This window comes from Lepisosteus platostomus, unplaced genomic scaffold (genome assembly GCF_059453375.1).
Source record: "Lepisosteus platostomus isolate fLepPlt1 unplaced genomic scaffold, fLepPlt1.hap1 Scaffold_65_H1, whole genome shotgun sequence".
Lineage (NCBI taxonomy): Eukaryota > Metazoa > Chordata > Actinopteri > Semionotiformes > Lepisosteidae > Lepisosteus > Lepisosteus platostomus.
Window position 1 is genome coordinate 212,494 of NW_028291679.1, and position 72,089 is coordinate 284,582.

The window sequence follows — 72,089 nt, forward strand, 5'->3', positions numbered from 1 at the left end:
AGAGATGGAAGACTCCAGAGAGGTGGCCGGAAGGGAAAATAGAGGCGAGGCAGAGCGAGCTTTGCCCCAGAGGACCATGGGCCAACCACCGCTCTAAGGCCGTGCCTCTTCTGACCTGCAGAATGGAGAAGCAAAAAGCCTTCACTCCAAGGAAAGCCCTTCCTATCAGAGGAGACAACCTTGATTATGGTTCTCCAATGGAAGATGGCGGATGCGCAGAATCGCACTTTCCCTCTGCGTTTTCCCATCAGGAGAGACGTCAAGTGAGCCCTTGCAGCCGTGGGCTAGAAGACGTCCCCTGTGGAAGGAGAAAGTATCTCAAGAAAGCAAGGCTCCCTGAAAGCGACGTGTCAGCGGCACAGGCCGCGCAGGGCCACTTCAGAAATAACACCACATGTCTGGATGAACAAACTCTGTCAGTGGAAAACAGATATTTGTCCCCTACAAGTCTGATGTGCCCTACCGCTGAGCAATTTCCATATGAGAATAGCCAGAGTGGAAACCCTCAGCTGGTGCCCTGTGAACTGTGTCACGGGAAGTTTGCTGTAGAGAGGCTGGAGAAACACAGCAAGATCTGCAAGAAGCTTCAGAATTCAAAGAGGAAGGTTTTTGACTCTTTCAAGCACAGGGCCAAGGGAACAGAACTGGAGACATACATCCATAAGAAGAAGGTTAAACCGCCAATCGTGGTAAGGGCTATCCTTAAACTCTTTCCAAGCTTCCCTTTTTTTCTCCTAGAGTCAGACTCAGCTTATAAATCAATGTAAACAATAAATAAGTGTTTTATGAAGTACTCTTCTGAAAAACTGCCGCAAAGGCACATTTGCCAGACAGAATAAATGTGTCTTAGTGACTTCTGAATTCTGTTGAAAAAATCTACATATCAAGCAAATAGCACTCACAGGAAACAAAACCATAACTACGTAAATTGTACTCTTTACCCAATGACCTGAAAGGTAGCCCCAGAAAGCTACGTTATTACTGTATTGATATTTTCTTGCCTTGTGAATGGTTTGCGACCAGACTGTGTACGCAGTGCTAGTCTGGACTTTTTCTGGAAGCTGTTTTATTGGTTTCATTTCCTGTTCCCAGCTGAGAAAGAACAACTGGAGGCAGAAGCACGAGGATTTCATTCGGAGCATCAAACAGGCCAGGGAGGTGCAGCAGGTGATCACGCAAGGAGGGAAAGTTGTGAACCTGCCCCAGCCCCCCGCGAATCCAAACCCCGACTACGTGCCCTGCCCTCACTGCGGCCGGCGCTTTGCCCCCAGGCCGGCACAGAGGCACTTCCCCAAGTGTCAGCACATCAGGAGCCGCCCTCCTCCTCCTCCTCGCAGATGAAAACTGATGTGAAGAAGAGCAAAAGAGTCATGATCTTGGCTCACGACTCACGTCCTGCTTTTTCTTTTTAGAAACACATTTAGCACAGTTCATCCGTATGATGATGAAAAAAAAATGTTACCTTATTTTAATTAAATGATTTTTTTTTTGGTGGACTGGTGTTTGCGTAGCTGTGGTTATTTCAGTTTTTCTCTTATCATTCATACACCTTGACCTCCTAAAAATAATTTTTCAACCTGGAACGTACAATTAGCAGGCAATAGAACAGGTCACATTGGTCTTGGAACCATCAAAAAGCAGTATTCACACATTCTCGGCATCAATTTTCCTTAAAAACAACTGAAAAAGCAAGGTAAAGAGTGATTGATTTTTTTAATGAAAGTTATTTGATTTAATTTATTTAATTTTCATAATATTTGAAATATGTTGGGATTAATGTGACTCAATATTATCTGCAGCTCTTACACTCCAGGCACCTGATAAAGTGGAACGCAGTGTCTTTGCCTTACATGGCGCTCAGCTCTTCCTCAATCCCAGCAGAAGCACCAGCAGAAGCAGCAGCCTCCGGGTCCTGCCTCATGCACAGCTTAAAATGCAACACCAAGTAATACAACAAACAACAGGGAAAACCATTCACGATCAGACACATCCGTTGATTGCTGGCTCTCAGTAAAGGGACATTGCATCATTACATCACAAAATAGACTACATTTCAAGGTTAAAGAATTACCATGTTCTGCGATTCAGAACGAGGCAGCAAAACTTCCTATAATCTGTTGTGGCCCTGTGACATTGTAAAGGAGCAGGCTTGTGAATACATCTCGTTTAATCCAATGGAAATATTGCTCTCAACTTTTTTACGTTTTTGCCAATAAATAATACTACATTGTTAACTCTGCATAAAGAACCTTGGAATGGAACGTTTTTTGCAGTGAAATGTTTGCTGCATAACCTATACCCTTTCTCTCCTACATCACATTGCATTAGTCATTACAGTGATTAGTGAGCAGGAAGGGCTGCATCACATCGCAATTTGTGTGGAACTTGAATGCGAATTTGTTACAACATGGCGTAACTTACAGTCCTTTCACAAAATTCATGATTTTGTGCTCAATTTTGAGTTTGTAAAGTTTTTCTATAATGTCAATGATTTTATTTTGTGACTGAAATTAAATAATTTTGTGTCTGCAAAATTGGGACTGTAGTTCCACCTTAACCTACTAGTACTGTATGTCTTTGGACTGTGGGAAGAAACTGGAGCACCTGGAAGAAATCCACACAAATGAAGGGAGAACATACAATTCCATCCAGACTGCACCCCAGGAATTGAACCCAGGACCCCAGCTCTGTGAACCACAGTGCCAGCTCATTGCTATAGTCACTATAATTAATGTCAAAACTCATTTGCAAATGAGCAGCCTGGGATCCAAAAGGATCAAGACAAGGATCCAAACAAAGCACTATCCCAAAGCTTGGCTTTGTACCGTATATAATACAGGGCTTGATGCAGAAGGCAGATAATCAAAGTCCATGCAATAATTGCTAAGGGAAAGTGACTTTGTGTTCTTGGAGGGAAGTCACTCAACATGGAGCTGTGTTAGTGAAATGATTGTTCTGATGTACGGCTGATGTCCAAACACTGAAAACATGATTGTGTATGCAATCGCACTCCTGAGCTCCATTGGGTATAATAATAATAATAATAATAAACTTCATTTTATATAGCGCCTTTAAAGGTGGCTTCTCAAAGCGCTTTACAGGATTACAATAACAATAAATAAGAAGACTACAACAATAAATAAGAAAATTTCACAAGACAGGACACAATTATAATTACAACAATACAACAATAACAATAGAGGAGACCGTGGAAGATGGTATTAAGAAGAGCAGAGGGGTGAAGAATGGAACCAGTTAAGTAAAGGCTTTTCTGAAAAGGAGGGTTTTGAGTCTGGATTTGAAGGAGTTTAGAGAAGGAGACTCTCTAATATCCTTGGGCAAGGAGTTCCAGAGCTTGGGGGCATAGCAGGAGAAGGCCCTGTCGCCCATACAATGTAGACGGGCTTGGGGGACAGTAAGGAGGGCAGAATTTGAAGAGCGGAGGTTGCGAGGTGGGGAGTAGGGCGATAAAAGTTCAGACAGGTATTGAGGTGCCAAGCCATGTAAAGCCTTGTAGGTGAGCATGAGGATTTTAAAGTCTACGCGGAATTTGACCGGAAGCCAGTGCAAGGACTCCAGGATAGGAGTAATGTGAACACTTGCACTAGATCTGGTCAGGATTCTGGCTGCTGAATTTTGGACATACTGCAGCTTGTTCAGAGTAGATTTAGATACCCCAGGGAGCAGAGCATTGCAGTAGTCAATTCGAGAGAATACTAATATGTTGATCAGCTTTTCAGCCACAGTTAATGATGGTTAAAATAACTTTTTATAGTTCATCACATTCAAAGTGTGTGTACTTGATGAAAGTGTAACACGCATTTGGAGGAGTTATTCAGGATTTTCTTTCATTCAACTATTTCAAGACCCATTATTTTCAGATGTTGTAGTATACGTGAATAATGAAAGGCCTTCATATTACACAATGTAGGAATGACTTCGCAGGTGTGAAGAATAAAAGATTAATTCAGCTCACTTTGGGGAGTTTCACAATGGCCCTCCTTATAGAAATGTGGGTTTGATTAAAGGAGTGAAGAAAAAGCACTGAATAATATTTGCTTCTGTAAACGTAATCATCTCAAAATATGGTTGAAGAAATTGAAGAAGGTTAAACATAATCCAAAACGTATAAGGTCAATTTAAGTACAACCAGAATTCTAGTGTTTATGCAATGCATCTGTGGGTTGATATGAAATATGGCCGTACTTAAACTAAACGAGGTTATCGAGAGCATATTCCGAATACGGCTTTGGCCAGTTGTACTGTGAACTGCGAGGACCGTATCTTATCCTGAACTGGCTGTGCGAATACCGTCCTCTGCTGGCAGAAGGAATAGATTACAACGGCACTGTATTGCCGATTAGTTCTATTGCTAGAATATTGAAACAACAAGGAGTCCGCGGAGTCAAGCAATGCTGAATAAACAAGTACCTGAAATTCAATAGGATTTTGTGTATTGATTACAAATAGGTGTGGAATTCTCATGTACAGTGGTATTCATGGATTCCTTACACAAGCAGCAGTTGTTATGATGCTTTCGTAATCTGAATATAAATCTGTTATCTACTTAAAACTGTAATTATTGAATAGATTAATGTCTTTGAAATGCTTCATTAACTGGGCAGTTTCCATGTTTGGAAATGTTTTTATTTTGATTGCTGATTGCTAGATACTGTATGTTTAATAGGCATGCTGTTAATTTTTTCTACAAGAGCCAAATAAGACAGTTATGCTGTAGTAAGTTCTATATAAGTTATATAACATAAGTTATATTTTGTTCTGAGGTCAATTTGAATCTCATACTAAATAACTGGTGTCCTTTTATCTGAGAAACACTACCTGATTGATCACCTGATGCCTAGAAATTAGCATGCACAGTAGCCCAGCGTTTAGCATTGCTAGCTCACAGTGCTGAGGCCCTGGGTACACTTCTGGACCTGGGGTGCTATCTGTATGGAGCTTGTATGTTCTCCCCATGTTTGCATGAGTTTGCTTTGGGTGCTCCGGCTTCCTCCCACAGTTCAAAGAACTACTGGTAGGTTAATTGGCTTCTGGGATAATTGGTGAGTGTCTGTGTCTTCCCTGCATTGGACTACCATCCAGTCCCAGGTATCTCCTGCTTATTACTTTCTGAGGCTCTGGCTCCCCCGTGCCCCGCGACCCCCTGACCCCCTGACCCTGAATTGGATGAAGCGGTTAGAAAATGGGTGGTTTCTGTTATGCTCTGGTCATGCTCTGCCATAGCAACAACTTGTAAAAAATGCAGATGCTAGGATTTAACTCAAAGAAGGAGCTCAGAGCACTGTGTTGGCATCACTGTACAGGTGTCCGGTTTGTTTTAGAACATGTGCTAAAATCTTATTTACTAACTTCTAGACTTTTTACCCCCCATATCAGCCTGCAGGTGCACAGTGGTCTGTGGACACCCTCCTTGCTCTGTCGTAAAACAGGAAATAAAAAGCAACTGGTTTTGACTTTAATGCACTGAGACTGTGGAACTCACAGAACTCTCTTGTCAGAAAGGCAGCTTCTAACACCTTTTAAGTGAAGACTAAGAACACTTTTCTATTTTATTCAAATAGATTATATATGTTTTGTTTAAATATATGTTATAAATGTTAAAACGACAGCTCGTATAAGCTTGTATTTTTACCTTTCGATCGTTTTTATAATTGCTTTGAGTTGCTTTTACCATGATAAACAGTACAAAATATGAGGTGTTGAACTTGTCTAAAGTTTTAAAGCGCTTTATGACGTAAAGTGTGATGACAGTCCTTGGCGGTCTATGTAACAATTCTTCTTGAAGTAGGTCATCGGGCCAACAGTATACAAACATTACAGCTCAAGTGCTTTTGTATCTGAACGCTTTTAGGTAAGTTATTTAGCAGCTGCGGTATTAATAATGATTTTAATGGCAAATTCAATTGCAGGTAAAATAAAAATGGCGGATAACTTTCTTTCTAGCTTCGTGAAGCGGTCGCGCTATATTATACATATATACCATAATAAGAAACATAATATGTACAGTAGAATTTTTCACTTTAAGCTGGCATTATCCAGAACCGGGTCAGGGCCCGGACCCGGACCGTGCAGTGTGGTCCGTCGGCCTTCTAAAGATGTTTAGGAGATCGAGGCGCCCTTGGATTTGATTAGAAACTTGCATAATTTCTTAACTTGACCCCATTATCTTAAAAAAAACGGCCAGGCCAAGACCAAAGCATGAAGGCTGCGAGGATCGGGGGACTCTCATTTTTGGTCACAGCGTACAGTAGTAGATCAGTAACCTCTGTTTATCGTGATAACCTTTAATTATTTTCCAGTACTTTTTTAAATGATAAAACACATTGTCTCGCCAGTTTTGCTAAAGATACGGTTTTAGTGTTTACGCATAAATTTGTAAGCCGTAGGTTTAAATCTCGTGGTCTTATTTTCTGCATTTTCATCGTAAGGGAAGGCGCTCGTTTGCGATTTACGCGCTGAATATTGTAAGCAGAGGAGCCTTAAGGCACAGCCTCGCCTTAACACCATCGTTTGCATTGTCATTGTCATCCAGAAAAGCAGTCGTAAGAAAATGAATCTGTGGCGGCTCCGAACATTAAAAAAACTATATCTAGACTGCAAATACATCCCAATCTTACTATCAACACGTTTTAAGACCCCTCTCCTTTCCACCGGTATACAAGCTAAGAGAGAAATATTGGAAATCCCATCTGAAGTAGCCCTCGTCTCACCTTCGGAGCTGTGAGCGATGGGGATCATAATTAAAAGGGGTACAGTTACTTTGAAAATGTGTATGTGATACTTAAATTTAAATAAAATAAAAAGATAAATTATATAACACAGACTGCTATCTATGTCCATGTGTTTAAGACGTATGAATCGGTTTTAAAACAGGCACACCCCTTCTCACAAATCCGACTGGAGTCTCAGTCCGTCGTCGCGATGAATTAGGAGCTCAGATGTAGGCTAAGTGATTGCAATTTACTTATTTAAAAGAACCACTTCAAATCAAAAGGGAGACATTTTGTAATGGTAGTTATCGTATTATAGTATACGATAACTGTATACGTAGTATACGTAATTGTAGATATACAGTACATAAAGGGTATGAATAGGTGTGAGCTTTTACTGTATATTTAATATTTTATCTGACCCACTTGTAGAAACCGCCTACTCAGATTTATTTAAGTGGTCTGCCACCATAAAGACAGAAAAATATAATGACACCCTGTTACATTAAGTGTAAAATAAACGCCGTAACTGCGGCCATATGAAAATTTGGATAAAGATTATACAAACATCCTAAGGAGCTCTATGACATATGAGCGTCGTAATAATGGTTGGTGACCTGACGTAACAGTGCTCCCTGAATTACGTGATCTGTATATACCCAAATACAGATATATCACATAGGGAGATGCAGTCAAACATTGCATTGCTATCGTCGTGGTGAACTATTTCTCCGCTGTTTAAAACTTGTTTGGTAAGTGTCATCAAATATGCTTGTCAATTTGTAGCGAAATCGATATACTGTATCATAATCCTTCAGCTATCTATAATGTAGTGAAACGGCTAATTAATATTGATAAATTCCCTTATTCACAGTGACTTTTGCTCAAACCCCTGTTGCATAATGGGTTAATTTTATATAAAAAAACATTTATATCATAGATATAATACAAGCTTTGAAATGAAATAGCACATTTCCAGGTTTCAGTTAAACATTTTTAAAAAAGCTCATGACTTTAAGCATTCTGAACATTGAGAATGTTATTTGGGAAACAAATGTTTATTATAATGTTTATGTTTAGGATCTGTCTCCTACTGAGTCAGCATGCAGCATTCAACACCATTAGGTTTAATATTAAAAAGTTGTGTATTTCCTGAATTGTTTTTTTTTTATTCTTTTCTATTAGACCATACTAGACTGTGCAGGATATCATTTATTTGCCATTTTTGCCTTTTCCAGATACCTGGGAAACAAAGCTCATATCTCATTTGCCAATGGAGCCCAGTCCTAAGCCTGGTGCTCTGTCCCCCTCCCCGAAGGACACAGACTCGAATCGACCCGCGCCCTTAAGGCAACAGGATCTGATCTCCACGTACTGCCCGCCTCCCAAGATACAGCTTCTGAAGGACACCTTCCAAGAGAAACTGATGCAGGAAAAGGAGAAAAAAATGATCGCCATGTACAATCGGCGGCAGGAGGCAGCTCTACAGAAGATGAGAAAATGTTTCCAATATGTCAAATACGCTGCGGAGAAGAAGACGGGGAACAGCTATCGCTTCCAAGCCCAACAGGGCCCCGAGAAGAACATTGTGGGGTATGATCGGTCTTACCCCCTGAAGCCTATGGGTAACAGGAAAGTCTCCGGCCCTGGTGAGGTTCGGGCTGTGGACCGCCCGGACGCACAGAGTGATTCCTTGTTTGCCCCCACCCCGCCTCAGGATGGTCATGAGAGGCCCTGCGAGAGGCCGGGCAGGAGGGGCTCAAGAGTACGCAAACCTAAGGACAGGACTGTCCTCCCCATGGTGGCGACCCCTCCAGGGCAATGCCCTTCTCATGCCAATGGGAAGGAGCACTTTCAGTTGCAAGAGGAGCTACGAAAAGTGGCCGAGGCAGAGGCCGCGCTGAAGGAGGAGCATCGCCGGAGGGAGGCCAGCCTGCAGGATGAGATGCGCCGGAAGGAGGCCATGATGAAGGACGAGATTCGCCAGAAGGAGGCCATGATGCAGGCGAAGCTCTTCAGAGCTCAGGAGGAGCTGAGGATGGTTCCGAGAGAGATGGAAGACTCCAGAGAGGTGGCCGGAAGGGAAAATAGAGGCGAGGCAGAGCGAGCTTTGCCCCAGAGGACCATGGGCCAACCACCGCTCTAAGGCCGTGCCTCTTCTCACCTGCAGAATGGAGAAGCAAAAAGCCTTCACTCCAAGGAAAGCCCTTCCTATCAGAGGAGACAACCTTGATTATGGTTCTCCAATGGAAGATGGCGGATGCGCAGAATCGCACTTTCCCTCTGCGCTTTCCCATCAGGAGAGACGTCAAGTGAGCCCTTGCAGCCGTGGGCTAGAAGACGTCCCCTGTGGAAGGAGAAAGTACAGTGCCTTGCGAAAGTATTCGGCCCCCTTGAACTTTTCAACCTTTTGCCACATTTCAGGCTTCAAACATAAAGATATAAATTTTTTATTTTATGTGAAGAATCACCAACAAGTGGGACACAATTGTGAAGTGGAACGAAATCTATTGGATTTTTGAAACTTTTTTAACTCATAAAAAAATGAAAAGTGGGGCGTGCAAAATTATTCGGCCCCCTTGCGTTAATACTTTGTAGAGCCACCTTTTGCTGCGATTACAGCTGCAAGTCGCTTGGGGTATGTCTCTATCAGTTTTGCACATCGAGAGACTGAAATTCTTGCCCATTCTTCCTTGCAAAACAGCTCGAGCTCAGTGAGGTTGGATGGAGAGCGTTTGTGAACAGCAGTTTTCAGCTCTTTCCACAGATTCTCGATTGGATTCAGGTCTGGACTTTGACTTGGCCATTCAAACACCTGGATACGTTTATTTGTGAACCATTCCTTTGTAGATTTTGCTGTATGTTTGGGATCATTGTCTTGTTGGAAGATAAAACTCCGTCCCAGTTTCAGGTCTTTTGCAGACTCCAAAAGGTTTTCATCCAGAATGGTCCTGTATTTGGCTGCATCCATCTTCCCCTCAATTTTAACCATCTTCCCTGTCCCTGCTGAAGAAAAGCAGGCCCAAACCATGATGCTGCCACCACCATGTTTGACAGTGGGGATGGTGTGTTGAGGGTGATGAGCTGTGTTGCTTTTACGCCAAACATATCGTTTTGCATTGTGGCCAAAAAGTTCGATTTTGGTTTCATCTGACCAGAGCACCTTCTTCCACATGTTTGGGGTGTCTCCCAGGTGGCTTGTGGCAAACTTTAGACGAGACTTTTTATGGATATCTTTGAGAAATGGCTTTCTTCTTGCCACTCTTCCATAAAGGCCAGATTTGTGCAGTGTAAGACTGATTGTTGTCCTATGGACAGACTCTCCCACCTCAGCTGTAGTTCTCTGCAGTTCATCCAGAGTGATCATGGGCCTCTTGGCTGCATCTCTGATCAGTCTTCTCCTTGTCTGAGCTGAAAGTTTAGAGGGACGGCCAGGTCTTGGTAGATTTGCAGTGGTCTGATACTCCTTCCATTTCAAGATGATCGCTTGCACAGTGCTCCTTGGGATGTTTGAAGCTTGGGAAATCTTTTTGTATCCAAATCCGGCTTTAAACTTCTCCACAACAGTATTACGGACCTGCCTGGTGTGTTCCTTGGTCTTCATGATGCTCTCTGCGCTTTCAACAGAACCTTGAGACTATCACAGAGCAGGTGCATTTATACAGAGACTTGATTACACACAGGTGGATTCTATCTATCACCATCAGTCATTTAGGACAACATTGGATCATTCAGAGATCCTCGCTGAACTTCTGGAGTGAGTTTGCTGCACTGAAAGTAAAGGGGCCGAATAATTTTGCACGCCCCACTTTTCATTTTTTTATTAGTTAAAAAAGTTTCAAAAATCCAATAGATTTCGTTCCACTTCACAATTGTGTCCCACTTGTTGGTGATTCTTCACATAAAATAAAAAATTTATATCTTTATGTTTGAAGCCTGAAATGTGGCAAAAGGTTGAAAAGTTCAAGGGGGCCGAATACTTTCGCAAGGCACTGTATCTCAAGAAAGCAAGGCTCCCTGAAAGCGACGTGTCAGCGGCACAGGCCGCGCAGGGCCACTTCAGAAATAACACCACATGTCTGGATGAACAAACTCTGTCAGTGGAAAACAGATATTTGTCCCCTACAAGTCTGATGTGCCCTACCGCTGAGCAATTTCCATATGAGAATAGCCAGAGTGGAAACCCTCAGCTGGTGCCCTGTGAACTGTGTCACGGGAAGTTTGCTGTAGAGAGGCTGGAGAAACACAGCAAGATCTGCAAGAAGCTTCAGAATTCAAAGAGGAAGGTTTTTGACTCTTTCAAGCACAGGGCCAAGGGAACAGAACTGGAGACATACATCCATAAGAAGAAGGATAAACCGCCAATCGTGGTAAGGGCTATCCTTAAACTCTTTCCAAGCTTCCCTTTTTTTCTCCTAGAGTCAGACTCAGCTTATAAATCAATGTAAACAATAAATAAGTGTTTTATGAAGTACTCTTCTGAAAAACTGCCGCAAAGGCACATTTGCCAGACAGAATAAATGTGTCTTAGTGACTTCTGAATTCTGTTGTAAAAATCTACATATCAAGCAAATAGCACTCACAGGAAACAAAACCATAACTACGTAAATTGTACTCTCTACCCAATGACCTGAAAGGTAGCCCCAGAAAGCTACGTTATTACTGTATTGATATTTTCTTGCCTTGTGAATGGTTTGCGACCAGACTGTGTACGCAGTGCTAGTCTGGACTTTTTCTGGAAGCTGTTTTATTGGTTTCATTTCCTGTTCCCAGCTGAGAAAGAACAACTGGAGGCAGAAGCACGAGGATTTCATTCGGAGCATCAAACAGGCCAGGGAGGTGCAGCAGGTGATCACGCAAGGAGGGAAAGTTGTGAACCTGCCCCAGCCCCCCGCGAATCCAAACCCCGACTACGTGCCCTGCCCTCACTGCGGCCGGCGCTTTGCCCCCAGGCTGGCACAGAGGCACATCCCCAAGTGTCAGCACATCAGGAGCCGCCCTCCTCCTCCTCCTCGCAGATGAAAACTGATGTGAAGAAGAGCAAAAGAGTCATGATCTTGGCTCACGACTCACGTCCTGCTTTTTCTTTTTAGAAACACATTTAGCACAGTTCATCCGTATGATGATGAAAAAAAAATGTTACCTTATTTTAATTAAATGATTTTTTTTTGGTGGACTGGTGTTTGCGTAGCTGTGGTTATTTCAGTTTTTCTCTTATCATTCATACACCTTGACCTCCTAAAAATAATTTTTCAACCTGGAACGTACAATTAGCAGGCAATAGAACAGGTCACATTGGTCTTGGAACCATCAAAAAGCAGTATTCACACATTCTCGGCATCAATTTTCCTTAAAAACAACTGAAAAAGCAAGGTAAAGAGTGATTGATTTTTTTAATGAAAGTTATTTGATTTAATTTATTTAATTTTCATAATATTTGAAATATGTTGGGATTAATGTGACTCAATATTATCTGCAGCTCTTACACTCCAGGCACCTGATAAAGTGGAACGCAGTGTCTTTGCCTTACATGGCGCTCAGCTCTTCCTCAATCCCAGCAGAAGCACCAGCAGAAGCAGCAGCCTCCGGGTCCTGCCTCATGCACAGCTTAAAATGCAACACCAAGTAATACAACAAACAACGGGGAAAACCATTCACGATCAGACACATCCGTTGATTGCTGGCTCTCAGTAAAGGGACATTGCATCATTACATCACAAAATAGACTGCATTTCAAGGTTAAAGAATTACCATGTTCTGCGATTCAGAACGAGGCAGCAAAACTTCCTATAATCTGTTGTGGCCCTGTGACATTGTAAAGGAGCAGGCTTGTGAATACATCTCGTTTAATCCAATGGAAATATTGCTCTCAACTTTTTTACGTTTTTGCCAATAAATAATACTACATTGTTAACTCTGCATAAAGAACCTTGGAATGGAACGTTTTTTGCAGTGAAATGTTTGCTGCATAACCTATACCCTTTCTCTCCTACATCACATTGCATTAGTCATTACAGTGATTAGTGAGCAGGAAGGGCTGCATCACATCGCAATTTGTGTGGAACTTGAATGCGAATTTGTTACAACATGGCGTAACTTACAGTCCTTTCACAAAATTCATGATTTTGTGCTCAATTTTGAGTTTGTAAAGTTTTTCTATAATGTCAATGATTTTATTTTGTGACTGAAATTAAATAATTTTGTGTCTGCAAAATTGGGACTGTAGTTCCACCTTAACCTACTAGTACTGTATGTCTTTGGACTGTGGGAAGAAACTGGAAAACCTGGAAGAAATCCACACAAATGAAGGGAGAACATACAATTCCATCCAGACTGCACCCCAGGAATTGAACCCAGGACCCCAGCTCTGTGAACCACAGTGCCAGCTCATTGCTATAGTCACTATAATTAATGTCAAAACTCATTTGCAAATGAGCAGCCTGGGATCCAAAAGGATCAAGACAAGGATCCAAACAAAGCACTATCCCAAAGCTTGGCTTTGTACCGTATATAATACAGGGCTTGATGCAGAAGGCAGATAATCAAAGTCCATGCAATAATTGCTAAGGGAAAGTGACTTTGTGTTCTTGGAGGGAAGTCACTCAACATGGAGCTGTGTTAGTGAAATGATTGTTCTGATGTACGGCTGATGTCCAAACACTGAAAACATGATTGTGTATGCAATCGCACTCCTGAGCTCCATTGGGTATGGTTAAAATAACTTTTTATAGTTCATCACATTCAAAGTGTGTGTACTTGATGAAAGTGTAACACGCATTTGGAGGAGTTATTCAGGATTTTCTTTCATTCAACTATTTCAAGACCCATTATTTTCAGATGTTGTAGTATACGTGAATAATGAAAGGCCTTCATATTACACAATGTAGGAATGACTTCGCAGGTGTGAAGAATAAAAGATTAATTCAGCTCACTTTGGGGAGTTTCACAATGGCCCTCCTTATAGAAATGTGGGTTTGATTAAAGGAGTGAAGAAAAAGCACTGAATAATATTTGCTTCTGTAAACGTAATCATCTCAAAATATGGTTGAAGAAATTGAAGAAGGTTAAACATAATCCAAAACGTATAAGGTCAATTTAAGTACAACCAGAATTCTAGTGTTTATGCAATGCATCTGTGGGTTGATATGAAATATGGCCGTACTTAAACTAAACGAGGTTATCGAGAGCATATTCCGAATAAGGCTTTTGCCAGTTGTACTGTGAACTGCGAGGACCGTATCTTATCCTGAACTGGCTGTGCGAATACCGTCCTCTGCTGGCAGAAGGAATAGATTACAACGGCACTGTATTGGCGATTAGTCCTATTGCTAGAATATTGAAACAACAAGGAGTCCGCGGAGTCAAGCAATGCTGAATAAACAAGTACCTGAAATTCAATAGGATTTTGTGTATTGATTACAAATAGGTGTGGAATTCTCATGTACAGTGGTATTCATGGATTCCTTACACAAGCAGCAGTTGTTATGATGCTTTCGTAATCTGAATATAAATCTGTTATCTACTTAAAACTGTAATTATTGAATAGATTAATGTCTTTGAAATGCTTCATTAACTGGGCAGTTTCCATGTTTGGAAATGTTTTTATTTTGATTGCTGATTGCTAGATACTGTATGTTTAATAGGCATGCTGTTAATATTTTCTACAAGAGCCAAATAAGACAGTTATGCTGTAGTAAGTTCTATATAAGTTATATAACATAAGTTATATTTTGTTCTGAGGTCAATTTGAATCTCATACTAAATAACTGGTGTCCTTTTATCTGAGAAACACTACCTGATTGATCACCTGATGCCTAGAAATTAGCATGCACAGTAGCCCAGCGTTTAGCATTGCTAGCTCACAGTGCTGAGGCCCTGGGTACACTTCTGGACCTGGGGTGCTATCTGTATGGAGCTTGTATGTTCTCCCCATGTTTGCATGAGTTTGCTTTGGGTGCTCCGGCTTCCTCCCACAGTTCAAAGAACTACTGGTAGGTTAATTGGCTTCTGGGATAATTGGTGAGTGTCTGTGTCTTCCCTGCATTGGACTACCATCCAGTCCCAGGTATCTCCTGCTTATTACTTTCTGAGGCTCTGGCTCCCCCGTGCCCCGCGACCCCCTGACCCCCTGACCCTGAATTGGATGAAGCGGTTAGAAAATGGGTGGTTTCTGTTATGCTCTGGTCATGCTCTGCCATAGCAACAACTTGTAAAAAATGCAGATGCTAGGATTTAACTCAAAGAAGGAGCTCAGATCACTGTGTTGGCATCACTGTACAGGTGTCCGGTGTGTTTTAGAACATGTGCTAAAATCTTATTTACTAACTTCTAGACTTTTTACCCCCCATATCAGTCTGCAGGTGCACAGTGGTCTGTGGACACCCTCCTTGCTCTGTCGTAAAAGAGGAAATAAAAAGCAACTGGTTTTGACTTTAATGCACTGAGACTGTGGAACTCACAGAACTCTCTTGTCAGAAAGGCAGCTTCTAACAGCTTTTAAGTGAAGACTAAGAACACTTTTCTATTTTATTAAAATAGATTATATATGTTTTGTTTAAATATATGTTATAAATGTTAAAACGACAGCTCGTATAAGCTTGTATTTTTACCTTTCGATCATTTTTATAATTGCTTTGAGTTGCTTTTACCATGATAAACAGTACAAAATATGAGGTGTTGAACTTGTCTAAAGTTTTAAAGCGCTTTATGACGTAAAGTGTGATGACAGTCCTTGGCGGTCTATGTAACAATTCTTCTTGAAGTAGGTCATCGGGCCAACAGTATACAAACATTACAGCTCAAGTGCTTTTGTATCTGAACGCTTTTAGGTAAGTTATTTAGCAGCTGCGGTATTAATAATGATTTTAATGGCAAATTCAATTGCAGGTAAAATAAAAATGGCGGATAACTTTCTTTCTAGCTTCGTGAAGCGGTCGCGCTATATTATACATATATACCATAATAAGAAACATAATATGTACAGTAGAATTTTTCACTTTAAGCTGGCATTATCCAGAACCGGGTCAGGGCCCGGACCCGGACCGTGCAGTGTGGTCCGTCGGCCTTCTAAAGATGTTTAGGAGATCGGGGCGCCCTTGGATTTGATTAGAAACTTGCATAATTTCTTAACTTGACCCCATTATCTTAAAAAAAACGGCCAGGCCAAGACCAAAGCATGAAGGCTGCGAGGATCGGGGGACTCTCATTTTTGGTCACAGCGTACAGTAGTAGATCAGTAACCTCTGTTTATCGTGATAACCTTTAATTATTTTCCAGTACTTTTTTAAATGATAAAACACATTGTCTCGCCAGTTTTGCTAAAGATACGGTTTTAGTGTTTACGCATAAATTTGTAAGCCGTAGGTTTAAATCTCGTGGTCTTATTTTCTGCATTTTCATCGTAAGGGAAGGCGCTCGTTTGCGATTTACGCGCTGAATATTGTAAGCAGAGGAGCCTTAAGGCACAGCCTCGCCTTAACACCATCGTTTGCATTGTCATTGTCATCCAGAAAAGCAGTCGTAAGAAAATGAATCTGTGGCGGCTCCGAACATTAAAAAAACTATATCTAGACTGCAAATACATCCCAATCTTACTATCAACACGTTTTAAGACCCCTCTCCTTTCCACCGGTATACAAGCTAAGAGAGAAATATTGGAAATCCCATCTGAAGTAGCCCTCGTCTCACCTTCGGAGCTGTGAGCGATGGGGATCATAATTAAAAGGGGTACAGTTACTTTGAAAATGTGTATGTGATACTTAAATTTAAATAAAATAAAAAGATAAATTATATAACACAGACTGCTATCTATGTCCATGTGTTTAAGACGTATGAATCGGTTTTAAAACAGGCACACCCCTTCTCACAAATCCGACTGGAGTCTCAGTCCGTCGTCGCGATGAATTAGGAGCTCAGATGTAGGCTAAGTGATTGCAATTTACTTATTTAAAAGAACCACTTCAAATCAAAAGGGAGACATTTTGTAATGGTAGTTATCGTATTATAGTATACGATAACTGTATACGTAGTATACGTAATTGTAGATATACAGTACATAAAGGGTATGAATAGGTGTGAGCTTTTACTGTATATTTAATATTTTATCTGACCCACTTGTAGAAACCGCCTACTCAGATTTATTTAAGTGGTCTGCCACCATAAAGACAGAAAAATATAATGACACCCTGTTACATTAACTGTAAAATAAACGCCGTAACTGCGGCCATATGAAAATTTGGATAAAGATTATACAAACATCCTAAGGAGCTCTATGACATATGAGCGTCGTAATAATGGTTGGTGACCTGACGTAACAGTGCTCCCTGAATTACGTGATCTGTATATACCCAAATACAGATATATCACATAGGGAGATGCAGTCAAACATTGCATTGCTATCGTCGTGGTGAACTATTTCTCCGCTGTTTAAAACTTGTTTGGTAAGTGTCATCAAATATGCTTGTCAATTTGTAGCAAAATCGATATACTGTATCATAATCCTTCAGCTATCTATAATGTAGTGAAACGGCTAATTAATATTGATAAATTCCCTTATTCACAGTGACTTTTGCTCAAACCCCTGTTGCATAATGGGTTAATTTTATATAAAAAAACATTTATATCATAGATATAATACAACCTTTGAAATGAAATAGCACATTTCCAGGTTTCAGTTAAACATTTTTAAAAAAGCTCATGACTTTAAGCATTCTGAACATTGAGAATGTTATTTGGGAAACAAATGTTTATTATAATGTTTATGTTTAGGATCTGTCTCCTACTGAGTCAGCATGCAGCATTCAACACCATTAGGTTTAATATTCAAAAGTTGTGTATTTCCTGAATTGTTTTTTTTTTATTCTTTTCTATTAGACCATACTAGACTGTGCAGGATATCATTTATTTGCCATTTTTGCCTTTTCCAGATACCTGGGAAACAAAGCTCATATCTCATTTGCCAATGGAGCCCAGTCCTAAGCCTGGTGCTCTGTCCCCCTCCCCGAAGGACACAGACTCGAATCGACCCGCGCCCTTAAGGCAACAGGATCTGATCTCCACGTACTGCCCGCCTCCCAAGATACAGCTTCTGAAGGACACCTTCCAAGAGAAACTGATGCAGGAAAAGGAGAAAAAAATGATCGCCATGTACAATCGGCGGCAGGAGGCAGCTCTACAGAAGATGAGAAAATGTTTCCAATATGTCAAATACGCTGCGGAGAAGAAGATGGGGAACAGCTATCGCTTCCAAGCCCAACAGGGCCCCGAGAAGAACATTGTGGGGTATGATCGGTCTTACCCCCTGAAGCCTATGGGTAACAGGAAAGTCTCCGGCCCTGGTGAGGTTCGGGCTGTGGACCGCCCGGACGCACAGAGTGATTCCTTGTTTGCCCCCACCCCGCCTCAGGATGGTCATGAGAGGCCCTGCGAGAGGCCGGGCAGGAGGGGCTCAAGAGTACGCAAACCTAAGGACAGGACTGTCCTCCCCATGGTGGCGACCCCTCCAGGGCAATGCCCTTCTCATGCCAATGGGAAGGAGCACTTTCAGTTGCAAGAGGAGCTACGAAAAGTGGCCGAGGCAGAGGCCGCGCTGAAGGAGGAGCATCGCCGGAGGGAGGCCAGCCTGCAGGATGAGATGCGCCGGAAGGAGGCCATGATGAAGGACGAGATTCACCAGAAGGAGGCCATGATGCAGGCGAAGCTCTTCAGAGCTCAGGAGGAGCTGAGGATGGTTCCGAGAGAGATGGAAGACTCCAGAGAGGTGGCCGGAAGGGAAAATAGAGGCGAGGCAGAGCGAGCTTTGCCCCAGAGGACCATGGGCCAACCACCGCTCTAAGGCCGTGCCTCTTCTGACCTGCAGAATGGAGAAGCAAAAAGCCTTCACTCCAAGGAAAGCCCTTCCTATCAGAGGAGACAACCTTGATTATGGTTCTCCAATGGAAGATGGCGGATGCGCAGAATCGCACTTTCCCTCTGCGCTTTCCCATCAGGAGAGACGTCAAGTGAGCCCTTGCAGCCGTGGGCTAGAAGACGTCCCCTGTGGAAGGAAAAAGTATCTCAAGAAAGCAAGGCTCCCTGAAAGCGACGTGTCAGCGGCACAGGCCGCGCAGGCCCACTTCAGAAATAACACCACATGTCTGGATGAACAAACTCTGTCAGTGGAAAACAGATATTTGTCCCCTACAAGTCTGATGTGCCCTACCGCTGAGCAATTTCCATATGAGAATAGCCAGAGTGGAAACCCTCAGCTGGTGCCCTGTGAACTGTGTCACGGGAAGTTTGCTGTAGAGAGGCTGGAGAAACACAGCAAGATCTGCAAGAAGCTTCAGAATTCAAAGAGGAAGGTTTTTGACTCTTTCAAGCACAGGGCCAAGGGAACAGAACTGGAGACATACATCCATAAGAAGAAGGATAAACCGCCAATCGTGGTAAGGGCTATCCTTAAACTCTTTCCAAGCTTCCCTTTTTTTCTCCTAGAGTCAGACTCAGCTTATAAATCAATGTAGACAATAAATAAGTGTTTTATGAAGTACTCTTCTGAAAAACTGCCGCAAAGGCACATTTGCCAGACAGAATAAATGTGTCTTAGTGACTTCTGAATTCTGTTGTAAAAATCTACATATCAAGCAAATAGCACTCACAGGAAACAAAACCATAACTACGTAAATTGTACTCTCTACCCAATGACCTGAAAGGTAGCCCCAGAAAGCTACGTTATTACTGTATTGATATTTTCTTGCCTTGTGAATGGTTTGCGACCAGACTGTGTACGCAGTGCTAGTCTGGACTTTTTCTGGAAGCTGTTTTATTGGTTTCATTTCCTGTTCCCAGCTGAGAAAGAACAACTGGAGGCAGAAGCACGAGGATTTCATTCGGAGCATCAAACAGGCCAGGGAGGTGCAGCAGGTGATCACGCAAGGAGGGAAAGTTGTGAACCTGCCCCAGCCCCCCGCGAATCCAAACCCCGACTACGTGCCCTGCCCTCACTGCGGCCGGCGCTTTGCCCCCAGGCCGGCACAGAGGCACTTCCCCAAGTGTCAGCACATCAGGAGCCGCCCTCCTCCTCCTCCTCGCAGATGAAAACTGATGTGAAGAAGAGCAAAAGAGTCATGATCTTGGCTCACGACTCACGTCCTGCTTTTTCTTTTTAGAAACACATTTAGCACAGTTCATCCGTATGATGATGAAAAAAAAATGTTACCTTATTTTAATTAAATGATTTTTTTTTGGTGGACTGGTGTTTGCGTAGCTGTGGTTATTTCAGTTTTTCTCTTATCATTCATACACCTTGACCTCCTAAAAATAATTTTTCAACCTGGAACGTACAATTAGCAGGCAATAGAACAGGTCACATTGGTCTTGGAACCATCAAAAAGCAGTATTCACACATTCTCGGCATCAATTTTCCTTAAAAACAACTGAAAAAGCAAGGTAAAGAGTGATTGATTTTTTTAATGAAAGTTATTTGATTTAATTTATTTAATTTTCATAATATTTGAAATATGTTGGGATTAATGTGACTCAATATTATCTGCAGCTCTTACACTCCAGGCACCTGATAAAGTGGAACGCAGTGTCTTTGCCTTACATGGCGCTCAGCTCTTCCTCAATCCCAGCAGAAGCACCAGCAGAAGCAGCAGCCTCCGGGTCCTGCCTCATGCACAGCTTAAAATGCAACACCAAGTAATACAACAAACAACAGGGAAAACCATTCACGATCAGACACATCCGTTGATTGCTGGCTCTCAGTAAAGGGACATTGCATCATTACATCACAAAATAGACTACATTTCAAGGTTAAAGAATTACCATGTTCTGCGATTCAGAACGAGGCAGCAAAACTTCCTATAATCTGTTGTGGCCCTGTGACATTGTAAAGGAGCAGGCTTGTGAATACATCTCGTTTAATCCAATGGAAATATTGCTCTCAACTTTTTTACGTTTTTGCCAATAAATAATACTACATTGTTAACTCTGCATAAAGAACCTTGGAATGGAACGTTTTTTGCAGTGAAATGTTTGCTGCATAACCTATACCCTTTCTCTCCTACATCACATTGCATTAGTCATTACAGTGATTAGTGAGCAGGAAGGGCTGCATCACATCGCAATTTGTGTGGAACTTGAATGCGAATTTGTTACAACATGGCGTAACTTACAGTCCTTTCACAAAATTCATGATTTTGTGCTCAATTTTGAGTTTGTAAAGTTTTTCTATAATGTCAATGATTTTATTTTGTGACTGAAATTAAATAATTTTGTGTCTGCAAAATTGGGACTGTAGTTCCACCTTAACCTACTAGTACTGTATGTCTTTGGACTGTGGGAAGAAACTGGAGCACCTGGAAGAAATCCACACAAATGAAGGGAGAACATACAATTCCATCCAGACTGCACCCCAGGAATTGAACCCAGGACCCCAGCTCTGTGAACCACAGTGCCAGCTCATTGCTATAGTCACTATAATTAATGTCAAAACTCATTTGCAAATGAGCAGCCTGGGATCCAAAAGGATCAAGACAAGGATCCAAACAAAGCACTATCCCAAAGCTTGGCTTTGTACCGTATATAATACAGGGCTTGATGCAGAAGGCAGATAATCAAAGTCCATGCAATAATTGCTAAGGGAAAGTGACTTTGTGTTCTTGGAGGGAAGTCACTCAACATGGAGCTGTGTTAGTGAAATGATTGTTCTGATGTACGGCTGATGTCCAAACACTGAAAACATGATTGTGTATGCAATCGCACTCCTGAGCTCCATTGGGTATGGTTAAAATAACTTTTTATAGTTCATCACATTCAAAGTGTGTGTACTTGATGAAAGTGTAACACGCATTTGGAGGAGTTATTCAGGATTTTCTTTCATTCAACTATTTCAAGACCCATTATTTTCAGATGTTGTAGTATACGTGAATAATGAAAGGCCTTCATATTACACAATGTAGGAATGACTTCGCAGGTGTGAAGAATAAAAGATTAATTCAGCTCACTTTGGGGAGTTTCACAATGGCCCTCCTTATAGAAATGTGGGTTTGATTAAAGGAGTGAAGAAAAAGCACTGAATAATATTTGCTTCTGTAAACGTAATCATCTCAAAATATGGTTGAAGAAATTGAAGAAGGTTAAACATAATCCAAAACGTATAAGGTCAATTTAAGTACAACCAGAATTCTAGTGTTTATGCAATGCATCTGTGGGTTGATATGAAATATGGCCGTACTTAAACTAAACGAGGTTATCGAGAGCATATTCCGAATACGGCTTTGGCCAGTTGTACTGTGAACTGCGAGGACCGTATCTTATCCTGAACTGGCTGTGCGAATACCGTCCTCTGCTGGCAAAAGGAATAGATTACAACGGCACTGTATTGGCGATTAGTCCTATTGCTAGAATATTGAAACAACAAGGAGTCCGCGGAGTCAAGCAATGCTGAATAAACAAGTACCTGAAATTCAATAGGATTTTGTGTATTGATTACAAATAGGTGTGGAATTCTCATGTACAGTGGTATTCATGGATTCCTTACACAAGCAGCAGTTGTTATGATGCTTTCGTAATCTGAATATAAATCTGTTATCTACTTAAAACTGTAATTATTGAATAGATTAATGTCTTTGAAATGCTTCATTAACTGGGCAGTTTCCATGTTTGGAAATGTTTTTATTTTGATTGCTGATTGCTAGATACTGTATGTTTAATAGGCATGCTGTTAATTTTTTCTACAAGAGCCAAATAAGACAGTTATGCTGTAGTAAGTTCTATATAAGTTATATAACATAAGTTATATTTTGTTCTGAGGTCAATTTGAATCTCATACTAAATAAGTGGTGTCCTTTTATCTGAGAAACACTACCTGATTGATCACCTGATGCCTAGAAATTAGCATGCACAGTAGCCCAGCGTTTAGCATTGCTAGCTCACAGTGCTGAGGCCCTGGGTACACTTCTGGACCTGGGGTGCTATCTGTATGGAGCTTGTATGTTCTCCCCATGTTTGCATGAGTTTGCTTTGGGTGCTCCGGCTTCCTCCCACAGTTCAAAGAACTACTGGTAGGTTAATTGGCTTCTGGGATAATTGGTGAGTGTCTGTGTCTTCCCTGCATTGGACTACCATCCAGTCCCAGGTATCTCCTGCTTATTACTTTCTGAGGCTCTGGCTCCCCCGTGCCCCCCGACCCCCTGACCCCCTGACCCTGAATTGGATGAAGCGGTTAGAAAATGGGTGGTTTCTGTTATGCTCTGGTCATGCTCTGCCATAGCAACAACTTGTAAAAAATGCAGATGCTAGGATTTAACTCAAAGAAGGAGCTCAGATCACTGTGTTGGCATCACTGTACAGGTGTCCGGTGTGTTTTAGAACATATGTTAAAATCTTATTTACTAACTTCTAGACTTTTTACCCCCCATATCAGTCTGCAGGTGCACAGTGGTCTGTGGACACCCTCCTTGCTCTGTCGTAAAACAGGAAATAAAAAGCAACTGGTTTTGACTTTAATGCACTGAGACTGTGGAACTCACAGAACTCTCTTGTCAGAAAGGCAGCTTCTAACAGCTTTTAAGTGAAGACTAAGAACACTTTTCTATTTTATTAAAATAGATTATATATGTTTTGTTTAAATATATGTTATAAATGTTAAAACGACAGCTCGTATAAGCTTGTATTTTTACCTTTCGATCATTTTTAGAATTGCTTTGAGTTGCTTTTACCATGATAAACAGTACAAAATATGAGGTGTTGAACTTGTCTAAAGTTTTAAAGCGCTTTATGACGTAAAGTGTGATGACAGTCCTTGGCGGTCTATGTAACAATTCTTCTTGAAGTAGGTCATCGGGCCAACAGTATACAAACATTACAGCTCAAGTGCTTTTGTATCTGAACGCTTTTAGGTAAGTTATTTAGCAGCTGCGGTATTAATAATGATTTTAATGGCAAATTCAATTGCAGGTAAAATAAAAATGGCGGATAACTTTCTTTCTAGCTTCGTGAAGCGGTCGCGCTATATTATACATATATACCATAATAAGAAACATAATATGTACAGTAGAATTTTTCACTTTAAGCTGGCATTATCCAGAACCGGGTCAGGGAACGGACCCGGACCGTGCAGTGTGGTCCGTCGGCCTTCTAAAGATGTTTAGGAGATCGAGGCGCCCTTGGATTTGATTAGAAACTTGCATAATTTCTTAACTTGACCCCATTATCTTAAAAAAAACGGCCAGGCCAAGACCAAAGCATGAAGGCTGCGAGGATCGGGGGACTCTCATTTTTGGTCACAGCGTACAGTAGTAGATCAGTAACCTCTGTTTATCGTGATAACCTTTAATTATTTTCCAGTACTTTTTTAAATGATAAAACACATTGTCTCGCCAGTTTTGCTAAAGATACGGTTTTAGTGTTTACGCATAAATTTGTAAGCCGTAGGTTTAAATCTCGTGGTCTTATTTTCTGCATTTTCATCGTAAGGGAAGGCGCTCGTTTGCGATTTACGCGCTGAATATTGTAAGCAGAGGAGCCTTAAGGCACAGCCTCGCCTTAACACCATCGTTTGCATTGTCATTGTCATCCAGAAAAGCAGTCGTAAGAAAATGAATCTGTGGCGGCTCCGAACATTAAAAAAACTATATCTAGACTGCAAATACATCCCAATCTTACTATCAACACGTTTTAAGACCCCTCTCCTTTCCACCGGTATACAAGCTAAGAGAGAAATATTGGAAATCCCATCTGAAGTAGCCCTCGTCTCACCTTCGGAGCTGTGAGCGATGGGGATCATAATTAAAAGGGGTACAGTTACTTTGAAAATGTGTATGTGATACTTAAATTTAAATAAAATAAAAAGATAAATTATATAACACAGACTGCTATCTATGTCCATGTGTTTAAGACGTATGAATCGGTTTTAAAACAGGCACACCCCTTCTCACAAATCCGACTGGAGTCTCAGTCCGTCGTCGCGATGAATTAGGAGCTCAGATGTAGGCTAAGTGATTGCAATTTACTTATTTAAAAGAACCACTTCAAATCAAAAGGGAGACATTTTGTAATGGTAGTTATCGTATTATAGTATACGATAACTGTATACGTAGTATACGTAATTGTAGATATACAGTACATAAAGGGTATGAATAGGTGTGAGCTTTTACTGTATATTTAATATTTTATCTGACCCACTTGTAGAAACCGCCTACTCAGATTTATTTAAGTGGTCTGCCACCATAAAGACAGAAAAATATAATGACACCCTGTTACATTAACTGTAAAATAAACGCCGTAACTGCGGCCATATGAAAATTTGGATAAAGATTATACAAACATCCTAAGGAGCTCTATGACATATGAGCGTCGTAATAATGGTTGGTGACCTGACGTAACAGTGCTCCCTGAATTACGTGATCTGTATATACCCAAATACAGATATATCACATAGGGAGATGCAGTCAAACATTGCATTGCTATCGTCGTGGTGAACTATTTCTCCGCTGTTTAAAACTTGTTTGGTAAGCGTCATCAAATATGCTTGTCAATTTGTAGCGAAATCGATATACTGTATCATAATCCTTCAGCTATCTATAATGTAGTGAAACGGCTAATTAATATTGATAAATTCCCTTATTCACAGTGACTTTTGCTCAAACCCCTGTTGCATAATGGGTTAATTTTATATAAAAAAACATTTATATCATAGATATAATACAAGCTTTGAAATGAAATAGCACATTTCCAGGTTTCAGTTAAACATTTTTAAAAAAGCTCATGACTTTAAGCATTCTGAACATTGAGAATGTTATTTGGGAAACAAATGTTTATTATAATGTTTATGTTTAGGATCTGTCTCCTACTGAGTCAGCATGCAGCATTCAACACCATTAGGTTTAATATTAAAAAGTTGTGTATTTCCTGAATTGTTTTTTTTTATTCTTTTCTATTAGACCATACTAGACTGTGCAGGATATCATTTATTTGCCATTTTTGCCTTTTCCAGATACCTGGGAAACAAAGCTCATATCTCATTTGCCAATGGAGCCCAGTCCTAAGCCTGGTGCTCTGTCCCCCTCCCCGAAGGACACAGACTCGAATCGACCCGCGCCCTTAAGGCAACAGGATCTGATCTCCACGTACTGCCCGCCTCCCAAGATACAGCTTCTGAAGGACACCTTCCAAGAGAAACTGATGCAGGAAAAGGAGAAAAAAATGATCGCCATGTACAATCGACGGCAGGAGGCAGCTCTACAGAAGATGAGAAAATGTTTCCAATATGTCAAATACGCTGCGGAGAAGAAGATGGGGAACAGCTATCGCTTCCAAGCCCAACAGGGCCCCGAGAAGAACATTGTGGGGTATGATCGGTCTTACCCCCTGAAGCCTATGGGTAACAGGAAAGTCTCCGGCCCTGGTGAGGTTCGGGCTGTGGACCGCCCGGACGCACAGAGTGATTCCTTGTTTGCCCCCACCCCGCCTCAGGATGGTCATGAGAGGCCCTGCGAGAGGCCGGGCAGGAGGGGCTCAAGAGTACGCAAACCTAAGGACAGGACTGTCCTCCCCATGGTGGCGACCCCTCCAGGGCAATGCCCTTCTCATGCCAATGGGAAGGAGCACTTTCAGTTGCAAGAGGAGCTACGAAAAGTGGCCGAGGCAGAGGCCGCGCTGAAGGAGGAGCATCGCCGGAGGGAGGCCAGCCTGCAGGATGAGATGCGCCGGAAGGAGGCCATGATGAAGGACGAGATTCGCCAGAAGGAGGCCATGATGCAGGCGAAGCTCTTCAGAGCTCAGGAGGAGCTGAGGATGGTTCCGAGAGAGATGGAAGACTCCAGAGAGGTGGCCGGAAGGGAAAATAGAGGCGAGGCAGAGCGAGCTTTGCCCCAGAGGACCATGGGCCAACCACCGCTCTAAGGCCGTGCCTCTTCTGACCTGCAGAATGGAGAAGCAAAAAGCCTTCACTCCAAGGAAAGCCCTTCCTATCAGAGGAGACAACCTTGATTATGGTTCTCCAATGGAAGATGGCGGATGCGCAGAATCGCACTTTCCCTCTGCGTTTTCCCATCAGGAGAGACGTCAAGTGAGCCCTTGCAGCCGTGGGCTAGAAGACGTCCCCTGTGGAAGGAGAAAGTATCTCAAGAAAGCAAGGCTCCCTGAAAGCGACGTGTCAGCGGCACAGGCCGCGCAGGGCCACTTCAGAAATAACACCACATGTCTGGATGAACAAACTCTGTCAGTGGAAAACAGATATTTGTCCCCTACAAGTCTGATGTGCCCTACCGCTGAGCAATTTCCATATGAGAATAGCCAGAGTGGAAACCCTCAGCTGGTGCCCTGTGAACTGTGTCACGGGAAGTTTGCTGTAGAGAGGCTGGAGAAACACAGCAAGATCTGCAAGAAGCTTCAGAATTCAAAGAGGAAGGTTTTTGACTCTTTCAAGCACAGGGCCAAGGGAACAGAACTGGAGACATACATCCATAAGAAGAAGGTTAAACCGCCAATCGTGGTAAGGGCTATCCTTAAACTCTTTCCAAGCTTCCCTTTTTTTCTCCTAGAGTCAGACTCAGCTTATAAATCAATGTAAACAATAAATAAGTGTTTTATGAAGTACTCTTCTGAAAAACTGCCGCAAAGGCACATTTGCCAGACAGAATAAATGTGTCTTAGTGACTTCTGAATTCTGTTGTAAAAATCTACATATCAAGCAAATAGCACTCACAGGAAACAAAACCATAACTACGTAAATTGTACTCTCTACCCAATGACCTGAAAGGTAGCCCCAGAAAGCTACGTTATTACTGTATTGATATTTTCTTGCCTTGTGAATGGTTTGCGACCAGACTGTGTACGCAGTGCTAGTCTGGACTTTTTCTGGAAGCTGTTTTATTGGTTTCATTTCCTGTTCCCAGCTGAGAAAGAACAACTGGAGGCAGAAGCACGAGGATTTCATTCGGAGCATCAAACAGGCCAGGGAGGTGCAGCAGGTGATCACGCAAGGAGGGAAAGTTGTGAACCTGCCCCAGCCCCCCGCGAATCCAAACCCCGACTACGTGCCCTGCCCTCACTGCGGCCGGCGCTTTGCCCCCAGGCCGGCACAGAGGCACTTCCCCAAGTGTCAGCACATCAGGAGCCGCCCTCCTCCTCCTCCTCGCAGATGAAAACTGATGTGAAGAAGAGCAAAAGAGTCATGATCTTGGCTCACGACTCACGTCCTGCTTTTTCTTTTTAGAAACACATTTAGCACAGTTCATCCGTATGATGATGAAAAAAAAATGTTACCTTATTTTAATTAAATGATTTTTTTTTTGGTGGACTGGTGTTTGCGTAGCTGTGGTTATTTCAGTTTTTCTCTTATCATTCATACACCTTGACCTCCTAAAAATAATTTTTCAACCTGGAACGTACAATTAGCAGGCAATAGAACAGGTCACATTGGTCTTGGAACCATCAAAAAGCAGTATTCACACATTCTCGGCATCAATTTTCCTTAAAAACAACTGAAAAAGCAAGGTAAAGAGTGATTGATTTTTTTAATGAAAGTTATTTGATTTAATTTATTTAATTTTCATAATATTTGAAATATGTTGGGATTAATGTGACTCAATATTATCTGCAGCTCTTACACTCCAGGCACCTGATAAAGTGGAACGCAGTGTCTTTGCCTTACATGGCGCTCAGCTCTTCCTCAATCCCAGCAGAAGCACCAGCAGAAGCAGCAGCCTCCGGGTCCTGCCTCATGCACAGCTTCAAATGCAACACCAAGTAATACAACAAACAACAGGGAAAACCATTCACGATCAGACACATCCGTTGATTGCTGGCTCTCAGTAAAGGGACATTGCATCATTACATCACAAAATAGACTACATTTCAAGGTTAAAGAATTACCATGTTCTGCGATTCAGAACGAGGCAGCAAAACTTCCTATAATCTGTTGTGGCCCTGTGACATTGTAAAGGAGCAGGCTTGTGAATACATCTCGTTTAATCCAATGGAAATATTGCTCTCAACTTTTTTACGTTTTTGCCAATAAATAATACTACATTGTTAACTCTGCATAAAGAACCTTGGAATGGAACGTTTTTTGCAGTGAAATGTTTGCTGCATAACCTATACCCTTTCTCTCCTACATCACATTGCATTAGTCATTACAGTGATTAGTGAGCAGGAAGGGCTGCATCACATCGCAATTTGTGTGGAACTTGAATGCGAATTTGTTACAACATGGCGTAACTTACAGTCCTTTCACAAAATTCATGATTTTGTGCTCAATTTTGAGTTTGTAAAGTTTTTCTATAATGTCAATGATTTTATTTTGTGACTGAAATTAAATAATTTTGTGTCTGCAAAATTGGGACTGTAGTTCCACCTTAACCTACTAGTACTGTATGTCTTTGGACTGTGGGAAGAAACTGGAGCACCAGGAAGAAATCCACACAAATGAAGGGAGAACATACAATTCCATCCAGACTGCACCCCAGGAATTGAACCCAGGACCCCAGCTCTGTGAACCACAGTGCCAGCTCATTGCTATAGTCACTATAATTAATGTCAAAACTCATTTGCAAATGAGCAGCCTGGGATCCAAAAGGATCAAGACAAGGATCCAAACAAAGCACTATCCCAAAGCTTGGCTTTGTACCGTATATAATACAGGGCTTGATGCAGAAGGCAGATAATCAAAGTCCATGCAATAATTGCTAAGGGAAAGTGACTTTGTGTTCTTGGAGGGAAGTCACTCAACATGGAGCTGTGTTAGTGAAATGATTGTTCTGATGTACGGCTGATGTCCAAACACTGAAAACATGATTGTGTATGCAATCGCACTCCTGAGCTCCATTGGGTATGGTTAAAATAACTTTTTATAGTTCATCACATTCAAAGTGTGTGTACTTGATGAAAGTGTAACACGCATTTGGAGGAGTTATTCAGGATTTTCTTTCATTCAACTATTTCAAGACCCATTATTTTCAGATGTTGTAGTATACGTGAATAATGAAAGGCCTTCATATTACACAATGTAGGAATGACTTCGCAGGTGTGAAGAATAAAAGATTAATTCAGCTCACTTTGGGGAGTTTCACAATGGCCCTCCTTATAGAAATGTGGGTTTGATTAAAGGAGTGAAGAAAAAGCACTGAATAATATTTGCTTCTGTAAACGTAATCATCTCAAAATATGGTTGAAGAAATTGAAGAAGGTTAAACATAATCCAAAACGTATAAGGTCAATTTAAGTACAACCAGAATTCTAGTGTTTATGCAATGCATCTGTGGGTTGATATGAAATATGGCCGTACTTAAACTAAACGAGGTTATCGAGAGCATATTCCGAATACGGCTTTGGCCAGTTGTACTGTGAACTGCGAGGACCGTATCTTATCCTGAACTGGCTGTGCGAATACCGTCCTCTGCTGGCAGAAGGAATAGATTACAACGGCACTGTATTGGCGATTAGTCCTATTGCTAGAATATTGAAACAACAAGGAGTCCGCGGAGTCAAGCAATGCTGAATAAACAAGTACCTGAAATTCAATAGGATTTTGTGTATTGATTACAAATAGGTGTGGAATTCTCATGTACAGTGGTATTCATGGATTCCTTACACAAGCAGCAGTTGTTATGATGCTTTCGTAATCTGAATATAAATCTGTTATCTACTTAAAACTGTAATTATTGAATAGATTAATGTCTTTGAAATGCTTCATTAACTGGGCAGTTTCCATGTTTGGAAATGTTTTTATTTTGATTGCTGATTGCTAGATACTGTATGTTTAATAGGCATGCTGTTAATATTTTCTACAAGAGCCAAATAAGACAGTTATGCTGTAGTAAGTTCTATATAAGTTATATAACATAAGTTATATTTTGTTCTGAGGTCAATTTGAATCTCATACTAAATAACTGGTGTCCTTTTATCTGAGAAACACTACCTGATTGATCACCTGATGCCTAGAAATTAGCATGCACAGTAGCCCAGCGTTTAGCATTGCTAGCTCACAGTGCTGAGGCCCTGGGTACACTTCTGGACCTGGGGTGCTATCTGTATGGAGCTTGTATGTTCTCCCCATGTTTGCATGAGTTTGCTTTGGGTGCTCCGGCTTCCTCCCACAGTTCAAAGAACTACTGGTAGGTTAATTGGCTTCTGGGATAATTGGTGAGTGTCTGTGTCTTCCCTGCATTGGACTACCATCCAGTCCCAGGTATCTCCTGCTTATTACTTTCTGAGGCTCTGGCTCCCCCGTGCCCCCCGACCCCCGACCCCCTGACCCCCTGACCCTGAATTGGATGAAGCGGTTAGAAAATGGGTGGTTTCTGTTATGCTCTGGTCATGCTCTGCCATAGCAACAACTTGTAAAAAATGCAGATGCTAGGATTTAACTCAAAGAAGGAGCTCAGATCACTGTGTTGGCATCACTGTACAGGTGTCCGGTGTGTTTTAGAACATGTGCTAAAATCTTATTTACTAACTTCTAGACTTTTTACCCCCCATATCAGTCTGCAGGTGCACAGTGGTCTGTGGACACCCTCCTTGCTCTGTCGTAAAAGAGGAAATAAAAAGCAACTGGTTTTGACTTTAATGCACTGAGACTGTGGAACTCACAGAACTCTCTTGTCAGAAAGGCAGCTTCTAACAGCTTTTAAGTGAAGACTAAGAACACTTTTCTATTTTATTAAAATAGATTATATATGTTTTGTTTAAATATATGTTATAAATGTTAAAACGACAGCTCGTATAAGCTTGTATTTTTACCTTTCGATCATTTTTAGAATTGCTTTGAGTTGCTTTTACCATGATAAACAGTACAAAATTTGAGGTGTTGAACTTGTCTAAAGTTTTAAAGCGCTTTATGACGTAAAGTGTGATGACAGTCCTTGGCGGTCTATGTAACAATTCTTCTTGAAGTAGGTCATCGGGCCAACAGTATACAAACATTACAGCTCAAGTGCTTTTGTATCTGAACGCTTTTAGGTAAGTTATTTAGCAGCTGCGGTATTAATAATGATTTTAATGGCAAATTCAATTGCAGGTAAAATAAAAATGGCGGATAACTTTCTTTCTAGCTTCGTGAAGCGGTCGCGCTATATTATACATACTGTATATACCATAATAAGAAACATAATATGTACAGTAGAATTTTTCACTTTAAGCTGGCATTATCCAGAACCGGGTCAGGGCCCGGACCCGGACCGTGCAGTGTGGTCCGCCGGCCTTCTAAAGATCGAGGCGCCCTTGGATTTGATTAGAAACTTGCATAATTTCTTAACTTGACCCCATTATCTTAAAAAAAACGGCCAGGCCAAGACCAAAGCATGAAGGCTGCGAGGATCGGGGGACTCTCATTTTTGGTCACAGCGTACAGTAGTAGATCAGTAACCTCTGTTTATCGTGATAACCTTTAATTATTTTCCAGTACTTTTTTAAATGATAAAACACATTGTCTCGCCAGTTTTGCTAAAGATACGGTTTTAGTGTTTACGCATAAATTTGTAAGCCGTAGGTTTAAATCTCGTGGTCTTATTTTCTGCATTTTCATCGTAAGGGAAGGCGCTCGTTTGCGATTTACGCGCTGAATATTGTAAGCAGAGGAGCCTTAAGGCACAGCCTCGCCTTAACACCATCGTTTGCATTGTCATTGTCATCCAGAAAAGCAGTCGTAAGAAAATGAATCTGTGGCGGCTCCGAACATTAAAAAAACTATATCTAGACTGCAAATACATCCCAATCTTACTATCAACACGTTTTAAGACCCCTCTCCTTTCCACCGGTATACAAGCTAAGAGAGAAATATTGGAAATCCCATCTGAAGTAGCCCTCGTCTCACCTTCGGAGCTGTGAGCGATGGGGATCATAATTAAAAGGGGTACAGTTACTTTGAAAATGTGTATGTGATACTTAAATTTAAATAAAATAAAAAGATAAATTATATAACACAGACTGCTATCTATGTCCATGTGTTTAAGACGTATGAATCGGTTTTAAAACAGGCACACCCCTTCTCATAAATCCGACTGGAGTCTCAGTCCGTCGTCGCGATGAATTAGGAGCTCAGATGTAGGCTAAGTGATTGCAATTTACTTATTTAAAAGAACCACTTCAAATCAAAAGGGAGACATTTTGTAATGGTAGTTATCGTATTATAGTATACGATAACTGTATACGTAGTATACGTAATTGTAGATATACAGTACATAAAGGGTATGAATAGGTGTGAGCTTTTACTGTATATTTAATATTTTATCTGACCCACTTGTAGAAACCGCCTACTCAGATTTATTTAAGTGGTCTGCCACCATAAAGACAGAAAAATATAATGACACCCTGTTACATTAACTGTAAAATAAACGCCGTAACTGCGGCCATATGAAAATTTGGATAAAGATTATACAAACATCCTAAGGAGCTCTATGACATATGAGCGTCGTAATAATGGTTGGTGACCTGACGTAACAGTGCTCCCTGAATTACGTGATCTGTATATACCCAAATACAGATATATCACATAGGGAGATGCAGTCAAACATTGCATTGCTATCGTCGTGGTGAACTATTTCTCCGCTGTTTAAAACTTGTTTGGTAAGCGTCATCAAATATGCTTGTCAATTTGTAGCGAAATCGATATACTGTATCATAATCCTTCAGCTATCTATAATGTAGTGAAACGGCTAATTAATATTGATAAATTCCCTTATTCACAGTGACTTTTGCTCAAACCCCTGTTGCATAATGGGTTAATTTTATATAAAAAAACATTTATATCATAGATATAATACAAGCTTTGAAATGAAATAGCACATTTCCAGGTTTCAGTTAAACATTTTTAAAAAAGCTCATGACTTTAAGCATTCTGAACATTGAGAATGTTATTTGGGAAACAAATGTTTATTATAATGTTTATGTTCAGGATCTGTCTCCTACTGAGTCAGCATGCAGCATTCAACACCATTAGGTTTAATATTAAAAAGTTGTGTATTTCCTGAATTGTTTTTTTTTATTCTTTTCTATTAGACCATACTAGACTGTGCAGGATATCATTTATTTGCCATTTTTGCCTTTTCCAGATACCTGGGAAACAAAGCTCATATCTCATTTGCCAATGGAGCCCAGTCCTAAGCCTGGTGCTCTGTCCCCCTCCCCGAAGGACACAGACTCGAATCGACCCGCGCCCTTAAGGCAACAGGATCTGATCTCCACGTACTGCCCGCCTCCCAAGATACAGCTTCTGAAGGACACCTTCCAAGAGAAACTGATGCAGGAAAAGGAGAAAAAAATGATCGCCATGTACAATCGGCGGCAGGAGGCAGCTCTACAGAAGATGAGAAAATGTTTCCAATATGTCAAATACGCTGCGGAGAAGAAGATGGGGAACAGCTATCGCTTCCAAGCCCAACAGGGCCCCGAGAAGAACATTGTGGGGTATGATCGGTCTTACCCCCTGAAGCCTATGGGTAACAGGAAAGTCTCCGGCCCTGGTGAGGTTCGGGCTGTGGACCGCCCGGACGCACAGAGTGATTCCTTGTTTGCCCCCACCCCGCCTCAGGATGGTCATGAGAGGCCCTGCGAGAGGCCGGGCAGGAGGGGCTCAAGAGTACGCAAACCTAAGGACAGGACTGTCCTCCCCATGGTGGCGACCCCTCCAGGGCAATGCCCTTCTCATGCCAATGGGAAGGAGCACTTTCAGTTGCAAGAGGAGCTACGAAAAGTGGCCGAGGCAGAGGCCGCGCTGAAGGAGGAGCATCGCCGGAGGGAGGCCAGCCTGCAGGATGAGATGCGCCGGAAGGAGGCCATGATGAAGGACGAGATTCGCCAGAAGGAGGCCATGATGCAGGCGAAGCTCTTCAGAGCTCAGGAGGAGCTGAGGATGGTTCCGAGAGAGATGGAAGACTCCAGAGAGGTGGCCGGAAGGGAAAATAGAGGCGAGGCAGAGCGAGCTTTGCCCCAGAGGACCATGGGCCAACCACCGCTCTAAGGCCGTGCCTCTTCTGACCTGCAGAATGGAGAAGCAAAAAGCCTTCACTCCAAGGAAAGCCCTTCCTATCAGAGGAGACAACCTTGATTATGGTTCTCCAATGGAAGATGGCGGATGCGCAGAATCGCACTTTCCCTCTGCGCTTTCCCATCAGGAGAGACGTCAAGTGAGCCCTTGCAGCCGTGGGCTAGAAGACGTCCCCTGTGGAAGGAGAAAGTATCTCAAGAAAGCAAGGCTCCCTGAAAGCGACGTGTCAGCGGCACAGGCCGCGCAGGGCCACTTCAGAAATAACACCACATGTCTGGATGAACAAACTCTGTCAGTGGAAAACAGATATTTGTCCCCTACAAGTCTGATGTGCCCTACCGCTGAGCAATTTCCATATGAGAATAGCCAGAGTGGAAACCCTCAGCTGGTACCCTGTGAACTGTGTCACGGGAAGTTTGCTGTAGAGAGGCTGGAGAAACACAGCAAGATCTGCAAGAAGCTTCAGAATTCAAAGAGGAAGGTTTTTGACTCTTTCAAGCACAGGGCCAAGGGAACAGAACTGGAGACATACATCCATAAGAAGAAGGTTAGACCGCCAATCGTGGTAAGGGCTATCCTTAAACTCTTTCCAAGCTTCCCTTGTTTTCTCCTAGAGTCAGACTCAGCTTATAAATCAATGTAGACAATAAATAAGTGTTTTATGAAGTACTCTTCTGAAAAACTGCCGCAAAGGCACATTTGCCAGACAGAATAAATGTGTCTTAGTGACTTCTGAATTCTGTTGTAAAAATCTACATATCAAGCAAATAGCACTCACAGGAAACAAAACCATAACTACGTAAATTGTACTCTCTACCCAATGACCTGAAAGGTGGCCCCAGATAGCTACGTTATTACTGTATTGATATTTTCTTGCCTTGTGAATGGTTTGCGACCAGACTGTGTACGCAGTGCTAGTCTGGACTTTTTCTGGAAGCTGTTTTATTGGTTTCATTTCCTGTTCCCAGCTGAGAAAGAACAACTGGAGGCAGAAGCACGAGGATTTCATTCGGAGCATCAAACAGGCCAGGGAGGTGCAGCAGGTGATCACGCAAGGAGGGAAAGTTGTGAACCTGCCCCAGCCCCCCGCGAATCCAAACCCCGACTTTGCCCCCAGGCCGGCACAGAGGCACTTCCCCAAGTGTCAGCACATCAGGAGCCGCCCTCCTCCTCGCAGATGAAAACTGATGTGAAGAAGAGCAAAAGAGTCATGATCTTGGCTCACGACTCACGTCCTGCTTTTTCTTTTTAGAAACAGATTTAGCACAGTTCATCCGTATGATGATGAAAAAAAAATGTTACCTTATTTTAATTAAATGATTTTTTTTTGGTGGACTGGTGTTTGCGTAGCTGTGGTTATTTCAGTTTTTCTCTTATCATTCATACACCTTGACCTCCTAAAAATAATTTTTCAACCTGGAACGTACAATTAGCAGGCAATAGAACAGGTCACATTGGTCTTGGAACCATCAAAAAGCAGTATTCACACATTCTCTGCATCAATTTTCCTTAAAAACAACTGAAAAAGCAAGGTAAAGAGTGATTGATTTTTTTAATGAAAGTTATTTGATTTAATTTATTTAATTTTCATAATATTTGAAATATGTTGGGATTAATGTGACTCAATATTATCTGCAGCTCTTACACTCCAGGCACCTCATAAAGTGGAACGCAGTGTCTTTGCCTTACATGGCGCTCAGCTTTTCCTCAATCCCAGCAGAAGCACCAGCAGAAGCAGCAGCCTCCGGGTCCTGCCTCATGCACAGCTTAAAATGCAACACCAAGTAATACAACAAACAACAGGGAAAACCATTCACGATCAGACACATCCGTTGATTGCTGGCTCTCAGTAAAGGGACATTGCATCATTACATCACAAAATAGACTACATTTCAAGGTTAAAGAATTACCATGTTCTGCGATTCAGAACGAGGCAGCAAAACTTCCTATAATCTGTTGTGGCCCTGTGACATTGTAAAGGAGCAGGCTTGTGAATACATCTCGTTTAATCCAATGGAAATATTGCTCTCAACTTTTTTACGTTTTTGCCAATAAATAATACTACATTGTTAACTCTGCATAAAGAACCTTGGAATGGAACGTTTTTTGCAGTGAAATGTTTGCTGCATAACCTATACCCTTTCTCTCCTACATCACATTGCATTAGTCATTACAGTGATTAGTGAGCAGGAAGGGCTGCATCACATCGCAATTTGTGTGGAACTTGAATGCGAATTTGTTACAACATGGCGTAACTTACAGTCCTTTCACAAAATTCATGATTTTGTGCTCAATTTTGAGTTTGTAAAGTTTTTCTATAATGTCAATGATTTTATTTTGTGACTGAAATTAAATAATTTTGTGTCTGCAAAATTGGGACTGTAGTTCCACCTTAACCTACTAGTACTGTATGTCTTTGGACTGTGGGAAGAAACTGGAGCACCTGGAAGAAATCCACACAAATGAAGGGAGAACATACAATTCCATCCAGACTGCACCCCAGGAATTGAACCCAGGACCCCAGCTCTGTGAACCACAGTGCCAGCTCATTGCTATAGTCACTATAATTAATGTCAAAACTCATTTGCAAATGAGCAGCCTGGGATCCAAAAGGATCAAGACAAGGATCCAAACAAAGCACTATCCCAAAGCTTGGCTTTGTACCGTATATAATACAGGGCTTGATGCAGAAGGCAGATAATCAAAGTCCATGCAATAATTGCTAAGGGAAAGTGACTTTGTGTTCTTGGAGGGAAGTCACTCAACATGGAGCTGTGTTAGTGAAATGATTGTTCTGATGTACGGCTGATGTCCAAACACTGAAAACATGATTGTGTATGCAATCGCACTCCTGAGCTCCATTGGGTATGGTTAAAATAACTTTTTATAGTTCATCACATTCAAAGTGTGTGTACTTGATGAAAGTGTAACACGCATTTGGAGGAGTTATTCAGGATTTTCTTTCATTCAACTATTTCAAGACCCATTATTTTCAGATGTTGTAGTATACGTGAATAATGAAAGGCCTTCATATTACACAATGTAGGAATGACTTCGCAGGTGTGAAGAATAAAAGATTAATTCAGCTCACTTTGGGGAGTTTCACAATGGCCCTCCTTATAGAAATGTGGGTTTGATTAAAGGAGTGAAGAAAAAGCACTGAATAATATTTGCTTCTGTAAACGTAATCATCTCAAAATATGGTTGAAGAAATTGAAGAAGGTTAAACATAATCCAAAACGTATAAGGTCAATTTAAGTACAACCAGAATTCTAGTGTTTATGCAATGCATCTGTGGGTTGATATGAAATATGGCCGTACTTAAACTAAACGAGGTTATCGAGAGCATATTCCGAATACGGCTTTGGCCAGTTGTACTGTGAACTGCGAGGACCGTATCTTATCCTGAACTGGCTGTGCGAATACCGTCCTCTGCTGGCAGAAGGAATAGATTACAACGGCACTGTATTGGCGATTAGTCCTATTGCTAGAATATTGAAACAACAAGGAGTCCGCGGAGTCAAGCAATGCTGAATAAACAAGTACCTGAAATTCAATAGGATTTTGTGTATTGATTACAAATAGGTGTGGAATTCTCATGTACAGTGGTATTCATGGATTCCTTACACAAGCAGCAGTTGTTATGATGCTTTCGTAATCTGAATATAAATCTGTTATCTACTTAAAACTGTAATTATTGAATAGATTAATGTCTTTGAAATGCTTCATTAACTGGGCAGTTTCCATGTTTGGAAATGTTTTTATTTTGATTGCTGATTGCTAGATACTGTATGTTTAATAGGCATGCTGTTAATATTTTCTACAAGAGCCAAATAAGACAGTTATGCTGTAGTAAGTTCTATATAACTTATATAACATAAGTTATATTTTGTTCTGAGGTCAATTTGAATCTCATACTAAATAACTGGTGTCCTTTTATCTGAGAAACACTACCTGATTGATCACCTGATGCCTAGAAATTAGCATGCACAGTAGCCCAGCGTTTAGCATTGCTAGCTCACAGTGCTGAGGCCCTGGGTACACTTCTGGACCTGGGGTGCTATCTGTATGGAGCTTGTATGTTCTCCCCATATTTGCATGAGTTTGCTTTGGGTGCTCCGGCTTCCTCCCACAGTTCAAAGAACTACTGGTAGGTTAATTGGCTTCTGGGATAATTGGTGAGTGTCTGTGTCTTCCCTGCATTGGACTACCATCCAGTCCCAGGTATCTCCTGCTTATTACTTTCTGAGGCTCTGGCTCCCCCGTGCCCCGCGACCCCCTGACCCCCTGACCCTGAATTGGATGAAGCGGTTAGAAAATGGGTGGTTTCTGTTATGCTCTGGTCATGCTCTGCCATAGCAACAACTTGTAAAAAATGCAGATGCTAGGATTTAACTCAAAGAAGGAGCTCAGATCACTGTGTTGGCATCACTGTACAGGTGTCCGGTGTGTTTTAGAACATATGTTAAAATCTTATTTACTAACTTCTAGACTTTTTACCCCCCATATCAGCCTGCAGGTGCACAGTGGTCTGTGGACACCCTCCTTGCTCTGTCGTAAAAGAGGAAATAAAAAGCAACTGGTTTTGACTTTAATGCACTGAGACTGTGGAACTCACAGAACTCTCTTGTCAGAAAGGCAGCTTCTAACAGCTTTTAAGTGAAGACTAAGAACACTTTTCTATTTTATTAAAATAGATTATATATGTTTTGTTTAAATATATGTTATAAATGTTAAAACGACAGCTCGTATAAGCTTGTATTTTTACCTTTCGATCATTTTTATAATTGCTTTGAGTTGCTTTTACCATGATAAACAGTACAAAATATGAGGTGTTGAACTTGTCTAAAGTTTTAAAGCGCTTTATGACGTAAAGTGTGATGACAGTCCTTGGCGGTCTATGTAACAATTCTTCTTGAAGTAGGTCATCGGGCCAACAGTATACAAACATTACAGCTCAAGTGCTTTTGTATCTGAACGCTTTTAGGTAAGTTATTTAGCAGCTGCGGTATTAATAATGATTTTAATGGCAAATTCAATTGCAGGTAAAATAAAAATGGCGGATAACTTTCTTTCTAGCTTCGTGAAGCGGTCGCGCTATATTATACATATATACCATAATAAGAAACATAATATGTACAGTAGAATTTTTCACTTTAAGCTGGCATTATCCAGAACCGGGTCAGGGAACGGACCCGGACCGTGCAGTGTGGTCCGTCGGCCTTCTAAAGATGTTTAGGAGATCGAGGCGCCCTTGGATTTGATTAGAAACTTGCATAATTTCTTAACTTGACCCCATTATCTTAAAAAAAACGGCCAGGCCAAGACCAAAGCATGAAGGCTGCGAGGATCGGGGGACTCTCATTTTTGGTCACAGCGTACAGTAGTAGATCAGTAACCTCTGTTTATCGTGATAACCTTTAATTATTTTCCAGTACTTTTTTAAATGATAAAACACATTGTCTCGCCAGTTTTGCTAAAGATACGGTTTTAGTGTTTACGCATAAATTTGTAAGCCGTAGGTTTAAATCTCGTGGTCTTATTTTCTGCATTTTCATCGTAAGGGAAGGCGCTCGTTTGCGATTTACGCGCTGAATATTGTAAGCAGAGGAGCCTTAAGGCACAGCCTCGCCTTAACACCATCGTTTGCATTGTCATTGTCATCCAGAAAAGCAGTCGTAAGAAAATGAATCTGTGGCGGCTCCGAACATTAAAAAAACTATATCTAGACTGCACATACATCCCAATCTTACTATCAACACGTTTTAAGACCCCTCTCCTTTCCACCGGTATACAAGCTAAGAGAGAAATATTGGAAATCCCATCTGAAGTAGCCCTCGTCTCACCTTCGGAGCTGTGAGCGATGGGGATCATAATTAAAAGGGGTACAGTTACTTTGAAAATGTGTATGTGATACTTAAATTTAAATAAAATAAAAAGATAAATTATATAACACAGACTGCTATCTATGTCCATGTGTTTAAGACGTATGAATCGGTTTTAAAACAGGCACACCCCTTCTCACAAATCCGACTGGAGTCTCAGTCCGTCGTCGCGATGAATTAGGAGCTCAGATGTAGGCTAAGTGATTGCAATTTACTTATTTAAAAGAACCACTTCAAATCAAAAGGGAGACATTTTGTAATGGTAGTTATCGTATTATAGTATACGATAACTGTATACGTAGTATACGTAATTGTAGATATACAGTACATAAAGGGTATGAATAGGTGTGAGCTTTTACTGTATATTTAATATTTTATCTGACCCACTTGTAGAAACCGCCTACTCAGATTTATTTAAGTGGTCTGCCACCATAAAGACAGAAAAATATAATGACACCCTGTTACATTAACTGTAAAATAAACGCCGTAACTGCGGCCATATGAAAATTTGGATAAAGATTATACAAACATCCTAAGGAGCTCTATGACATATGAGCGTCGTAATAATGGTTGGTGACCTGACGTAACAGTGCTCCCTGAATTACGTGATCTGTATATACCCAAATACAGATATATCACATAGGGAGATGCAGTCAAACATTGCATTGCTATCGTCGTGGTGAACTATTTCTCCGCTGTTTAAAACTTGTTTGGTAAGTGTCATCAAATATGCTTGTCAATTTGTAGCGAAATCGATATACTGTATCATAATCCTTCAGCTATCTATAATGTAGTGAAACGACTAATTAATATTGATAAATTCCCTTATTCACAGTGACTTTTGCTCAAACCCCTGTTGCATAATGGGTTAATTTTATATAAAAAAACATTTATATCATAGATATAATACAAGCTTTGAAATGAAATAGCACATTTCCAGGTTTCAGTTAAACATTTTTAAAAAAGCTCATGACTTTAAGCATTCTGAACATTGAGAATGTTATTTGGGAAACAAATGTTTATTATAATGTTTATGTTTAGGATCTGTCTCCTACTGAGTCAGCATGCAGCATTCAACACCATTAGGTTTAATATTAAAAAGTTGTGTATTTCCTGAATTGTTTTTTTTTATTCTTTTATATTAGACCATACTAGACTGTGCAGGATATCATTTATTTGCCATTTTTGCCTTTTCCAGATACCTGGGAAACAAAGCTCATATCTCATTTGCCAATGGAGCCCAGTCCTAAGCCTGGTGTTCTGTCCCCCTCCCCGAAGGACACAGACTCGAATCGACCCGCGCCCTTAAGGCAACAGGATCTGATTTCCACGTACTGCCCGCCTCCCAAGATACAGCTTCTGAAGGACACCTTCCAAGAGAAACTGATGCAGGAAAAGGAGAAAAAAATGATCGCCATGTACAATCGGCGGCAGGAGGCAGCTCTACAGAAGATGAGAAAATGTTTCCAATATGTCAAATACGCTGCGGAGAAGAAGATGGGGAACAGCTATCGCTTCCAAGCCCAACAGGGCCCCGAGAAGAACATTGTGGGGTATGATCGGTCTTACCCCCTGAAGCCTATGGGTAACAGGAAAGTCTCCGGCCCTGGTGAGGTTCGGGCTGTGGACCGCCCGGACGCACAGAGTGATTCCTTGTTTGCCCCCACCCCGCCTCAGGATGGTCATGAGAGGCCCTGCGAGAGGCCGGGCAGGAGGGACTCAAGAGTACGCAAACCTAAGGACAGGACTGTCCTCCCCATGGTGGCGACCCCTCCAGGGCAATGCCCTTCTCATGCCAATGGGAAGGAGCACTTTCAGTTGCAAGAGGAGCTACGAAAAGTGGCCGAGGCAGAGGCCGCGCTGAAGGAGGAGCATCGCCGGAGGGAGGCCAGCCTGCAGGATGAGATGCGCCGGAAGGAGGCCATGATGAAGGACGAGATTCGCCAGAAGGAGGCCATGATGCAGGCGAAGCTCTTCAGAGCTCAGGAGGAGCTGAGGATGGTTCCGAGAGAGATGGAAGACTCCAGAGAGGTGGCCGGAAGGGAAAATAGAGGCGAGGCAGAGCGAGCTTTGCCCCAGAGGACCATGGGCCAACCACCGCTCTAAGGCCGTGCCTCTTCTGACCTGCAGAATGGAGAAGCAAAAAGCCTTCACTCCAAGGAAAGCCCTTCCTATCAGAGGAGACAACCTTGATTATGGTTCTCCAATGGAAGATGGCGGATGCGCAGAATCGCACTTTCCCTCTGCGCTTTCCCATCAGGAGAGACGTCAAGTGAGCCCTTGCAGCCGTGGGCTAGAAGACGTCCCCTGTGGAAGGAGAAAGTATCTCAAGAAAGCAAGGCTCCCTGAAAGCGACGTGTCAGCGGCACAGGCCGCACAGGGCCACTTCAGAAATAACACCACATGTCTGGATGAACAAACTCTGTCAGTGGAAAACAGATATTTGTCCCCTACAAGTCTGATGTGCCCTACCGCTGAGCAATTTCCATATGAGAATAGCCAGAGTGGAAACCCTCAGCTGGTGCCCTGTGAACTGTGTCACGGGAAGTTTGCTGTAGAGAGGCTGGAGAAACACAGCAAGATCTGCAAGAAGCTTCAGAATTCAAAGAGGAAGGTTTTTGACTCTTTCAAGCACAGGGCCAAGGGAACAGAACTGGAGACATACATCCATAAGAAGAAGGTTAAACCGCCAATCGTGGTAAGGGCTATCCTTAAACTCTTTCCAAGCTTCCCTTTTTTTCTCCTAGAGTCAGACTTAGCTTATAAATCAATGTAGACAATAAATAAGTGTTTTATGAAGTACTCTTCTGAAAAACTGCCGCAAAGGCACATTTGCCAGACAGAATAAATGTGTCTTAGTGACTTCTGAATTCTGTTGTAAAAATCTACATATCAAGCAAATAGCACTCACAGGAAACAAAACCATAACTACGTAAATTGTACTCTCTACCCAATGACCTGAAAGGTGGCCCCAGAAAGCTACGTTATTACTGTATTGATATTTTCTTGCCTTGTGAATGGTCTGCGACCAGACTGTGTACGCAGTGCTAGTCTGGACTTTTTCTGGAAGCTGTTTTATTGGTTTCATTTCCTGTTCCCAGCTGAGAAAGAACAACTGGAGGCAGAAGCACGAGGATTTCATTCGGAGCATCAAACAGGCCAGGGAGGTGCAGCAGGTGATCACGCAAGGAGGGAAAGTTGTGAACCTGCCCCAGCCCCCCGCGAATCCAATCCCCGACTACGTGCCCTGCCCTCCCTGCGGCCGGCGCTTTGCCCCCAGGCCGGCACAGAGGCACATCCCCAAGTGTCAGCACATCAGGAGCCGCCCTCCTCCTCCTCCTCGCAGATGAAAATTGATGTGAAGAAGAGCAAAAGAGTCATGATCTTGGCTCACGACTCACGTCCTGCTTTTTCTTTTTAGAAACACATTTAGCACAGTTCACCCGTATGATGATGAAAAAAAAATGTTACCTTATTTTAATTAAATGATTTTTTTTTGGTGGACTGGTGTTTGCTTAGCTGTGGTTATTTCAGTTTTTCTCTTATCATTCATACACCTTGACCTCCTAAAAATAATTTTTCAACCTGGAACGTACAATTAGCAGGCAATAGAACAGGTCACATTGGTCTTGGAACCATCAAAAAGCAGTATTCACACATTCTCGGCATCAATTTTCCTTAAAAACAACTGAAAAAGCAAGGTAAAGAGTGATTGATTTTTTTAATGAAAGTTATTTGATTTAATTTATTTAATTTTCATAATATTTGAAATATGTTGGGATTAATGTGACTCAATATTATCTGCAGCTCTTACACTCCAGGCACCTGATAAAGTGGAACGCAGTGTCTTTGCCTTACATGGCGCTCAGCTCTTCCTCAATCCCAGCAGAAGCACCAGCAGAAGCAGCAGCCTCCGGGTCCTGCCTCATGCACAGCTTAAAATGCAACACCAAGTAATACAACAAACAACAGGGAAAACCATTCACGATCAGACACATCCGTTGATTGCTGGCTCTCAGTAAAGGGACATTGCATCATTACATCACAAAATAGACTACATTTCAAGGTTAAAGAATTACCATGTTCTGCGATTCAGAACGAGGCAGCAAAACTTCCAATAATCTGTTGTGGCCCTGTGACATTGTAAAGGAGCAGGCTTGTGAATACATCTCGTTTAATCCAATGGAAATATAACTCTCAACTTTTTTACGTTTTTGCCAATAAATAATACTACATTGTTAACTCTGCATAAAGAACCTTGGAATGGAACGTTTTTTGCAGTGAAATGTTTGGTGCATAACCTATACCCTTTCTCTCCTACATCACATTGCATTAGTCATTACAGTGATTAGTGAGCAGGAAGGGCTGCATCACATCGCAATTTGTGTGGAACTTGAATGCGAATTTGTTACAACATGGCGTAACTTACAGTCCTTTCACAAAATTCATGATTTTGTGCTCAATTTTGAGTTTGTAAAGTTTTTCTATAATGTCAATGATTTTATTTTGTGACTGAAATTAAATAATTTTGTGTCTGCAAAATTGGGACTGTAGTTCCACCTTAACCTACTAGTACTGTATGTCTTTGGACTGTGGGAAGAAACTGGAGCACCTGGAAGAAATCCACACAAATGAAGGGAGAACATACAATTCCATCCAGACTGCACCCCAGGAATTGAACCCAGGACCCCAGCTCTGTGAACCACAGTGCCACCTCATTGGTATAGTCACTATAATTAATGTCAAAACTCATTTGCAAATGAGCAGCCTGGGATCCAAAAGGATCAAGACAAGGAACCAAACAAAGCACTATCCCAAAGCTTGGCTTTGTACCGTATATAATACAGGGCTTGATGCAGAAGGCAGATAATCAAAGTCCATGCAATAATTGCTAAGGGAAAGTGACTTTGTGTTCTTGGAGGGAAGTCACTCAACACGGAGCTGTGTTAGTGAAATGATTGTTCTGATGTACGGCTGATGTCCAAACACTGAAAACATGATTGTGTATGCAATCGCACTCCTGAGCTCCATTGGGTATGGTTAAAATAACTTTTTATAGTTCATCACATTCAAAGTGTGTGTACTTGATGAAAGTGTAACACGCATTTGGAGGAGTTATTCAGGATTTTCTTTCATTCAACTATTTCAAGACCCATTATTTTCAGATGTTGTAGTATACGTGAATAATGAAAGGCCTTCATATTACACAATGAAGGAATGACTTCGCAGGTGTGAAGAATAAAAGATTAATTCAGCTCACTTTGGGGAGTTTCACAATGGCCCTCCTTATAGAAATGTGGGTTTGATTAAAGGAGTGAAGAAAAAGCACTGAATAATATTTGCTTCTGTAAACGTAATCATCTCAAAATATGGTTGAAGAAATTGAAGAAGGTTAAACATAATCCAAAACGTATAAGGTCAATTTAAGTACAACCAGAATTCTAGTGTTTATGCAATGCATCTGTGGGTTGATATGAAATATGGCCGTACTTAAACTAAACGAGGTTATCGAGAGCATATTCCGAGTACGGCTGTGGCCAGTTGTACTGTGAACTGCGAGGACCGTATCTTATCCTGAACTGGCTGTGCGAATACCGTCCTCTGCTGGCAGAAGGAATAGATTACAACGGCACTGTATTGGCGATTAGTCCTATTGCTAGAATATTGAAACAACAAGGAGTCCGCGGAGTCAAGCAATGCTGAATAAACAAGTACCTGAAATTCAATAGGATTTTGTGTATTGATTACAAATAGGTGTGGAATTCTCATGTACAGTGGTATTCATGGATTCCTTACACAAGCAGCAGTTGTTATGATGCTTTCGTAATCTGAATATAAATCTGTTATCTACTTAAAACTGTAATTATTGAATAGATTAATGTCTTTGAAATGCTTCATTAACTGGGCAGTTTCCATGTTTGGAAATGTTTTTATTTTGATTGCTGATTGCTAGATACTGTATGTTTAATAGGCATGCTGTTAATATTTTCTACAAGAGCCAAATAAGACAGTTATGCTGTAGTAAGTTCTATATAACTTATATAACATAAGTTATATTTTGTTCTGAGGTCAATTTGAATCTCATACTAAATAACTAAATAACTCCTTTTATCTGAGAAACACTACCTGATTGATCACCTGATGCCTAGAAATTAGCATGCACAGTAGCCCAGCGTTTAGCATTGCTAGCTCACAGTGCTGAGGCCCTGGGTACACTTCTGGACCTGGGGTGCTATCTGTATGGAGCTTGTATGTTCTCCCCATGTTTGCATGAGTTTGCTTTGGGTGCTCCGGCTTCCTCCCACAGTTCAAAGAACTACTGGTAGGTTAATTGGCTTCTGGGATAATTGGTGAGTGTCTGTGTCTTCCCTGCATTGGACTACCATCCAGTCCCAGGTATCTCCTGCTTATTACTTTCTGAGGCTCTGGCTCCCCCGTGCCCCGCGACCCCCTGACCCCCTGACCCTGAATTGGATGAAGCGGTTAGAAAATGGGTGGTTTCTGTTATGCTCTGGTCATGCTCTGCCATAGCAACAACTTGTAAAAAATGCAGATGCTAGGATTTAACTCAAAGAAGGAGCTCAGATCACTGTGTTGGCATCACTGTACAGGTGTCCGGTGTGTTTTAGAACATGTGCTAAAATCTTATTTACTAACTTCTAGACTTTTTACCCCCCATATCAGTCTGCAGGTGCACAGTGGTCTGTGGACACCCTCCTTGCTCTGTCGTAAAAGAGGAAATAAAAAGCAACTGGTTTTGACTTTAATGCACTGAGACTGTGGAACTCACAGAACTCTCTTGTCAGAAAGGCAGCTTCTAACAGCTTTTAAGTGAAGACTAAGAACACTTTTCTATTTTATTAAAATAGATTATATATGTTTTGTTTAAATATATGTTATAAATGTTAAAACGACAGCTCGTATAAGCTTGTATTTTTACCTTTCGATCATTTTTATAATTGCTTTGAGTTGCTTTTACCATGATAAACAGTACAAAATATGAGGTGTTGAACTTGTCAAAAGTTTTAAAGCGCTTTATGACGTAAAGTGTGATGACAGTCCTTGGCGGTCTATGTAACAATTCTTCTTGAAGTAGGTCATCGGGCCAACAGTATACAAACATTACAGCTCAAGTGCTTTTGTATCTGAACGCTTTTAGGTAAGTTATTTAGCAGCTGCGGTATTAATAATGATTTTAATGGCAAATTCAATTGCAGGTAAAATAAAAATGGCGGATAACTTTCTTTCTAGCTTCGTGAAGCGGTCGCGCTATATTATACATATATACCATAATAAGAAACATAATATGTACAGTAGAATTTTTCACTTTAAGCTGGCATTATCCAGAACCGGGTCAGGGCCCGGACCCGGACCGTGCAGTGTGGTCCGTCGGCCTTCTAAAGATGTTTAGGAGATCGAGGCGCCCTTGGATTTGATTAGAAACTTGCATAATTTCTTAACTTGACCCCATTATCTTAAAAAAAACGGCCAGGCCAAGACCAAAGCATGAAGGCTGCGAGGATCGGGGGACTCTCATTTTTGGTCACAGCGTACAGTAGTAGATCAGTAACCTCTGTTTATCGTGATAACCTTTAATTATTTTCCAGTACTTTTTTAAATGATAAAACACATTGTCTCGCCAGTTTTGCTAAAGATACGGTTTTAGTGTTTACGCATAAATTTGTAAGCCGTAGGTTTAAATCTCGTGGTCTTATTTTCTGCATTTTCATCGTAAGGGAAGGCGCTCGTTTGCGATTTACGCGCTGAATATTGTAAGCAGAGGAGCCTTAAGGCACAGCCTCGCCTTAACACCATCGTTTGCATTGTCATTGTCATCCAGAAAAGCAGTCGTAAGAAAATGAATCTGTGGCGGCTCCGAACATTAAAAAAACTATATCTAGACTGCAAATACATCCCAATCTTACTATCAACACGTTTTAAGACCCCTCTCCTTTCCACCGGTATACAAGCTAAGAGAGAAATATTGGAAATCCCATCTGAAGTAGCCCTCGTCTCACCTTCGGAGCTGTGAGCGATGGGGATCATAATTAAAAGGGGTACAGTTACTTTGAAAATGTGTATGTGATACTTAAATTTAAATAAAATAAAAAGATAAATTATATAACACAGACTGCTATCTATGTCCATGTGTTTAAGACGTATGAATCGGTTTTAAAACAGGCACACCCCTTCTCACAAATCCGACTGGAGTCTCAGTCCGTCGTCGCGATGAATTAGGAGCTCAGATGTAGGCTAAGTGATTGCAATTTACTTATTTAAAAGAACCACTTCAAATCAAAAGGGAGACATTTTGTAATGGTAGTTATCGTATTATAGTATACGATAACTGTATACGTAGTATACGTAATTGTAGATATACAGTACATAAAGGGTATGAATAGGTGTGAGCTTTTACTGTATATTTAATATTTTATCTGACCCACTTGTAGAAACCGCCTACTCAGATTTATTTAAGTGGTCTGCCACCATAAAGACAGAAAAATATAATGACACCCTGTTACATTAACTGTAAAATAAACGCCGTAACTGCGGCCATATGAAAATTTGGATAAAGATTATACAAACATCCTAAGGAGCTCTATGACATATGAGCGTCGTAATAATGGTTGGTGACCTGACGTAACAGTGCTCCCTGAATTACGTGATCTGTATATACCCAAATACAGATATATCACATAGGGAGATGCAGTCAAACATTGCATTGCTATCGTCGTGGTGAACTATTTCTCCGCTGTTTAAAACTTGTTTGGTAAGTGTCATCAAATATGCTTGTCAATTTGTAGCGAAATCGATATACTGTATCATAATCCTTCAGCTATCTATAATGTAGTGAAACGACTAATTAATATTGATAAATTCCCTTATTCACAGTGACTTTTGCTCAAACCCCTGTTGCATAATGGGTTAATTTTATATAAAAAAACATTTATATCATAGATATAATACAAGCTTTGAAATGAAATAGCACATTTCCAGGTTTCAGTTAAACATTTTTAAAAAAGCTCATGACTTTAAGCATTCTGAACATTGAGAATGTTATTTGGGAAACAAATGTTTATTATAATGTTTATGTTTAGGATCTGTCTCCTACTGAGTCAGCATGCAGCATTCAACACCATTAGGTTTAATATTAAAAAGTTGTGTATTTCCTGAATTGTTTTTTTTTATTCTTTTATATTAGACCATACTAGACTGTGCAGGATATCATTTATTTGCCATTTTTGCCTTTTCCAGATACCTGGGAAACAAAGCTCATATCTCATTTGCCAATGGAGCCCAGTCCTAAGCCTGGTGTTCTGTCCCCCTCCCCGAAGGACACAGACTCGAATCGACCCGCGCCCTTAAGGCAACAGGATCTGATTTCCACGTACTGCCCGCCTCCCAAGATACAGCTTCTGAAGGACACCTTCCAAGAGAAACTGATGCAGGAAAAGGAGAAAAAAATGATCGCCATGTACAATCGGCGGCAGGAGGCAGCTCTACAGAAGATGAGAAAATGTTTCCAATATGTCAAATACGCTGCGGAGAAGAAGATGGGGAACAGCTATCGCTTCCAAGCCCAACAGGGCCCCGAGAAGAACATTGTGGGGTATGATCGGTCTTACCCCCTGAAGCCTATGGGTAACAGGAAAGTCTCCGGCCCTGGTGAGGTTCGGGCTGTGGACCGCCCGGACGCACAGAGTGATTCCTTGTTTGCCCCCACCCCGCCTCAGGATGGTCATGAGAGGCCCTGCGAGAGGCCGGGCAGGAGGGGCTCAAGAGTACGCAAACCTAAGGACAGGACTGTCCTCCCCATGGTGGCGACCCCTCCAGGGCAATGCCCTTCTCATGCCAATGGGAAGGAGCACTTTCAGTTGCAAGAGGAGCTACGAAAAGTGGCCGAGGCAGAGGCCGCGCTGAAGGAGGAGCATCGCCGGAGGGAGGCCAGCCTGCAGGATGAGATGCGCCGGAAGGAGGCCATGATGAAGGACGAGATTCGCCAGAAGGAGGCCGTGATGCAGGCGAAGCTCTTCAGAGCTCAGGAGGAGCTGAGGATGGTTCCGAGAGAGATGGAAGACTCCAGAGAGGTGGCCGGAAGGGAAAATAGAGGCGAGGCAGAGCGAGCTTTGCCCCAGAGGACCATGGGCCAACCACCGCTCTAAGGCCGTGCCTCTTCTGACCTGCAGAATGGAGAAGCAAAAAGCCTTCACTCCAAGGAAAGCCCTTCCTATCAGAGGAGACAACCTTGATTATGGTTCTCCAATGGAAGATGGCGGATGCGCAGAATCGCACTTTCCCTCTGCGCTTTCCCATCAGGAGAGACGTCAAGTGAGCCCTTGCAGCCGTGGGCTAGAAGACGTCCCCTGTGGAAGGAGAAAGTATCTCAAGAAAGCAAGGCTCCCTGAAAGCGACGTGTCAGCGGCACAGGCCGCACAGGGCCACTTCAGAAATAACACCACATGTCTGGATGAACAAACTCTGTCAGTGGAAAACAGATATTTGTCCCCTACAAGTCTGATGTGCCCTACCGCTGAGCAATTTCCATATGAGAATAGCCAGAGTGGAAACCCTCAGCTGGTGCCCTGTGAACTGTGTCACGGGAAGTTTGCTGTAGAGAGGCTGGAGAAACACAGCAAGATCTGCAAGAAGCTTCAGAATTCAAAGAGGAAGGTTTTTGACTCTTTCAAGCACAGGGCCAAGGGAACAGAACTGGAGACATACATCCATAAGAAGAAGGTTAAACCGCCAATCGTGGTAAGGGCTATCCTTAAACTCTTTCCAAGCTTCCCTTTTTTTCTCCTAGAGTCAGACTTAGCTTATAAATCAATGTAGACAATAAATAAGTGTTTTATGAAGTACTCTTCTGAAAAACTGCCGCAAAGGCACATTTGCCAGACAGAATAAATGTGTCTTAGTGACTTCTGAATTCTGTTGTAAAAATCTACATATCAAGCAAATAGCACTCACAGGAAACAAAACCATAACTACGTAAATTGTACTCTCTACCCAATGACCTGAAAGGTGGCCCCAGAAAGCTACGTTATTACTGTATTGATATTTTCTTGCCTTGTGAATGGTCTGCGACCAGACTGTGTACGCAGTGCTAGTCTGGACTTTTTCTGGAAGCTGTTTTATTGGTTTCATTTCCTGTTCCCAGCTGAGAAAGAACAACTGGAGGCAGAAGCACGAGGATTTCATTCGGAGCATCAAACAGGCCAGGGAGGTGCAGCAGGTGATCACGCAAGGAGGGAAAGTTGTGAACCTGCCCCAGCCCCCCGCGAATCCAATCCCCGACTACGTGCCCTGCCCTCCCTGCGGCCGGCGCTTTGCCCCCAGGCCGGCACAGAGGCACATCCCCAAGTGTCAGCACATCAGGAGCCGCCCTCCTCCTCCTCCTCGCAGATGAAAATTGATGTGAAGAAGAGCAAAAGAGTCATGATCTTGGCTCACGACTCACGTCCTGCTTTTTCTTTTTAGAAACACATTTAGCACAGTTCACCCGTATGATGATGAAAAAAAAATGTTACCTTATTTTAATTAAATGATTTTTTTTTGGTGGACTGGTGTTTGCTTAGCTGTGGTTATTTCAGTTTTTCTCTTATCATTCATACACCTTGACCTCCTAAAAATAATTTTTCAACCTGGAACGTACAATTAGCAGGCAATAGAACAGGTCACATTGGTCTTGGAACCATCAAAAAGCAGTATTCACACATTCTCGGCATCAATTTTCCTTAAAAACAACTGAAAAAGCAAGGTAAAGAGTGATTGATTTTTTTAATGAAAGTTATTTGATTTAATTTATTTAATTTTCATAATATTTGAAATATGTTGGGATTAATGTGACTCAATATTATCTGCAGCTCTTACACTCCAGGCACCTGATAAAGTGGAACGCAGTGTCTTTGCCTTACATGGCGCTCAGCTCTTCCTCAATCCCAGCAGAAGCACCAGCAGAAGCAGCAGCCTCCGGGTCCTGCCTCATGCACAGCTTAAAATGCAACACCAAGTAATACAACAAACAACAGGGAAAACCATTCACGATCAGACACATCCGTTGATTGCTGGCTCTCAGTAAAGGGACATTGCATCATTACATCACAAAATAGACTACATTTCAAGGTTAAAGAATTACCATGTTCTGCGATTCAGAACGAGGCAGCAAAACTTCCAATAATCTGTTGTGGCCCTGTGACATTGTAAAGGAGCAGGCTTGTGAATACATCTCGTTTAATCCAATGGAAATATAACTCTCAACTTTTTTACGTTTTTGCCAATAAATAATACTACATTGTTAACTCTGCATAAAGAACCTTGGAATGGAACGTTTTTTGCAGTGAAATGTTTGGTGCATAACCTATACCCTTTCTCTCCTACATCACATTGCATTAGTCATTACAGTGATTAGTGAGCAGGAAGGGCTGCATCACATCGCAATTTGTGTGGAACTTGAATGCGAATTTGTTACAACATGGCGTAACTTACAGTCCTTTCACAAAATTCATGATTTTGTGCTCAATTTTGAGTTTGTAAAGTTTTTCTATAATGTCAATGATTTTATTTTGTGACTGAAATTAAATAATTTTGTGTCTGCAAAATTGGGACTGTAGTTCCACCTTAACCTACTAGTACTGTATGTCTTTGGACTGTGGGAAGAAACTGGAGCACCTGGAAGAAATCCACACAAATGAAGGGAGAACATACAATTCCATCCAGACTGCACCCCAGGAATTGAACCCAGGACCCCAGCTCTGTGAACCACAGTGCCACCTCATTGGTATAGTCACTATAATTAATGTCAAAACTCATTTGCAAATGAGCAGCCTGGGATCCAAAAGGATCAAGACAAGGAACCAAACAAAGCACTATCCCAAAGCTTGGCTTTGTACCGTATATAATACAGGGCTTGATGCAGAAGGCAGATAATCAAAGTCCATGCAATAATTGCTAAGGGAAAGTGACTTTGTGTTCTTGGAGGGAAGTCACTCAACACGGAGCTGTGTTAGTGAAATGATTGTTCTGATGTACGGCTGATGTCCAAACACTGAAAACATGATTGTGTATGCAATCGCACTCCTGAGCTCCATTGGGTATGGTTAAAATAACTTTTTATAGTTCATCACATTCAAAGTGTGTGTACTTGATGAAAGTGTAACACGCATTTGGAGGAGTTATTCAGGATTTTCTTTCATTCAACTATTTCAAGACCCATTATTTTCAGATGTTGTAGTATACGTGAATAATGAAAGGCCTTCATATTACACAATGAAGGAATGACTTCGCAGGTGTGAAGAATAAAAGATTAATTCAGCTCACTTTGGGGAGTTTCACAATGGCCCTCCTTATAGAAATGTGGGTTTGATTAAAGGAGTGAAGAAAAAGCACTGAATAATATTTGCTTCTGTAAACGTAATCATCTCAAAATATGGTTGAAGAAATTGAAGAAGGTTAAACATAATCCAAAACGTATAAGGTCAATTTAAGTACAACCAGAATTCTAGTGTTTATGCAATGCATCTGTGGGTTGATATGAAATATGGCCGTACTTAAACTAAACGAGGTTATCGAGAGCATATTCCGAGTACGGCTGTGGCCAGTTGTACTGTGAACTGCGAGGACCGTATCTTATCCTGAACTGGCTGTGCGAATACCGTCCTCTGCTGGCAGAAGGAATAGATTACAACGGCACTGTATTGGCGATTAGTCCTATTGCTAGAATATTGAAACAACAAGGAGTCCGCGGAGTCAAGCAATGCTGAATAAACAAGTACCTGAAATTCAATAGGATTTTGTGTATTGATTACAAATAGGTGTGGAATTCTCATGTACAGTGGTATTCATGGATTCCTTACACAAGCAGCAGTTGTTATGATGCTTTCGTAATCTGAATATAAATCTGTTATCTACTTAAAACTGTAATTATTGAATAGATTAATGTCTTTGAAATGCTTCATTAACTGGGCAGTTTCCATGTTTGGAAATGTTTTTATTTTGATTGCTGATTGCTAGATACTGTATGTTTAATAGGCATGCTGTTAATATTTTCTACAAGAGCCAAATAAGACAGTTATGCTGTAGTAAGTTCTATATAACTTATATAACATAAGTTATATTTTGTTCTGAGGTCAATTTGAATCTCATACTAAATAACTAAATAACTCCTTTTATCTGAGAAACACTACCTGATTGATCACCTGATGCCTAGAAATTAGCATGCACAGTAGCCCAGCGTTTAGCATTGCTAGCTCACAGTGCTGAGGCCCTGGGTACACTTCTGGACCTGGGGTGCTATCTGTATGGAGCTTGTATGTTCTCCCCATGTTTGCATGAGTTTGCTTTGGGTGCTCCGGCTTCCTCCCACAGTTCAAAGAACTACTGGTAGGTTAATTGGCTTCTGGGATAATTGGTGAGTGTCTGTGTCTTCCCTGCATTGGACTACCATCCAGTCCCAGGTATCTCCTGCTTATTACTTTCTGAGGCTCTGGCTCCCCCGTGCCCCGCGACCCCCTGACCCCCTGACCCTGAATTGGATGAAGCGGTTAGAAAATGGGTGGTTTCTGTTATGCTCTGGTCATGCTCTGCCATAGCAACAACTTGTAAAAAATGCAGATGCTAGGATTTAACTCAAAGAAGGAGCTCAGATCACTGTGTTGGCATCACTGTACAGGTGTCCGGTGTGTTTTAGAACATGTGCTAAAATCTTATTTACTAACTTCTAGACTTTTTACCCCCCATATCAGTCTGCAGGTGCACAGTGGTCTGTGGACACCCTCCTTGCTCTGTCGTAAAAGAGGAAATAAAAAGCAACTGGTTTTGACTTTAATGCACTGAGACTGTGGAACTCACAGAACTCTCTTGTCAGAAAGGCAGCTTCTAACAGCTTTTAAGTGAAGACTAAGAACACTTTTCTATTTTATTAAAATAGATTATATATGTTTTGTTTAAATATATGTTATAAATGTTAAAACGACAGCTCGTATAAGCTTGTATTTTTACCTTTCGATCATTTTTATAATTGCTTTGAGTTGCTTTTACCATGATAAACAGTACAAAATATGAGGTGTTGAACTTGTCAAAAGTTTTAAAGCGCTTTATGACGTAAAGTGTGATGACAGTCCTTGGCGGTCTATGTAACAATTCTTCTTGAAGTAGGTCATCGGGCCAACAGTATACAAACATTACAGCTCAAGTGCTTTTGTATCTGAACGCTTTTAGGTAAGTTATTTAGCAGCTGCGGTATTAATAATGATTTTAATGGCAAATTCAATTGCAGGTAAAATAAAAATGGCGGATAACTTTCTTTCTAGCTTCGTGAAGCGGTCGCGCTATATTATACATATATACCATAATAAGAAACATAATATGTACAGTAGAATTTTTCACTTTAAGCTGGCATTATCCAGAACCGGGTCAGGGCCCGGACCCGGACCGTGCAGTGTGGTCCGTCGGCCTTCTAAAGATGTTTAGGAGATCGAGGCGCCCTTGGATTTGATTAGAAACTTGCATAATTTCTTAACTTGACCCCATTATCTTAAAAAAAACGGCCAGGCCAAGACCAAAGCATGAAGGCTGCGAGGATCGGGGGACTCTCATTTTTGGTCACAGCGTACAGTAGTAGATCAGTAACCTCTGTTTATCGTGATAACCTTTAATTATTTTCCAGTACTTTTTTAAATGATAAAACACATTGTCTCGCCAGTTTTGCTAAAGATACGGTTTTAGTGTTTACGCATAAATTTGTAAGCCGTAGGTTTAAATCTCGTGGTCTTATTTTCTGCATTTTCATCGTAAGGGAAGGCGCTCGTTTGCGATTTACGCGCTGAATATTGTAAGCAGAGGAGCCTTAAGGCACAGCCTCGCCTTAACACCATCGTTTGCATTGTCATTGTCATCCAGAAAAGCAGTCGTAAGAAAATGAATCTGTGGCGGCTCCGAACATTAAAAAAACTATATCTAGACTGCAAATACATCCCAATCTTACTATCAACACGTTTTAAGACCCCTCTCCTTTCCACCGGTATACAAGCTAAGAGAGAAATATTGGAAATCCCATCTGAAGTAGCCCTCGTCTCACCTTCGGAGCTGTGAGCGATGGGGATCATAATTAAAAGGGGTACAGTTACTTTGAAAATGTGTATGTGATACTTAAATTTAAATAAAATAAAAAGATAAATTATATAACACAGACTGCTATCTATGTCCATGTGTTTAAGACGTATGAATCGGTTTTAAAACAGGCACACCCCTTCTCACAAATCCGACTGGAGTCTCAGTCCGTCGTCGCGATGAATTAGGAGCTCAGATGTAGGCTAAGTGATTGCAATTTACTTATTTAAAAGAACCACTTCAAATCAAAAGGGAGACATTTTGTAATGGTAGTTATCGTATTATAGTATACGATAACTGTATACGTAGTATACGTAATTGTAGATATACAGTACATAAAGGGTATGAATAGGTGTGAGCTTTTACTGTATATTTAATATTTTATCTGACCCACTTGTAGAAACCGCCTACTCAGATTTATTTAAGTGGTCTGCCACCATAAAGACAGAAAAATATAATGACACCCTGTTACATTAACTGTAAAATAAACGCCGTAACTGCGGCCATATGAAAATTTGGATAAAGATTATACAAACATCCTAAGGAGCTCTATGACATATGAGCGTCGTAATAATGGTTGGTGACCTGACGTAACAGTGCTCCCTGAATTACGTGATCTGTATATACCCAAATACAGATATATCACATAGGGAGATGCAGTCAAACATTGCATTGCTATCGTCGTGGTGAACTATTTCTCCGCTGTTTAAAACTTGTTTGGTAAGTGTCATCAAATATGCTTGTCAATTTGTAGCGAAATCGATATACTGTATCATAATCCTTCAGCTATCTATAATGTAGTGAAACGACTAATTAATATTGATAAATTCCCTTATTCACAGTGACTTTTGCTCAAACCCCTGTTGCATAATGGGTTAATTTTATATAAAAAAACATTTATATCATAGATATAATACAAGCTTTGAAATGAAATAGCACATTTCCAGGTTTCAGTTAAACATTTTTAAAAAAGCTCATGACTTTAAGCATTCTGAACATTGAGAATGTTATTTGAGAAACAAATGTTTATTATAATGTTTATGTTTAGGATCTGTCTCCTACTGAGTCAGCATGCAGCATTCAACACCATTAGGTTTAATATTAAAAAGTTGTGTATTTCCTGAATTGTTTTTTTTTATTCTTTTATATTAGACCATACTAGACTGTGCAGGATATCATTTATTTGCCATTTTTGCCTTTTCCAGATACCTGGGAAACAAAGCTCATATCTCATTTGCCAATGGAGCCCAGTCCTTTTTGTTCTAGATTGGCAGTGTTTGAGATGGTAGGAACTTGTCATATTCTCAACTCTGAATGCTCTGTAAACATACTATTTTAGCATTTCTTAGAAATCTGAAAGCAGTGTTACCTGTATCATTTTTTGTCTTGGTAGTAGTATTGCAGCTCCAACATCAGCACTTAAATAATGGTTTGTGATGTTACTTGTCCTTGGAGTTAGTATACTCCTGAGAAGTCAAGAGAAATCTTACGTAAGCATTAATTATGTTTCAGTTTTGAAAGCAAAGTACGTGTCAAGTACTTTGAAGGCATTTGTTGATACTTTTAAGCACTTTCGTTGATTATTATTATCCTTCAATTAGTTATTACAAGTCCAACATTCTCTACATGATCTCACTCCATATTCAGAATGTGGGAATACAATTGTTTTAAGGAAATGCCACTGAATAGATAGTAGCTGCACTCTACAAAGATGAATTTGCTAATTAATCAGTCAGGGACACAGCTTATACTTCAGTAGTCTTAGATCATGTAATGATGATTATTGTACTTTATAACTAGCAAAATCCCCATATCCTGTTCATTGCCCCTTTTTCAGTTATGTGGATTGACTTATCCCTGAAGTGGTTAATTCTCACCTTGACATCTCATAGAACAACTGAATCTCTACCAAGGGTGAATGTGTCCTTCCTCTTGATGTCTAAAAGAAAAGGTTAAAATTCATTGAAGCAAAATGCAACAACCCAAAACGTTGGGGAGGTCGTTTCCACAGTTATTTCATATGACAGTGCTTGGAGTGAAACTACATGACCATGGTGAAGAAGAAAAAACACTTTACCTTGTTCCTCCTGACTGATGTCCTTATGCGTGTTTTGCACAGTTGAGCGTTTTGTGTCTTGTCGTCTGTGTAGGCAACAGCCCTCTTCCCTGGGATAGAACTAGATGATATTTAGACACGTTAATTTGACTTCTCCATTGCTCACATTGATGTGGATATGATTATAATGCTCTGTTTTGTGGGCTTCCCAAGAAAACAATAAATCCCTTACTACTTGTTCGAAATGCAGTAGCACAGATCCTAACAAATACAAGAAAGAGAATATCATTCCTGTTTTGAAAAAACTTCACTGGTCACCTGTATTATCTAGGATAAATTTGAAAGTTCTTTTACTTGTTTTTAAAGCTTTAAGCGACCTAGCACGTCTGTACCTTACTGAATGTCTGTCTTCATATGTTCCTATACGTGACCTGAGATCTGCACATACTGGCCTACTGCAAATACCACATGTGAAATGCAGAAAGAGTGGAGAGGCTGCTTTTTGTTTTTATGCTTCCAAATTATGAAACTCACTTCCACTTTTTATTAGGCAGTCAAGCTCGGTACATTGTTTTAAAAAACATTTGAAAATGTTGCTTTTAGTTAAAGTGGTTCTTTGTTCTTTCTATTTCTGTTTCTTTTTTTAGTTCTCTTTAATTGTTCTTATTTTATTACGACTTTCCTAATTTTTATTTATTTAATTGACATGTATGTTGCTTTACTGTATTGCTGTATTTTCCTTTACAACTAAAAGTATATCTCTCAATTTTAATATTTTATTTTTACGTTTGGTTTTTAAAGCACCAAAGCACTATTTGTATGAAAGGTGCTCTATAGATAAAGTTTATCATTATTATTTTTAATATTATTATTATACTTTGTTACATTTTTGGTTAGGACAAAGATTCTAGTAGAGGTGGCCTCTTTTACCCCGTTCCAAAAAATTGGAAAACTACCTTCAGAATACACTGACAATGACCATCTACTGTCTCCTCTAACTGTGTATTGTCATCATGCATATCTTGTGTATTATTTATTGTAGTTGGTTTTGTCATTCTGTAAAGAGGCCACCTTTCAAGGCACTATATAAAATAATGTTTGTTATTATTATTTACATTTTTCAGCGTTAAATCTGGCGAAGAGTCTTAAGAGAATATCAAAGAACAAGTTGCTCTTACCTTTCCATTCCAAGAAATGCCCTCAGCTCGGATTGCAGAGATTGACCTCTCTGTCTCAAATTCTGAGAAACATAGACTCGATTGAAAAATGACCATTTCCTAAGATTCACATAACATCACCAGTCAACATTTGCCACTTGACATCAATAGAAACCATAGAGTACATGACATTTCCAATCAGTTTTCTTTCAAGGTACAATACCAATCGCCTTGCCAGAAGAGTTATACTGCGGTAGATAAATATTACAAATGTCAGATACATGCAGAGTTGTTTGGATTACTATGAAAAGATTGGCAAATATATTTATGTTCATTATATTTCTTGGAGTGACAGAGCTAAAGAGAAAACAATACTTACCTTTATCTCTGCAGACAGGATCGCAAGGGATTCCCTTATACTGGGTTCCTATGTAACAAATAATACATTATTCAAAAAACATGATATTTCTCTGTCCATTGGCAGCATGATTGTTTATCATTACAGTTTTAGTTAGCTTTAATTTTGTAAACCCCAAGTAAACATAGTTTGTGCCTTTCTCTGAACTTTTTGGCATTTCAATTCAGTTGTTTGTAAGCTTATTTTACAGTTGCTAGGTTGATGAAGTTCCTGAACTGTGCAGTATTTCTTTTGGGTTTGGTGCGAATCATATTCTAGCGGTTGGGGGAAAAAAGCACAGGTGCCATCCCACCATTAAACCCTGAAACTGACCTTAGCCGATTCTTCAACTAAACCAGACATGTTAACTAAGTGTTACAGTATGTTTCAAAGTGTGTATTTTAGCAAACACAACTGAAGTTCTGCTGTCTCCTTGGAGACACCTGGAACTGGTGTGATGCTGGTTCTATGACATCATTCGTTCTAAATGTAAATGCAGGTATTGGCACAACATAGTAAATTGATGTAAAGTTATGGATCCATTTATGATTTTCACTCAGTTTGAAAGAGTTCCTGTCGTGTGGTTAAAGTTTGTGTTACGGAGGGTTAACTGGGGTTCTGGCTACTAGTTAGGCTTGGTCATTCAGTCATCTGGTTCATGAAATAGGAAGCTAAGAGATCTGTGTTTTAGTTTTACTGTTTGTTTTTGTTCCATAGAATAAGAAATGTTTCATTAATATTAGTAATAGAGTAGCTGTTTCTCTAAACAGTGTGTGTCAGTTTGCACTGCAGGTGTGCCAGGTAGAGACCATTTAAGAACCCAAAAATATGCTGTCATTTACTGCCGTGGCTAATTTCTGTTAACCTTGTCTCTCACTCACTTTGATGAGCAAAATGTTCATACATAAAGCATACATTTCTGATTGGTCAGAAGAAGCTTCTTAACATATAAGGTATAAAGAAAGTCAGAAAGTTAGGCACTTAGGTCAGCCTTAGGCAGTTAACCAAGACCATAATCCGATAAGAAGCTATTCCCTTTCATGTTGCTAAATCACATGTAGGATACATGAGTTACACCTCCACTTAAGAGACCTTAAAGAGACCTTGGCCAGCCAGGAGTGTAGAAAACCGTAAAACAGTTCTTGAGGACCTAATTGTTAACTCTTAACAGGCAAAGGTTCCTTCAGTCCTATGAGAAATATTTTAGAATTGAACTAAAGTGTGTTTCCGATACAGGAGCATATGTCTGTCAGGGCCTGTTGGAGAGGCCCTGGATGAGAACCCCTGGCTGCAGTTCCACATCCCCCTGAAAGTAAATAGAGCCATAAGCACGGAGCTAAGGACACTGCTCCAGGACATGCTGGCTGTCGATCCTGACCAGCGACCAGAAGCCATCCAGCAGAAGAAGCAAGTCAGGCAAGCCATGGCACGAGAGAAAACATCTTTGTAGTGACTGATAGCAAGATGTCCGTGACCAAGGGCAATTCGTCTGAGTAAAGTCTGATTTCATTTTTATGTCCCGAAAGGCCACTGCCTTTGTGCTGTAGATTTCTGATTTAGATGGGCATTTCTATGGACAACTTTGACTTTTCTGTGGGTCCAATGAAAATAAGTTTTTTAACTTATTCTTTGTTACAGTTTTCGAAAGTTTAAAGACATTCACTGAGTTGACGATAAAGGAAAAGTTTCATCTTTCACCTCTTGGAAGGTAGGCCGGTCAGAGGTACAATATATGTCTTCATGTCTTCATCCTCCATGTTTGTAACTACAGGTTTCACAGTGTTGAGCTAAGACACAAAAACACCTACAAATGGCAGTTCCAAATGTACCAAATGTATAAACCTGGGCTGAAAAAGTGTGTACAGTATATACTCTGTGTAGGTCTGATAAAAGTATTCGAGTCAAAGTGTCATATGGATACAAATTCTCATGATTTTGTATTGTGTGTTTTTTCTCTGTTCTGCTTTATTGAAAGAAATCAGATGCTCTTCCTGAAACTTACCTTAGCTGATTCTTCAGCTAAACCAGACAGACTTCTGAAATTCTCAAATATTATCAAATCTTGTTGGTTCAGAGGTGGTGGAGCCCATTACCAACAGACTCACAGCTGAAATTGCTGTGAAAAGGGCTTCTACCAAATATTAACATGTGGGTGAAAATGTATACAATTGTAATATTTCCTTTTTTCCCTTTGAAAGTATAACATATGTGGTGTGAGAAAGAGGTCCTCATTTAATTGCATGAAACTCTGGCACTGGCGCAACAAACTGAACAAAGTTCAAGGGGGTATACGCTTTCTGTAGACACTTTATTTCCTCTTTTTCCATACTCTAAGAAATGATTTGGGAAACCTGTGGGACACTGGAGGTCATTATACATGAGCCTCTTTCTGCACCTTTTAAGCCATTGAAACCTAGTTGCCTTGTTACAAGGTCTAATATTACAGTAGGTGTGGTTTCCGTCTCCTAATTTCTGAGAATGATCAAATTGGGGAATAAGTTGTAGGGAATACCACTCTTGCACTTCTAAGAAAAGACTATCTCAAATGAAACTCGCTATAGAAAGACATCTTGTTGAAAAATTCTTTATTTTTTGTCATTTCTAAAGAAAAAACATTCATCAAGTCCTTCACAAATGTTTTGTTTGTGACTTTCTCTGTTGTTCCCTTTCACACTCAACTGAACTATGTGTTATGTCTTGTAAACGTAATCAAACAAATTCACTTAGGTGTGTGGGTTAACACAAACCCATATTGTATGAAACATTCAGTTTTTCATTCAAGTTTTTTCTAACAATTGCATCCATGCTAGGACTACAGTAAACAACACTTTTTACTAAAGTAAATGAAATTGTTCATTAAACAAGACACATTGTTTTAAATGTATGCAATACGACGACACTAAAAACAACACTGAAACTTTTCATTGAAATACTGGACGAGGTTGTGCATATTCAATGGATTTCTCCTGGTGCTTTTTTTCATCAGTCTTTTCATGTTCTTGTTCTCTACTCAGGTGTCTCCTGTTCCTTTGGTGATGTCTGCTGTACACACATGGTATCATACACTTGAGCAAAGTGTGATACCACCGTTTGTTCTTCTCCTAAAATAAAGATGAACATTGACAAAAGTCAGAAGCACTCTTTTCTTTGACAGACGAACAAAACAATGCAACAATAACCATACTCTCTGTTCCTTACTCATTTCTACCTACCTGTTTGACCACTTTGTCTGCTTCAGTCAGGACAGGGTGCTGGGGCTGACTCTGAGCAATCTGAGAAGAGCTCTCTGTGATCTTCTCCCCTACAGTGGCTACATTGGACTCTGTTTGAAATCCAGGTATCGCCTCCGGTAAGTTCCTCGGTCCTTTTTGGGACTTGAAAGGGCAGAATCATTTTGTGACTACATTTCCTTGTCATGCACTGATATGTTCTGGTTTGTGTTCGATTACTGCAGGCGTTCAAGTACTTTCTTTTTGTTCTAGATTGGCAGTGTTTGAGATGGTAGGAACTTGTCATATTCTCAACTCTGAATGCTCTGTAAACATACTATTTTAGCATTTCTTAGAAATCTGAAAGCAGTGTTACCTGTATCATTTTTTGTCTTGGTAGTAGTATTGCAGCTCCAACATCAGCACTTAAATAATGGTTTGTGATGTTACTTGTCCTTGGAGTTAGTATACTCCTGAGAAGTCAAGAGAAATCTTACGTAAGCATTAATTATGTTTCACTTTTGAAAGCAAAGTACGTGTCAAGTACTTTGAAGGCATTTGTTGATACTTTTAAGCACTTTCGTTGATTATTATTATCCTTCAATTAGTTATTACAAGTCCAACATTCTCTACATGATCTCACTCCATATTCAGAATGTGGGAATACAATTGTTTTAAGGAAATGCCACTGAATAGATAGTAGCTGCACTCTACAAAGATGAATTTGCTAATTAATCAGTCAGGGACACAGCTTATACTTCAGTAGTCTTAGATCATGTAATGATGATTATTGTACTTTATAACTAGCAAAATCCCCATATCCTGTTCATTGCCCCTTTTTCAGTCATGTGGATTGACTTATCCCTGAAGTGGTTAATTCTCACCTTGACATCTCATAGAACAACTGAATCTCTACCAAGGGTGAATGTGTCCTTCCTCTTGATGTCTAAAAGAAAAGGTTAAAATTCATTGAAGCAAAATGCAACAACCCAAAACGTTGGGGAGGTCGTTTCCACAGTTATTTCATATGACAGTGCTTGGAGTGAAACTACATGACCATGGTGAAGAAGAAAAAACACTTTACCTTGTTCCTCCTGACTGATGTCCTTATGCGTGTTTTGCACAGTTGAGCGTTTTGTGTCTTGTCGTCTGTGTAGGCAACAGCCCTCTTCCCTGGGATAGAACTAGATGATATTTAGACACGTTAATTTGACTTCTCCATTGCTCACATTGATGTGGATATGATTATAATGCTCTGTTTTGTGGGCTTCCCAAGAAAACAATAAATCCCTTACTACTTGTTCGAAATGCAGTAGCACAGATCCTAACAAATACAAGAAAGAGAATATCATTCCTGTTTTGAAAAAACTTCACTGGTCACCTGTATTATCTAGGATAAATTTGAAAGTTCTTTTACTTGTTTTTAAAGCTTTAAGTGACCTAGCACGTCTGTACCTTACTGAATGTCTGTCTTCATATGTTCCTATACGTGACCTGAGATCTGCACATACTGGCCTACTGCAAATACCACATGTGAAATGCAGAAAGAGTGGAGAGGCTGCTTTTTGTTTTTATGCTTCCAAATTATGAAACTCACTTCCACTTTTTATTAGGCAGTCAAGCTCGGTACATTGTTTTAAAAAACATTTGAAAATGTTGCTTTTAGTTAAAGTGGTTCTTTGTTCTTTCTATTTCTGTTTCTTTTTTTAGTTCTCTTTAATTGTTCTTATTTTATTACGACTTTCCTAATTTTTATTTATTTAATTGACATGTATGTTGCTTTACTGTATTGCTGTATTTTCCTTTACAACTGAAAGTATATCTCTCAATTTAAATATTTTATTTTTACGCTTGGTTTTTAAAGCACCAAAGCACTATTTGTATGAAAGGTGCTCTATAGATAAAGTTTATCATTATTATTTTTAATATTATTATTATACTTTGTTACATTTTTGGTTAGGACAAAGATTCTAGTAGAGGTGGCCTCTTTTACCCCGTTCCAAAAAATTGGAAAACTACCTTCAGAATACACTGACAATGACCATCTACTGTCTCCTCTAACTGTGTATTGTCATCATGCATATCTTGTGTATTATTTATTGTAGTTGGTTTTGTCATTCTGTAAAGAGGCCACCTTTCAAGGCACTATATAAAATAATGTTTGCTATTATTATTTACATTTTTCAGCGTTAAATCTGGCGAAGAGTCTTAAGAGAATATCAAAGAACAAGTTGCTCTTACCTTTCCATTCCAAGAAATGCCCTCAGCTCGGATTGCAGAGATTGACCTCTCTGTCTCAAATTCTGAGAAACATAGACTCGATTGAAAAATGACCATTTCCTAAGATTCACATAACATCACCAGTCAACATTTGCCACTTGACATCAATAGAAACCATAGAGTACATGACATTTCCAATCAGTTTTCTTTCAAGGTACAATACCAATCGCCTTGCCAGAAGAATTATACTGCGGTAGATAAATATTACAAATGTCAGATACATGCAGAGTTGTTTGGATTACTATGAAAAGATTGGCAAATATATTTATGTTCATTATATTTCTTGGAGTGACAGAGCTAAAGAGAAAACAATACTTACCTTTATCTCTGCAGACAGGATCGCAAGGGATTCCCTTATACTGGGTTCCTATGTAACAAATAATACATTATTCAAAAAACATGATATTTCTCTGTCCATTGGCAGCATGATTGTTTATCATTACAGTTTTAGTTAGCTTTAATTTTGTAAACCCCAAGTAAACATAGTTTGTGCCTTTCTCTGAACTTTTTGGCATTTCAATTCAGTTGTTTGTAAGCTTATTTTACAGTTGCTAGGTTGATGAAGTTCCTGAACTGTGCAGTATTTCTTTTGGGTTTGTTGCGAATCATATTCTAGCGGTTGGGGGAAAAAAGCACAGGTGCCATCCCACCATTAAACCCTGAAACTTACCTTAGCCGATTCTTCAACTAAACCAGACATGTTAACTAAGTGTTACAGTATGTTTCAAAGTGTGTATTTTAGCAAACACAACTGAAGTTCTGTTGTCTCCTTGGAGACACCTGGAACTGGTATGATGCTGGTTCTATGACATCATTCGTTCTAAATGTAAATGCAGGTATTGGCACAACATAGTAAATTGATGTAAAGTTATGGATCCATTTATGATTTTCACTCAGTTTGAAAGAGTTCCTGTCGTGTGGTTAAAGTTTGTGTTACGGAGGGTTAACTGGGGTTCTGGCTACTAGTTAGGCTTGGTCATTCAGTCATCTGGTTCATGAAATAGGAAGCTAAGCGATCTGTGTTTTAGTTTTACTGTTTGTTTTTGTTCCATAGAATAAGAAATGTTTCATTAATATTAGTAATAGAGTAGCTGTTTCTCTAAACAGTGTGTGTCAGTTTGCACTGCAGGTGTGCCAGGTAGAGACCATTTAAGAACCCAAAAATATGCTGTCATTTACTGCCGTGGCTAATTTCTGTTAACCTTGTCTCTCACTCACTTTGATGAGCAAAATGTTCATACATAAAGCATACATTTCTGATTGGTCAGAAGAAGCTTCTTAACATATAAGGTATAAAGAAAGTCAGAAAGTTAGGCACTTAGGTCAGCCTTAGGCAGTTAACCAAGACCATAATCCGATAAGAAGCTATTCCCTTTCATGTTGCTAAATCACATGTAGGATACATGAGTTACACCTCCACTTAAGAGACCTTAAAGAGACCTTGGCCAGCCAGGAGTGTAGAAAATCGTAAAACAGTTCTTGAGGACCTAATTGTTAACTCTTAACAGGCAAAGGTTCCTTCAGTCCTATGAGAAATATTTTAGAATTGAACTAAAGTGTGTTTCCGATACAGGAGCATATGTCTGTCAGGGCCTGTTGGAGAGGCCCTGGATGAGAACCCCTGGCTGCAGTTCCACATCCCCCTGAAAGTAAATAGAGCCATAAGCACGGAGCTAGGGACACTGCTCCAGGACATGCTGGCTGTCGATCCTGACCAGCGACCAGAAGCCATCCAGCAGAAGAAGCAAGTCAGGCAAGCCATGGCACGAGAGAAAACATCTTTGTAGTGACTGATAGCAAGATGTCCGTGACCAAGGGCAATTCGTCTGAGTAAAGTCTGATTTCATTTTTATGTCCCGAAAGGCCACTGCCTTTGTGCTGTAGATTTCTGATTTAGACGGGCATTTCTATGGACAACTTTGACTTTTCTGTGGGTCCAATGAAAATAAGTTTTTTAACTTATTCTTTGTTACAGTTTTCGAAAGTTTAAAGACATTCACTGAGTTGACGATAAAGGAAAAGTTTCATCTTTCACCTCTTGGAAGGTAGGCCGGTCAGAGGTACAATATATGTCTTCATGTCTTCATCCTCCATGTTTGTAACTACAGGTTTCACAGTGTTGAGCTAAGACACAAAAACACCTACAAATGGCAGTTCCAAATGTACCAAATGTATAAACCTGGGCTGAAAAAGTGTGTACAGTATATACTCTGTGTAGGTCTGATAAAAGTATTCGAGTCAAAGTGTCATATGGATACAAATTCTCATGATTTTGTATTGTGTGTTTTTTCTCTGTTCTGCTTTATTGAAAGAAATCAGATGCTCTTCCTGAAACTTACCTTAGCTGATTCTTCAGCTAAACCAGACAGACTTCTGAAATTCTCAAATATTATCAAATCTTGTTGGTTCAGAGGTGGTGGAGCCCATTACCAACAGACTCACAGCTGAAATTGCTGTGAAAAGGGCTTCTACCAAATATTAACATGTGGGTGAAAATGTATACAATTGTAATATTTCCTTTTTTCCCTTTGAAAGTATAACATATGTGGTGTGAGAAAGAGGTCCTCATTTAATTGCATGAAACTCTGGCACTGGCGCAACAAACTGAACAAAGTTCAAGGGGGTATACGCTTTCTGTAGACACTTTATTTCCTCTTTTTCCATACTCTAAGAAATGATTTGGGAAACCTGTGGGACACTGGAGGTCATTATACATGAGCCTCTTTCTGCACCTTTTAAGCCATTGAAACCTAGTTGCCTTGTTACAAGGTCTAATATTACAGTAGGTGTGGTTTCCGTCTCCTAATTTCTGAGAATGATCAAATTGGGGAATAAGTTGTAGGGAATACCACTCTTGCACTTCTAAGAAAAGACTATCTCAAATGAAACTCGCTATAGAAAGACATCTTGTTGAAAAATTCTTTATTTTTTGTCATTTCTAAAGAAAAAACATTCATCAAGTCCTTCACAAATGTTTTGTTTGTGACTTTCTCTGTTGTTCCCTTTCACACTCAACTGAACTATGTGTTATGTCTTGTAAACGTAATCAAACAAATTCACTTAGGTGTGTGGGTTAACACAAACCCATATTGTATGAAACATTCAGTTTTTCATTCAAGTTTTTTCTAACAATTGCATCCATGCTAGGACTACAGTAAACAACACTTTTTACTAAAGTAAATGAAATTGTTCATTAAACAAGACACATTGTTTTAAATGTATGCAATACGACGACACTAAAAACAACACTGAAACTTTTCATTGAAATACTGGACGAGGTTGTGCATATTCAATGGATTTCTCCTGGTGCTTTTTTTCATCAGTCTTTTCATGTTCTTGTTCTCTACTCAGGTGTCTCCTGTTCCTTTGGTGATGTCTGCTGTACACACATGGTATCATACACTTGAGCAAAGTGTGATACCACCGTTTGTTCTTCTCCTAAAATAAAGATGAACATTGACAAAAGTCAGAAGCACTCTTTTCTTTGACAGACGAACAAAACAATGCAACAATAACCATACTCTCTGTTCCTTACTCATTTCTACCTACCTGTTTGACCACTTTGTCTGCTTCAGTCAGGACAGGGTGCTGGGGCTGACTCTGAGCAATCTGAGAAGAGCTCTCTGTGATCTTCTCCCCTACAGTGGCTACATTGGACTCTGTTTGAAATCCAGGTATCGCCTCCGGTAAGTTCCTCGGTCCTTTTTGGGACTTGAAAGGGCAGAATCATTTTGTGACTACATTTCCTTGTCATGCACTGATATGTTCTGGTTTGTGTTCGATTACTGCAGGCGTTCAAGTACTTTCTTTTTGTTCTAGATTGGCAGTGTTTGAGATGGTAGGAACTTGTCATATTCTCAACTCTGAATGCTCTGTAAACATACTATTTTAGCATTTCTTAGAAATCTGAAAGCAGTGTTACCTGTATCATTTTTTGTCTTGGTAGTAGTATTGCAGCTCCAACATCAGCACTTAAATAATGGTTTGTGATGTTACTTGTCCTTGGAGTTAGTATACTCCTGAGAAGTCAAGAGAAATCTTACGTAAGCATTAATTATGTTTCACTTTTGAAAGCAAAGTACGTGTCAAGTACTTTGAAGGCATTTGTTGATACTTTTAAGCACTTTCGTTGATTATTATTATCCTTCAATTAGTTATTACAAGTCCAACATTCTCTACATGATCTCACTCCATATTCAGAATGTGGGAATACAATTGTTTTAAGGAAATGCCACTGAATAGATAGTAGCTGCACTCTACAAAGATGAATTTGCTAATTAATCAGTCAGGGACACAGCTTATACTTCAGTAGTCTTAGATCATGTAATGATGATTATTGTACTTTATAACTAGCAAAATCCCCATATCCTGTTCATTGCCCCTTTTTCAGTCATGTGGATTGACTTATCCCTGAAGTGGTTAATTCTCACCTTGACATCTCATAGAACAACTGAATCTCTACCAAGGGTGAATGTGTCCTTCCTCTTGATGTCTAAAAGAAAAGGTTAAAATTCATTGAAGCAAAATGCAACAACCCAAAACGTTGGGGAGGTCGTTTCCACAGTTATTTCATATGACAGTGCTTGGAGTGAAACTACATGACCATGGTGAAGAAGAAAAAACACTTTACCTTGTTCCTCCTGACTGATGTCCTTATGCGTGTTTTGCACAGTTGAGCGTTTTGTGTCTTGTCGTCTGTGTAGGCAACAGCCCTCTTCCCTGGGATAGAACTAGATGATATTTAGACACGTTAATTTGACTTCTCCATTGCTCACATTGATGTGGATATGATTATAATGCTCTGTTTTGTGGGCTTCCCAAGAAAACAATAAATCCCTTACTACTTGTTCGAAATGCAGTAGCACAGATCCTAACAAATACAAGAAAGAGAATATCATTCCTGTTTTGAAAAAACTTCACTGGTCACCTGTATTATCTAGGATAAATTTGAAAGTTCTTTTACTTGTTTTTAAAGCTTTAAGTGACCTAGCACGTCTGTACCTTACTGAATGTCTGTCTTCATATGTTCCTATACGTGACCTGAGATCTGCACATACTGGCCTACTGCAAATACCACATGTGAAATGCAGAAAGAGTGGAGAGGCTGCTTTTTGTTTTTATGCTTCCAAATTATGAAACTCACTTCCACTTTTTATTAGGCAGTCAAGCTCGGTACATTGTTTTAAAAAACATTTGAAAATGTTGCTTTTAGTTAAAGTGGTTCTTTGTTCTTTCTATTTCTGTTTCTTTTTTTAGTTCTCTTTAATTGTTCTTATTTTATTACGACTTTCCTAATTTTTATTTATTTAATTGACATGTATGTTGCTTTACTGTATTGCTGTATTTTCCTTTACAACTGAAAGTATATCTCTCAATTTAAATATTTTATTTTTACGCTTGGTTTTTAAAGCACCAAAGCACTATTTGTATGAAAGGTGCTCTATAGATAAAGTTTATCATTATTATTTTTAATATTATTATTATACTTTGTTACATTTTTGGTTAGGACAAAGATTCTAGTAGAGGTGGCCTCTTTTACCCCGTTCCAAAAAATTGGAAAACTACCTTCAGAATACACTGACAATGACCATCTACTGTCTCCTCTAACTGTGTATTGTCATCATGCATATCTTGTGTATTATTTATTGTAGTTGGTTTTGTCATTCTGTAAAGAGGCCACCTTTCAAGGCACTATATAAAATAATGTTTGCTATTATTATTTACATTTTTCAGCGTTAAATCTGGCGAAGAGTCTTAAGAGAATATCAAAGAACAAGTTGCTCTTACCTTTCCATTCCAAGAAATGCCCTCAGCTCGGATTGCAGAGATTGACCTCTCTGTCTCAAATTCTGAGAAACATAGACTCGATTGAAAAATGACCATTTCCTAAGATTCACATAACATCACCAGTCAACATTTGCCACTTGACATCAATAGAAACCATAGAGTACATGACATTTCCAATCAGTTTTCTTTCAAGGTACAATACCAATCGCCTTGCCAGAAGAATTATACTGCGGTAGATAAATATTACAAATGTCAGATACATGCAGAGTTGTTTGGATTACTATGAAAAGATTGGCAAATATATTTATGTTCATTATATTTCTTGGAGTGACAGAGCTAAAGAGAAAACAATACTTACCTTTATCTCTGCAGACAGGATCGCAAGGGATTCCCTTATACTGGGTTCCTATGTAACAAATAATACATTATTCAAAAAACATGATATTTCTCTGTCCATTGGCAGCATGATTGTTTATCATTACAGTTTTAGTTAGCTTTAATTTTGTAAAC

General features: G+C 40.4%; 3 protein-coding genes and 3 long non-coding RNA genes across 6 annotated transcripts in view; 3 read left to right on the forward strand and 3 right to left on the reverse strand.

Annotated features, from left to right (window-relative positions):
- Nucleotides 1–1,496, forward strand: part of LOC148632160 (uncharacterized) — a 2,321-nt gene extending 825 nt beyond the window's left edge. Inside the window, exons 1-2 of the mRNA XM_088623896.1 lie at nt 1–689; nt 1,093–1,496. The exon at nt 1–689 is cut by the window's left edge and continues 825 nt beyond it. Coding sequence (XP_088480022.1) covers nt 1–97 — 97 coding nt within the window. The 3' untranslated portion in view covers nt 98–689; nt 1,093–1,496. The remainder of the gene's footprint in view (nt 690–1,092) is intronic.
- A 9,275-nt stretch (nt 1,497–10,771) lies between these two features.
- LOC148632161 (zinc finger C2HC domain-containing protein 1C-like) lies at nt 10,772–11,889 on the forward strand. The gene is made up of 2 exons (XM_088623900.1): nt 10,772–11,101; nt 11,505–11,889. The coding sequence occupies exons 1-2, from the start codon at nt 10,865–10,867 to the stop codon at nt 11,751–11,753; spliced, it is 486 nt and encodes a 161-aa protein (XP_088480026.1). The 5' UTR covers nt 10,772–10,864; the 3' UTR covers nt 11,754–11,889.
- Nucleotides 11,890–25,715: 13,826 nt separating this feature from the next.
- Nucleotides 25,716–28,017, forward strand: LOC148632162 (uncharacterized). Its single transcript, XM_088623895.1, has 2 exons — nt 25,716–27,210; nt 27,614–28,017. Exon 1 carries the CDS (start codon nt 25,746–25,748, stop codon nt 26,616–26,618), a length of 873 nt encoding a protein of 290 aa, XP_088480021.1. The 5' UTR covers nt 25,716–25,745; the 3' UTR covers nt 26,619–27,210; nt 27,614–28,017.
- Nucleotides 28,018–58,056: 30,039 nt separating this feature from the next.
- Nucleotides 58,057–60,002, reverse strand: LOC148632163 (uncharacterized). Its single transcript, XR_015934446.1, has 4 exons — nt 59,928–60,002; nt 58,771–58,870; nt 58,571–58,632; nt 58,057–58,159 (listed from the first exon to the last, which is right to left on the reverse strand). It is a non-coding gene; the product is annotated as an uncharacterized LOC148632163 (long non-coding RNA).
- A 3,598-nt stretch (nt 60,003–63,600) lies between these two features.
- Nucleotides 63,601–65,907, reverse strand: LOC148632164 (uncharacterized). Its single transcript, XR_015934470.1, has 5 exons — nt 65,754–65,907; nt 64,597–64,696; nt 64,397–64,458; nt 63,889–63,985; nt 63,601–63,677 (listed from the first exon to the last, which is right to left on the reverse strand). It is a non-coding gene; the product is annotated as an uncharacterized LOC148632164 (long non-coding RNA).
- A 3,519-nt stretch (nt 65,908–69,426) lies between these two features.
- LOC148632165 (uncharacterized) lies at nt 69,427–71,733 on the reverse strand. The gene is made up of 5 exons (XR_015934467.1): nt 71,580–71,733; nt 70,423–70,522; nt 70,223–70,284; nt 69,715–69,811; nt 69,427–69,503 (listed from the first exon to the last, which is right to left on the reverse strand). It is a non-coding gene; the product is annotated as an uncharacterized LOC148632165 (long non-coding RNA).
- Between the last annotated feature and the right edge of the window lie 356 nt (nt 71,734–72,089).

Coding starts and splice junctions, on each gene's coding strand:
- LOC148632161 (XM_088623900.1), top strand. CDS start 10,865: ATGTGCCCTACCGCTGAGCAATTTCCATATGAGAATAGCCAGAGTGGA. Junction 11,102..11,504: donor AGGATAAACCGCCAATCGTG/GTAAGGGCTATC, acceptor TCCTGTTCCCAG/CTGAGAAAGAACAACTGGAG.
- LOC148632162 (XM_088623895.1), top strand. CDS start 25,746: ATGGAGCCCAGTCCTAAGCCTGGTGCTCTGTCCCCCTCCCCGAAGGAC.